At 47.0% G+C, this 71,145-nt stretch overlaps 2 protein-coding genes across 2 annotated transcripts; both read left to right on the top strand.

The window, feature by feature from the left end:
• Positions 1–15,629: 15,629 nt before the first annotated feature.
• Positions 15,630–15,731, top strand: BLACAT1 (BLACAT1 overlapping LEMD1 locus). Its single transcript, XM_068538592.1, has one exon. The coding sequence runs from the start codon at positions 15,630–15,632 to the stop codon at positions 15,729–15,731; it is 102 nt and encodes a 33-aa protein (XP_068394693.1).
• A 19,476-nt stretch (positions 15,732–35,207) lies between these two features.
• On the top strand, positions 35,208–36,121 carry LEMD1 (LEM domain containing 1). Its single transcript, XM_068537644.1, has 3 exons — positions 35,208–35,289; positions 35,857–35,994; positions 36,108–36,121. Exons 1-3 carry the CDS (start codon positions 35,208–35,210, stop codon positions 36,119–36,121), a joined length of 234 nt encoding a protein of 77 aa, XP_068393745.1.
• The last annotated feature ends 35,024 nt before the right edge of the window (positions 36,122–71,145 follow it).

Here is a 71,145-nt window from a genome sequence, read left to right as displayed (position 1 = left end):
CTGCCGTCGTGGGGGCGCGGAGGGCGGGGTGGGGGGGTCGGACACGCCGACCCCGGGGCTGGGGGGCTGCCAAAGAGAGAAGAGAAAGAAAAAAGTAAGGCAGCTCTGCCCCCTCTTCCTTTGTTATAACCCTGAGTGTGTGCGGGCGTGAGCGCGCGCGGGAGTGTCTGTGCGCGAGTGTGTGCATCTGTGTGTGCGTGCCTGTGTGCGCGCGCGTGTGCAAATGCATGCCTGCGTGTGCGGGTCGGGACCGGCCGGGGGCGGCGGGACCCGAGGGCGCCAGGCTGCTTTGCCCGAAGGCGAGTTGAATCGCGTCCCGGGTCTTTCTCGCTCTGCCAGGGACTCGGGCGAGCGAGCAGGTAGCCGTCCCGCTCTCGCCAGCTTCTCAAAGGACTGAGCTCGGAGTTTGTTCTTAGACAGGCACCGTGCGGGGGGGCGCGCTGGCTTGGGCCGGGCCTGCGGATGTTGGGGGAGTGGAACCTCCCGCAAAGGATCTGCCCCGACCGCAGGGGGCGCACCAGGGGGTCTCCGGGCACCGAGCGCGGCGCCGACGCCGCTACGTTGCCCCCTGGCCCTGGGGTGGGCGCTCGCGATGGCCACTGCGAGCCCGGGGAAGGGGCGAGGCTGCGCAGGTGGCTCGTGGGGCTATGGAGGGAATGGGAGGCGGCGAGACGAAGTCTGTCTAAATGCCAATTCCCTGAAGTTCAGCGCATCGGTTGTCATTTCATACCTTAATGCATATTTATGCTGCGCCGAAATAGGCTTCATAATTAACTCCTGGAGCATCCGCAGAGGTTAAAGGGACCCCGAAGATCTGTGCATTGATTGGGTACCACGGCGGTGTGTGTATGTGTGTGTGTGCGCGCGCGCGCGTGTGTGTGCGTGCGCCCCGTGCGAACCCATTGAGAAGAATAATTATTTTTCTCCACTGGAAGCTACAGCAGAGAATCAGACAAGGAGTGAAGAGAGAGAGAAAGAGATTGGAGAGGGAGAGAGAGAGAGAGAAAGAGACAAAGGAAGTGAGTGTGAGAGAGGAGACGGCTTAGCATCCGAACTGTGAGTACTGAGCGAAAACAAATAGGCCGAAAGTGCTGCAAACCCCTGGGCAGGGTTGAGGGCCGAGCGGCTGAGGACCCTCCTCTTCGCCGGGGGTGGTTTGGCTGGGCGATGAGGTGTCCTTGAGCCTTGGGCGGACCCCAGGATGCGGGTTCAGGCACTCACCTGAAAGCCAGCTCTGACAAGCCGCAGGCTGCGTCAACCTGCCGCCCCAGGTCCGCCGAAGGGAAGCCCCCCACTCCGACCCCATTGTCTTTGTTCCCTTTAAAGGTTTTTGCTGCTGGTGGGATTCAGAGGGGGGGAGTGTGAGAGGGAGCTAGAGCCCTGGTTCAGGAGGGAGCCGAGCCTCCCTCTCCTGGCTGGGAGAAACCCGCTTTGGGTGCCTCCCCGCTTTCCTTTACCCCGTGGTGTGGGGTAGGATGGAGAAGGGGCTATAAACGAGGCGGGGATCAGGACTTTGTGACACCTGTGCATTTGTTTGGCACTAAGATGGGAAAAGCAGAGGTGTCCGGTACCCCTGGGGCAGAAGTCCTCAGGAGCCAGCTGAGAGGCTGGAGAAGCCATTTCCTTGGGCAAAACCATCAACTCTTGGCCCTAGGTCCTTCTCCCACCTCCTTCCTCAACCTAGGGCCCTGGCATCCTTAGAGGGGCTGGAGCTGGAGGCGAGCCAGGGAGCAGGAACGCTGGCCTGGGTGGGGGTGGGGGAGGCAGCTATGGAGAGGATGGCTGCTCCCTTTCCTGAGAAAGGGTCCATGACAGGGTGCCCCTAGGGAACCTGGCTGGCCACCAGCCCCTGCCTCTACCAAACTGGTCAGGAGAGGGCGCCTGGGGGCTGGAGGGAGAGCCCTCCCTTCCTGACCGACATTCCACAGCCTTCTTTTGGAAGCACTAGTATCCTGCTCTTCTCTCAACCCTCATTGACAAATTCTTCTTCAGGTTTGAATTTACTTTTTCCTGGTGGTTTTTCAATGTACCTTCATCTGCCAGTGAACAACCTAGCCCAACTTAAGTAAGCCTTAAGAAGCTGACTTTGGAGAGAAATTCGGCTCTTCTGAGGCCGAGATGGGAGCCCCAGGATCAGAGAGCTCTGAATTGATTGTCCTCTAAGAAGCCCCCTTGGGGAACAGTTTTGGTGGCCTGCAAACTCTGCTTACATCCTCCAGGAGGACACAGCTGGGGCTTGGGGCTGGGAACCGCTTCTGTCTCTGTCACTCAGTTCCAACTCCCGATCGCCCCATGGGGCCTGATACAGTCAGGAGAAAGAGGAAGATCTCCCTTACACACAAACACACACACACACTCACCAGGCAGCACTTCCTCCAAGTGGTGTTGGGCACCCTTTGAGACTCAGAACATCTCCCCCTGCCCCTACACACACACAGCTGAGAATATCCAGCTGAGGCCACTCTCCTAAAGGCATGAAGAGGAAGGACTGACCATCAAATAGGGGGGAGGGTCCAGTTCAGTTTAACCCCCAAAAGGCATTGTGAAGGTTCTGGTTGGTGGGGAAGACCAGGGGCGGGCCGGTAGGACTGCTCTGAATGCAATCATATACATCCATATCTAGGCCTGTCTTGCCACTGGCCTGCCTGCTTGGTGGCCGTGCCTTAGTGAGTGCTGTCTCCCAGGGACCAGCACAGTGCCTGTCCCATTGTATGTGCTCAGTGCATGTTTGCTAAATGAGGGGCTGCCCGAAGACCTTCTCCCCACCCTTTATCTCTGCTTGCCTCCTCCTTTGAGAAGTACTCCACTGGGGCTTGGAAGAGCCCAGCTGTGTAATTCTTTAGACTGGACCACCGTTGCCCTATGTGAGTTGAGGAGGGCATAGGAGAAAAGGGGTCAAGGGAGGACTAGGGCCTGGGCAAGGCACTGGAACCTTTTGACATTAACAAACTGCTCAGGTTGAAATGAATGAGAGTTTGCCAATGACCCGTGTTATTGTATTTTTCTTTGACAGCTTGACTGCTCTGAGAGGCAAAACTGTGGCCGGGGTCCTGTGCTTGGGGAGGCTGGATTCTGGTGACACAAGCGCTTCCCTGTGTTCTCCCTCTCACAGCCCAGCACTGGAGCTTAGTAGAGATCCGATGCAGGCGCTGGAGGTGTTAAGCCTGTGGGGACCACCTCCTGCCCCCAGCTTCTGTCCAGGCTCTCTCCTTCCCTAGTCTCGCCCTGCCTTCATTGCCTGAGGCTATCACCAGGTCTCCCTTCTCCTTCCTCAAGAGCCCAGGGACCCTGCCGCCAGGCAAGGAGCTCTCTCTGTTTGCCTGAGGAGGCTCAGGACTGAGGCTCCTGAGACAACTAGAGAAAGCCTTTGGGGAAAAAGAAAATTCCTGCCTGACCTCTCTGCCTTCTTGCTCAGTCGAGCAGCACCCCCTGTGCCCCGCCCCCCTCCGGGTGTGGGGCTGGGGCTCCTAAGTCAGTGGCTGAGCAGGAACCTGAGCTGATCATACTTTGAAGTAGAGCTGGAGCTGGGAAACAGGAAATTTGAGCCATGGGGAAGGCTACTACCTAGGGGTCCAGAAATAGGATGGTCATCCTGCTCTTGGTGGCAAGCACACCACTGGTCTGGCTCAGGTCTAGAGGACAATATATGGGAGACTTCCAGGTCCGTCTGGAACTAGTCTTTTCCTGGGTCAGTTCTGCGCCAGGGACTGCAACAGTCCAATTGCAACTCCAAATCTGGAGGCCTGTTTAGGACAGAGGCAGCAGAATCAAACCCCCTAAGGCTCCTCTGAAGTTTCAACAGTACTTCGCCCCCCATCCTCTGTGGGTGGAGTTAGATGCCAGGGTGTGTTTCCTACCCACAACCTGCTCCAGTACAAGGACCCTCCTCCCAGAGAGTACAGGCATGAGGGCACTCCAGGCACACACAAAGCCTGAAATATGGGGCAACCTAGATATCTCTTGCCCTTGTTTCCAAGCTTCATCATTCGTTCATTCAACAAATCCATAACCATCTCATTCAGCCAACATCCTTACAATCGTGGATATGCTTCCGGTTTACTCTCTTCCAGGTGAGAGTGAGTGCCTCCTTTCCAGTACCTTCCTAATGTCCTGATTTGTTGCCACTATGGACAAAGAGGCAGGGCTGCTGGGCTCCACGCTGCCCCCCAAAAGTACAAAAGTCTATGAAAAGCTCTGACAGGAGAAGTCAGCTCCAGTGTAGATTCATTGTCTTGGAGTTGACGGGACGTAAGTTTTGCTCTAACTTACTTCCAGGTGCAAAAATCCCTTCCACACTAGTGTTCTATTTCTGAGCACCTGCTGTGTGCCTGGCCTTGGTCTGAGAAGTGGTTGTACACCCTGTGTTTGACATCCTTCAGTGGCAGGGAGCACACTGGCCCGCACTGGAGCAGTTCTAGTTTTCCGGTCCTTTCTCGGGCTGAGCCCAGTCTGCACCCCTTGCCCCGTCCTCTGTGGCTTTCTCTCTGGAGAGTGAGTGGCTCACCAGCCCCGTCCCCACTCCTCTCCTTGCAAAAGAGTGCGTCCCCCAGCTGGCTTACCTTCAGCTTGGAACCATCTCCAGCCCCAGTGCCCTGATGTAGGCTGAGATCCAGGGTGACTGTGTGCCCTCGAAGGGAATGGTGGGACCGGGGGCTTCCAGAACGGGAGCTGCTGCAGCCTGTTCCCCAGTGAAACAGGCTTCAGTTTCCAGGCTGGACTTCTGTTCTCCGGCATGTGTGGGCATCAAGGATCTTAGTGGAGAGGGGATGGCACGCCTGCAGGGCCTCAGGGTGTCTGCTCTCCAGTCAGGCAGACAACCCTGAGGGGAGGGCAGGAGGTCAGGAATACCTCAGGTCTGCTCTCACGAGCCATCAGCCACCAGCCGGCTCCCCCATCCCTCTCTGCTTCCTCCTGTTCTGCCTGTTTTCCACTGCAATCCTCCACTTTCCTCGTGGTCAGCATTCTTCCTTTGCCAGCTCTCTCCTTTCTCTCTCTCAGCCTTCTCCTGCCCTCTTCTCTAAGAGCAAAATGCCCACCGAGCCTCTGCAAGCCTCAGTTTTGTCATCTACCAAATGGGAATAATAATGATAGTGTTTGCATTAACCGAGTGATTATAAATAACAGGGGCCTAGCATGTGCATGACCCATAGTTTTCACTCAATAAAATATTAGTTCCTTTTCCTTTTTCTCCTATATCACTTCCTTTCCTCTTTCACAGTTTCTCTCAGCGTCTCTGTTCTGTCTCTCCCAGTTGTCTCCTCCCCTCCTCTGTTCTGTCTCCAACCTCCGTTTACTCCCTCTTATTTCCACCCCCACCCCCCAATTCCTGCCACAGGCTGGTGGCCGGGCCCAGGCTGTGCTGACAACAACAGCAGGGCTGGAAGGGCTGTCTCGGCTTCTCATTAGAGGCCCAAGAATGTGTGGAGTCATGAGGGACAATGGGAGCCAGCAGCAGGAAGAACGGGGCCTCTGTCAGGGCAGAAGTTTCCCAAGTCCTCAGCTCAGCTGAATGGGAGTACCTGGGGGCCAGGGAGGGGTGGAAACTCCCAGAGGTGGAGAGGTGGCCACAGGTGGTAGGCATGGGGGACCTGGCAGGGCTCTCTGGGGTCACTAGCATGGGAATTCTTAGCATCTGTTGGCTTTTCCAGGGAGAGCTCAGACCTCAAAGGTGACTGTCTCTTTCCCTGGAGTGGCCTGTCCTGGGGAACAGGACCAGGGAAGCCAGAGAGAGGTCATTACCAGTGACCCTGCGGGGTGGCCTATATGCACTGCTCCTTGAGCTGCCTGAGCCCCACCCAGTCCTCACCCTCAGCAGAGCTGCAGAAGGCTCAGAGGCAGCCACAGAGGAGACAGGAACTGGGGGGTTGGGGGGGGGGGTTGGTCCTAGCTTGAGAGGGTGAATCCTTGGGGTTCTCACCAAGTGGTGGCCTTTCACTAGAAAGCAGATTCTCAAGACTGGAGGAAGCAGAAAAGGAGGCGAGGCCTAGTGACCTCTTTCCCTTACTCCACATTCCACGGAGGTCTTGGGCAGGCTAATACCTGAGACTTGGTAGCTGTTCTTGCCCCTCACCCCCCAGTCCTTCTGGCCCCAGAAACAACGGGGAGAGAGGCTGCCCCGCTCTGGAGCTTCCTTGGGCTTGTCAGGTGGGCTGGGGCCGGCAGGCAGGCTGAGCCTTTCCTGTGCTCAGGGCCGGGAAGCCAGGATTGGATCCCAGCTGCGGCCAGGAATCCGAGGGAAGGACCAGACCGGTCTGAGGATCTTCGAAATAGAAGGCGGGCCGAGCGCGGGAGCAGAGAATGTGGAGGGACACAGAGTGGGGGGCGGGGGGAGCGTGGAGAGGAGCTAGGCCTGCAGAGATGGGGAGGGGCAGCCAGGCAGAAGAGGGGGCCTCCAGGGAGCCGCCTCAGGTCTCCTGCCAAAAATTAAACCATAAAAACGCTGGAGGGGAGCAGCAGGGGAAGGAAGGAGAGAAAAGAGATGGGGAGGGAGGGAGGAGACAAAACAGCCCCTCCACACCAATAGCCCAGCAGGGGGACGTGAGTAATACACGGCGGGTTCAGAGGGAGTGAGATCAAAAGCGAGTAGATACAAGAGGTTTGTGCTTCACCAACCAGACAGCCAGAGGCTCAATGAGACCTTTGTTACCCAGGCCCAAGTCAGGGTTGAAGGAATACCTGACCTCCCCTGCCTGCCCGGCCTGCCCTCTCCCACCGGCTACCGGCTGGGGGAGGGGCGGCCAGGTCTTCACTAGTGAGTCAAGTTGAGTTGGGCACAGCTCAGACCAGGCCAGTGGTGGGCGGGAAGAGGGAGGAGGCCTGCCCTCTCGGGGCTGGGCCTGGAGCTTCTGGGGGTAAGTGGAGGAGTGAGTGGCTGCCTGGAAGTCAGGAAGTAGCTCTGCGGGAATGTGAGGGAGACCGCGAGGGAGAGGGGCCCTCGCTGGGCCCACCAGGTGAGCAGCCCCTTGGACCCCCGCCCAGAGCCCAGTGTCCCTTGGGAGGGGACTGTGGTCATTCTGCTTGGAGCCCAGGGTTTTTTACAAGTCCTGGGTCTGAGGTTTGGGGACCCATGGGAGAGGAAGGGAAGGAAAACCAAAGGCTTCTGGGGTTGGGGGCCAATGACCCAAAGTTCAGGTGGGAAGTTGGCCCTAAGTTTGGGCAAGACTGGGGTGTGCTGTGTGGTGTTGCTGGGGAGTGTGCATGGCCCAGTTGAAGGAGGTTGCTCCAGCCAGGGTCCTGCAGAGATCCAGGGCCTCTGAGCGTGGGGGGAGGGCTCAGGTGGGGATTACAGCTGCTCCGTGGCAGAGCTGGGGCCTGATCTGGTCCTAAGGCCTCTTACCGTTCTGTTGGGGGTCCCTGAGAGAGGTCAAGGCCAGGCTCAGGGATCTGAACCCCTTGGGGCTTCCCTGAACTCCTTTTCTCCGAGGCTGATGCATGCCCACAACTGACGCATCACGGGAGAGGGAGTGAAGAGACAGTACTTGTGCTTAGAGCACATCTTTTCCAGGGTCCTGAGACCTTGGTTCACCTCGACTCAGCTCCTCACCCTAGTCCTAGAGGTGCCGTACCAACCACCATATCCTGCCGATGAGGGAGGCGGAGCGCCCAGAGCCCCCCCCCCCGCCCCCCGCCACCGCATCGCCCAGGGATGGCGCCAAAGCTGGCTGCCCTCAGCTGGTGGGGATTTCAAGGTCAGGCCCTTTTCCTGCCTCCACTTAGGTCTGAAGACAGAGATCCTTCCGACCACTCCCGCCCTTGTGTCATGCAAGAATGGGTGCGGTTGGTAGCCACCTGGACTAGTCTAGGAAGTGCAGGCCAGCCCCCAGCCTTGGGGGTGCTCAGGAAACTCGTTCACCCCTCTAAGCCCAGGCCTTCCTCGGCCCTCTTTGCTTCCTGTGGCTGGACTAGAAAGGGTTAAGCTTTGTAAGGAGAGAGCCTAATATGGGGCTGGTCTTGGGCACCGGCAGCAGTAGCTTTGAAAAGATCCGGCCTTATTCTCTAGAGGAGGAGGTAGTTAAGGACCCTGGGCGGGGGGATGGAGGCTAATTAAGGAAATTTGAGGAGGTCCTTTATGGCCAGGAAGCCACCCCTCCTCATACCCCGGAGTGAGGCCCATTGTGCGGGGCTTTTGTAGGGCAAGAACTGGAAACTCATTACTGCGATGGCTTTAATGCTTCAGGGGCCCAGGCAGGTGGTGGGGGAGGGTAAGAGAATGTGACCTGGGGGGCCGGGTACTTCCAGAGAGGCAGTGTGGGTGTGTGGGTGGGGTTGGTGGAAAGGTGAGTGAGGGCTCCCCAGGTACCCCCAGCTCCCTGCGTCCTTTTGAGATTCCTGCCGCTGGACCCCCTCAGCTCTGCTGTGGCCTATGGCTTTTCATTCCTATGTGATTACTGTTCCAAACTCATGTAGGGCTAAAAGCCATGGGCTACAGTGAGGGGCGCGCTCCTACTCCTGCAGCACCTGCATCTCCCCCCAGGACCAGGCTAGGAGGCAGCCGCAAAGGGGGCACCAAAGGGGGTTCCGCTTGGGGGCTGTGCATGCAGGGGATCTGGTAACCTGGGATCGAGGCTAGGCTGTGTGACCTTGACCAAGTCACTTCCCCTCTCTGGACTTGGTCTCTCACTCTGAGATGAAGAGGCTGGATGCGTGATTCCAGAAGGAAATTCCCTTAGGATGGAGGGAAACATTCAGGGGGTGCTGGGATTTCTGAGTTGGTTCCTTTCCCCTTGCCAAGTTACTGAGGCGTGTCTTGTATCAGAGCTTTGGTGGCTGGAGTCAGGGGCATTGGAACACACAGCACAGCACTCAGGCCTTTGCTCAGTGCCTCCAGTACAGCCTCTGCTTCTCGGCCTTGCTCACGTCTCTGTGGTCAGCTCGGAATCCTCAACTTTTTTCTGTGTGAGAGAGACCTCGGGACTTCTCAGTGGCTGAAATGAGAGAGCTCAGGCAACAGAGTGAAACTAGGAAGGCAGCTGCTCCCCATGGGCTGCAAGTTGGAGCCCAGGGTCCCCAGCCTCTGGTCTGCTGTCCAGTCCAGGCATTTGCCTCCCTCCTTCTGGGTCTGTGAATGGTACCTGCTCTCCCTATTCCTTCCTGCCTGCCACTCATCTGGCCGAGCTCCCCATGCCTATTTCTGCTCTCACATTTAAATCTGCCTAACTCCATCCCAGCCATCCTGGAAGACTCTAGCAGGTGCAAATAAGGCAGTCTGGCTAGAGCAGCAGAGGAGCAACCCTCGCCTCCCCTTTCCTTCCAGCCCCTGGTCTGCCTAAGACCACTGAAGAATCGGAGGGTACTATATTTGGTATTGAGAATCAGAAGGCAAGTTACTTAGAATGTCTCAGAGCTCTTAATTTCCCCTGCCAACATTTACCAGGCAGGATTCTATCTATCTCACCTGTACTAACTCATCTAATCCTGGAAACAGCCCTATGAAAAGGATACTATCATTATCCCATTTTACTTATGGGAAATCTGAGGCACAAGGGAGCTAAGAAACTGGCCCAAGTTCATATGGTTAGAAAGAGGCGGGGCTGGAATTCGAATCTGTGCTCTTGCCACATCATGCTGGGTGTTGGGAGAGCCAACAGGCAGATGCATGGGAAAGTGCTGTTCTCACACCAGGGCCTCTTCTCACCAGGTCTCTATTGGATGTACGTCCACAAATGGCCCTGTGGTCCAACTCTAATCACCCTTTGTCCATCACAGGTTTTCCTTTTCCAGCAGGAGCAGAGGGGGGAAAATGAAAACAATAGCAGAAGCAAAGAGAAAGCCTGAGCCAGCTGGGTTTTTGCTGGGGCTCATCCAAGCCACTTCCCCTCTTGCCCCAGCTTAGATGGTGCAAGAACAGGGAGGAGAATTTGCCAGGGTTTCCCACTTTCCCTCTGGGTTCTCTTGGCCAGAGATCAGAGGTGGCTGGTACCTTCCCCCACCTCCCTCCTTGTCCCGCTGCCCACCCCTGCTCAGAATGAGCCTATCCTATTCCTGCGAGGACATCCAGGCACCTGATTTGCTCCCCCTAGCTCCCCATGTCCTAATTGACAAGTCAGGTTGAAGCAGTGCCCCCTTCCTGCTACAGCCGAGTCCCTCCCAGGAATCCTGTTGCACAATTTGCCAGGAAGGCCCCGGCACTGGGCTGGGCCTGGGAAGAAGGGGACAGATGACCCCTTCAAGGATTATTATGCCTCTGTGAAGCTCCAGCAAGGCAAGGCTCTCAGTAGGGGTTGCTGGGTAAATGTTTGTTGAATAAATTGTGAACTGGGAGAACAGGTGGGTGGGGTAAAAGCAGTCAGCTGCCGCCAGCAGGGGCACAAGACCAAGCCCACAGCTCACCTGAGACAGTCCCACCTTGCTGCGCCTGGGCCTGGGGCGCTTCTGGGGTTAAAAAGTTGCAGCTCCTTTCTCTCCTTTGACTCTTGGCCACTGCCACAGGGGCAGGCCTGGAGGAGATGTGCAGTTATATATTTCATATAATTGTTGAACTGAATTGAATAGGCAAGCTGGCCTCATGCCCCCTCCCGGAGGATTCACAGATCAGAGGGCTGCGTATATCCTGTCACCTGCCTGCAGACAGCTGAAACCTAAAATATTCTGAGCCATCTAAGTCTTTTTCACAGTCTTCAGAGATACCCAGCATAAGGCCTCCCTTGGGAGAGTGGGCCCGTGTTTAACACTGCTGTGATTCAAGTGAATCTCTCTGGTTGTATTCGTCCCATGGAAATGGAGTTGGACTGCTAAAACTCTGCTTTCTAAATGCAAAGACTATGGAAAAAAATCTCTCTCCCATCTTTAGAAGGGGATGGCATTAACGTTTGACTTCTGGGGCCCTTATAGCACTGATGGTCTGGACCACCACGTCACCATGTCAAGCTGATGACCCCAGTCATGCTTGTGATGACCCTTGTGATGGGCCAGCCTCAGACAAGCAGGCCTGGAAGACCCTGGAAGCCAGGGTAAAGACATTTCAAGACTTTTAGTGTTTTGACCCCTTGAGCTCCCAAGGCCCCCAAGTCCCGCAGAACCACTGGTAAATGCGAGGCTGCCCTTGTAGTTTTGAAAGGTTGGGGGAGTTTCCCTCTTTCTCCGTAAGTGGGCAAGCAAGAAAAGGGGGGAGGATTGGCTTAGGCAAACCATCAAAGGCAGAGGGGACCTTGGCTCCAGATTCCCGGCACTCGGTAAGCCAGAGGCTGGAACTCAGTCTCAAGCAGGCCAAGAAGCAGTTAATCTCCAAGGAGAACTGGGCTTCTCCCAGACTGGAGGCCTGTGCCCAGTTTTGCTGCTGCCAACCCTGGGAAGAAGGCCTGGGATCTGTAGTTTGTGCCACCACCCACCCCTGGCCTGCCTGTTTATCAACACAGTGTTGGAGACTACAGTTCCCAGAAACCTACCGAGGCCAGGCTTTGGGGAAAGGGGTGGGGTGTGAGGCTCCGAGGAGGCCCGAGGGAGAGGGAGAGGGGAGGAGGTGGGGAGAGAAAACCCAATTCACTCCCTTTTTAATTCTTTCTCCTGGTGTGTCTGCTCCACCGCCCGAGCTAATCCCCCAAATCCGGTCTCCTAAGCCGCAGCTGCTTCCCTTCGCAGTGATGAATGGCTCGGGGAGGGAAGGTGAATTCATATTTTAATTACTGAGGGGAGCTGGGGAGGGGGCGGGGGCTCAGCATTGTCCTAGAGGCTGAGGGCACCCCTCCTCTCTGGGTCACTTCTCTTTTGCCCTTTACCTGAGGTGGCGGTGGGGCAGAGTGAAGATGGGAGGGCCTTGCTGGAAGCTACTCTGCTTCGGGAGGTGAGGGGATTGGGGTGGGGGGCAGGGGAAGGAATATGTCCCTTGTTTGTCTGTCAGAGAGTTCCAGACTTGTCCCAACGCTTGTAAGTATCTCCCTATCCTTCCAACCCCTACTGCCGCCCACTTTGATGAAGGACGTTGCCAAAATCTGAGACACCTAGGAGTTTGTGGTCTGCAAGCCTGGAGCCCCGGCTTCTTCCCTACCTTAGTTTCTAGCCAGCCCTGACTCCCTTCTTCCTCTTGGTTCTTCCACCATTCAAGCAGTCTCTGACCCACTGCCCCATTTTTGCTGAAGGGGCTAGAATCGGAGGACGCTGGAGGGTGTCTGCAGGGTCCTCTAAGAGAGGAGAAGTGTGGGTGAGAGGCTTGGGGAGGGGGCAACAGGGAGGCTGGGGAAACTCCTGGTGGCTGGGGGGTGATGCTCAGTGGCTTGGCAGTGCTCCTGCTTGGCCCCCACAAAGCTGACCGGCAGAGGATCTTCAATGCCCCCGTACCCCACACCATCTCGGCCCTGAGCTGGGGCCAGGCCAGAGAGGAGGATGCGAAAGAAACCTGGGCCAACAGCTTGCAGTCAGATGCAGCCAACCGTGGGATAGCAGCCGTCTGTCCAGTGTTCACCTCCCTTTCCTTCCTATTCTGGGTTTTGGGGGGCTGTTTTTCAAATCCTTAGCCTCTCCTGGGCATGGAAATTAAGGTTAGAGGGGAAAGCTGCAGAGTGGGAGGGGAAGTTTCCATAGCGAGCATGGACCGTGGATGAGCTGGGGGGCGAGTGAGGAGTGCCCCCAGTCAGTCCACTGGCTTCACTGAGACTCCCAGACTGTTCATTTCAAACACTCATACCCCTTTCCCCTCAAGTAGAAACAGTTAGAGGAGGTTCTTCAGGATCTGACTTCTCCAGGGAGCCCCCCAGCTAGTGTGAAGAGAGTAAGGCAGGGGGCACAGAGCAGAGAGAGGAGCAGAGACCACAGCCCAGACAAAGGAGGTCCCCAGGTTCCTGCTGGTAGGGCAGAGGGATTCTGAGGGAGAAGGAAGGGGGCTCACAGCAGGCCTGAAAGTGGGATGGGGCTCTCTGCCCCAGGTCTGTCCAGTGCAGGGGCTGGCCCAGGGACCTGTGTGTCACCAGGGCTTGGAGTCGTGCACCTTGCAGTGAAGACCCTGTCACTCCCGTCACTCCCTGGTAGAGAGTGGGAGGATAGCCAGGCCCTTCAGATCAAAGACCTGAGCTCCCCTGGGTATACTCTCTGCCCTTAGAAACAAGGACCCAGCACTGCCAGTGAGGCGGTTGGCTTTCAGATACACCTCTCAGATACAGCTCAGGAGCCAGGTTGCAGCCCCTAGCCCAGCTTTGAGCGGCTTCACTTGACCCTCCTTTCCTCTGATGTGTAGGTCCTGGTTCCTTCCCCCAGCCCTCACTGTCATCACAGTGAGCAGAAAAAACTCGGCACGTTCTCATCTTTCCCAAAGCATCCCTGGGAGGCACAGTCACTGGCCTGGCAAGGGGGGAGGGGAATGTAGGGGGTGTTTTTGTGTACATTTTGCTGTTTTTAAGAAAGCAGGCATTGGATGGGAAGTAGGGTGGGGACGGAAGAGGATCTCTGAACCCGGGGACCAGAGACTGAGGGTGGTGATGGGGGAGTGATGGTCACAGCTACCTGCTGGACTTGCTTTATTTGTGAATTCCTTCCCCAGATCAAACGTGTTGTGCCTACTGATTCCTCCCCAAATACTTTTCCTGTACTTGTGGGAATGCTTTGTCGATAGTACCCTTGATATACCCCACCTCCTGCAGCAAAGAAAGTGTATGCATTAACAATTACTGATCACAAGGAAACCCACGGCCCTCCCTCCGTTCTTCCTAATCAGGCTGGGATTCCTAGTGCCCTTTCAGCCCCTTAGCTTTGGGGTCTAAGTGTTAAACCTTGATTAATCTCCTGGAACACTGAAATGAGGAAATGAAGGCCCAGAGAGGTGCAGTCACTTGCCTAGGGTGACACAGCATGCCGGCGTCAGAGCCAAGAATAGAACCCAGGCCATCTAAGCCCCCATTAAGATCCCGGTCTTCCTCTAGGTTTGTCACGGGAGGGATCCAGGGATAGCTGCAGTGGATAGATCTAGAAATATAGTAGTTGTGTCTTGGCTCTGTCTATATATATCCTGGAGATTGCTCTCTGCTCTCTATATATACTCTAGGAGAGTGGGTGTGTGGATGGTGCTAGAAAGCGGGTATTTAAATAACCAGTCTACCTACCCATGCTGACTCAAGCTGGGCTTCCTGCCCACCCAGCTGGCCATCGGAAATGCATTGCACCTATTAATTACAGTCATTAGCTGGATTACCAGGACACTGAGAGGGGGAGGGAGGGGAGAATCCTGACAGGACCCACTCCACTGTGGGCACTGTGCTTGGTGAGGGCCTACCAGCTGGGCTCTCTGCTCTGCCTGGAGAAACATGAAGGAAGTTTGTCCAAAGGAGCCAGGTTGGCCAGGCCTGTGGAACTATCCAGAGAGCCACCAGCCGGGCCCTGCCAAGTTCCTCAAAGACAATGGAAACGCTTTGCAGGTGTGCCTAGCATCTGGGGCATTGGACATTCTATGCAATCTCTATTGTAGGAGGGGCTGGGCCAGGGACATGGCTCATGCTTCCTTATTCCAAACCCCTTCCTCTCAGCATCTGGGCTGTCCCTGGTGTTCTTCCCAGAGAGACAAGTGATCAAAACAGGCCCAGGATGCAGGCGTGACCTCAATGCAGTGTGCTTTCTTTTGTCCCGGCTGCCCTGCTGGAGCTGACTTGAATGTATTTCTGCTCCCTCCAGGGCAGGCCCAGGGGCAGAGGAAGGGCAGAGAAGTGAGCTGGAGGCATCTGCGGATGGCTGAGGCCAAGGAGACCTCAGTGAGTGTTTGGAGAAAGGGATACGTTCACAGACTGAGAGCTGGTCTTCTGAAGCCCCCTCCCATGCCGCAGATACCAGAGGGGCCCCTGCTCCCTGTGATGAGGGTCGTGTCAGCCAGAGGTGGGGGACAACATGCCCAGCTGGGGTAAATCCAGCCTCAGACCCTACCTCAGACTGACTTTTGTGCCAGGGAAGAAAGCATACCCTTACCCTTATATTCTTACCCCCCAACCCCTTTGCCCAGCATAGGTGCTCAATAAAATAGCCTGTTGGCTAAAAGAACTCTGTGCTGTCTGTTCTCTACTGAGGAGGATGGGGATTTGTATTGCCCGGAGTGGTCAAAGGAAGTGCCTTATGTTCCCTATAGATTTCCCTAAGGATTTCAGACAAATTGGGTCTGTTAGGGAAGGGAGGAATCTGAGACTCAGTTCCAGGTGTCAGGGTAGAGGCTGTGCTGGATGAGGGACTTCCTTCAAGGTCCCCAAAGTCCCACACTTGGATTATCGGACTGTGTGATCTAAAAGATCCAGTGGGAACCCCCCACGTCTAACCTGTGCAAGGTGGCACAAGACAGAGCTTATTTTGAGCTGGCTTGCTTCCTGATCCCAAGCATAGGTGTGTGGTGACGAGGGGAGGCAGAGGGGCGGGAGGGGGACAAAGGTGGCCGCAGCCGGGGCCTTCTCTTCCCTACCCTGGACTCACCCAGGCTCCAATCTGAGGAATGACATCAACTCCACCGAGACCGGGAAACACTAAGGTTTCAAAGAGGCCTTTGTTTGGTGGCGCGCCCTGTCCGCCAGCTGTGTGAGAGGTCTGGCGGGGCCTGGGCAGCCTCAGGAGGGCTCCAGGATGTTAACCCCAGCTTGCTTCTCTCTCCTGCCTTCCTCCTGCCCCCGCTTCCTCCTCTGCCTTTCCCTGCAGATCTTCTCTGGTGAGCAGCCCCCAGCCTGGCCCAGGGCATGCCCCAGTTCACTTTCGCTTGCTTCTGTGGCCTCCACGGTTTCTGCAAGATGAAGAGGAAGAAGGAAGAAGTTCACAGAGAGCGGGAAACGGCGGTGTGAGCGGAACCAGGGCCCCTTCTTCAGCCCCCAGCAGGTCCTAGGCCTGAGGCGCCCGCTCCTGTCTGAGGCTTGGAGCAGGAAGTTTCCATCTGGCCAGGGCTCTTCTCAGGCGACCCGACCACCGGACCCCGTCTAACCTGCGAGCTTCAGCCTCCTGTGTGCCCTGGCCTCCTCCTGCCCCTGGGTTTCCAATCCTGAGACCTCCCTGGAGAGAGGCCCCAGTCACACCAGGGGAAGCCCAGGACCTGCCATGTGCCTTCCAGAGACTGAGAAGCCCCAGGGAGGCCCCAGGAACGGAGCTTCTTCCTGTCCTGAGGTCCCGAGGGCTCTGGGACTCTGCTCAGGGTAACCGCTCCCACGAGGGACACGCTGCCTTGGGCCAGGGGAGCTGTTGCTAAATGGGAAACTGGCTGCTCTGCCAGAGAAACTCCCAGCAGCCTTGACCGTGGCAGAGGCCTCAGGCAGGTAGACGTGTGAGACAGACCTGCTCCAAGCCCGGGATGGAGTCTCTCCCGGGATGCCAGAACCTGAGGCGGGAGCCTCCCCAGAGCCCAGAGCCAAGTCCACAGGGATGTGGCCGGGAGATGAGTCCTTTACCGTCTGTCCCCTCCCGGCGTCCCTCTGGGCCAGGCCTGAGGGAGGCCACCTGGCTGTGAGTAGCGTGGCCGTGCAGGGACAGTGGGAGGCCGGGCAGACGCCTGTCCTCGCCTTGCCCCAGCTCACAGCAGGCTCTGTGTCTCCCTCGGCACTGCTCTCTCCCACACTCCAGATAGCAGCCTTCCCTCCAGCCTGGCCTCTCTGCCCACTCATCTCCACTGTGTCTCCTCGGCAGCAGCTCAGATGTGGGCAGCCTCTTTCCCAGGCCCTGACTCCCCTCCTCAGGGACTGCCTTCCGGGGCCAGACCGGGGGATCCCTTTCCGGGACTAAACTGAGCCCTCCCTTTGTTCTCCCATCTCCTTGCCTCACTCACCTGCCCCTTCCTTCTCAGAAGCCATAGAGGGGGAAATGCTGGCATGTGGTGCCTTTAGGGGACACTCTGGGAGGAGGGGGCCCTCTAAGACTTTCCTTGACTTGTCCCCTTTCCTTGACTTGTCCTTACCTCCAGCAAACTTCAGGGTCAGAATCTGTCCCCACTCCCAGCCTATTTCCAGGAGGTAGGAAGCAAACAAAAAACCATTTCCTTCCTTCGCTTCCTTCCTTGCCTCCCATTTTGATGAAACTCGGCCTTCTGTCACTGTGCCTGGACCTCTCAGGTGCTCGAGGGTCACACAGCAATGCCAGTGGCAAAGACACTTTAGGCAGATTCTGTAGCTTTAGCAAGTCTGCCCTCTACTTCATCACAGGAACAATTCAGCCCAGGAGCAAAGTCACATCCCCTCTGGCATCCAGGGACAGAATAACCTTTCTGAAACATAACAAGTGACCTGGGTAGAGGAGGTCAGGGCCCCAGGACAGGAGGGGCTGTGTACCCCTCTCCTAGAAATGTGGACCTCTCTGGGTAGTTAGGGAGGACAGGACACCTCCTCCACTGTTTCATCCAGAAGCAAGGGCACATTCTATCCTGGCAGCCTTTGCCTGTCTCCCTCAAGCCCCACACTCAGGTGCATTTCCTGGGCTTTTGGCAGATTTGGTGGTATCCAGGTCCTCTTTGCAAAGCTAGAGCACAGCTTAAGATTTCTCTCCTCCCATCCTCCAACCCCCTTTTTTGCCCTTACTGCCCAGCCCCTGCCTTCTGCAATCTGTTATTTCCTTTTATATCCAAAGAATTATAAACAGAAGTCCTTCCCTCGAGGAAGGAGCAATAAAGGCCAGTGGGGTCACAAGGGACAGAAGAAAAACCCCCTGGTTCTGCAGCCTCTTGGACAGTAGAGGCCTCGGTGAGGCAAAGAGATGGGCAGAAACGCTTTCATGGGTCCCTTGATAGGTGGGAGAGCCCACCTGGAGGCCAGGTACATCTCTAGCAGTTGCCTGCGAGGCTGCAGCCCCAGCGAAGTCACTCCTGTGGTGGAGGATGAAATTGTATCCCTGGAGACAGAGGTGTTGGGTATTCTGTCCTGACCACATGGGCTCACCTGGAGGAAAGGTCAGGAGAGTGGGAAACATATGCGGGAGGGGTGGCGAACGAGAGCTTTCCCCTGTGCTCTCAGGCTTGGCAGGGATTTCAGCTGCAGGGGTTTGGCAGTGAGCCAGTTCAGAGAGCTGCTTCCCCCAGGGGAACTCCATTGGCTCTGGAGGGATACTGGATATCTTGAGCCCCTGCTATGGGAACATGGAGAGGTCCCAAGGTCAAGGCCCAGCTGTACCTGCAGACAGCTGCCCTTGGCCTCCAAGCTGTGGCCCCTTTTTCATCCAGGGCTAAGGTTGAGGCCAACACTGCAGCTGAGTAGGAGGCGGCAGCAGCTTCTAGCCGACTCACCCGGCAATCTATCGTCCCTCAGTTTTCTTTTCAGGGAAATGGGGACTTGGTTCCTCTCAGCGTCTCAAACGGGAGCCCAGGGGAGAAGTTTAACCCAAAAAGGCAGAAGCAGCCCCCGCATCCACAGACCACGTGCCCCAAGCACCTGACTTGTAGCCCAGGCTTTTCTTCCTCCGGTTCCTTTTAGGGGCTGGGAGTGGGGTCTGGCTGCCTTGTTTCCTGCCCTGAGTCTCACTCCTTCCCAGAGGTCAGGTTGGACTGTTTTGTCCTCCCTGTTTCTAATTCCCTCCACTCCAATGTTCTCTCCCAGACCCTGCCTTGAGGTGGGGACCAGGAGCTCCAGGGGTGAGGCAAGTGGCAACATGAGTAGATGATTCTGAGGAGGGGTCGGGCCTCCCGGTCTTGCTGCGTGGCACTGAGTCCTCCTCGCAGACAGGTGAGACGGCTTAGTTTCCCCATCTATAAAAGGGAGAACTCCCCCGGCTTATTTCCCCTCTACTTATGTGGGCTGTTATGTAGCGGGATAAAGAGATGTGAAGGGTGCTTGAGGCTCTTATGACTTGAGTGTTGTCTGGGACCCTGGCTGGAGGGATCCCGAGGAGCTTCTTGTCTCAGGTCTTTTTTTATTAGAATGTCATTTCCTTCTCCATTCCCAGAGAAGGGCTTTTTGCATGTAGCATATGGGTCAATGGGAATATATAGGGAGATTGTTATTTTTGGAAAAAAAAAAAAAAAAGCAATAATTTAACTAACCGAAATATGCACGAGGTAGCACAGTGGCAAGAGCATTGAGCTGGGAACCAGCTCTCCTGGGTTCTAGCCCTGCTTCTCACTGACGATGGCATAACCTTAGGCTAATTATATCCTATTTCTGGGATTCAGTTTCCTCAACTATAAAGAAGGGACTGCACTAATGTCCTCTGAGTCCCCTCCAGAGTCCAGGGCTCTGTGGGTCTGGGAAGTTGAACCTCAGTGGGGCTCAAAGCTATGGAACCAGAGGGGTTGCAGGTTTCCTGTGCCCCAGCTGGTGTGCTTTGTGCATGCAGCAAATGTGCGGGGAGGGTGGATGGGAGTGACATGGTAGATCCAAGAAAGGGTGGGAGGAGTGAGAAGGAAAACCAAGGCACCCAGAGCTTCTCCTGCTAGAATCCTACCCAGCACTCCCTGCTCAGGGAACCAGGATGCCCTGAAGTTCTGTCTCTCCTTCTTGTAGCCAGGACTCCAATTCCAGGCCCTGTTGGGGCCAAGCCAAGTGCCACTTTTGTGCACGGTCTCTCTTATACACACACACACACACTTTGCAGATGGAACTCAAGGACCCGCTCCCTGCCCCAGTTTATGTAACCCTTTTGCGCAGCTGCTGGTGAGCCCATCTCCAAGCTGACTGACCCACCCCACCTTATTACCTTGCCTTCTGCAAGGGGAAGTGCCTCAGGCTGCAATCTGCTGTCTACAGACTGAATGTGCATTTAGCCCGGTGGTCTGGGATGTGCCGGCGGTGGGATGGGCTGATGACAGTCTTTGGATAGAGAGCTGCAGCCCCCAGTCTCCCAGAGCTCCGCCATGGCTGACTCCTGACCTTGGCAACTTGCTTCCTCTCTCCCAGCCTCTATAAAAGGTGGCGACAAGACCCATTTCCTCCCTACCTCACAGGAAGGCATACGTTGCAAGGGTATATTGGATCAGATGTGCCCCGGTGTGGCTTGAACTTTTGGAAACAGACACAAGTGTCTTCCACAACCATGAAGATGCGCTTGCACCAGAGAAGAAAATCTCAGGCTGCTGTGTTTGGTGGGCTCCTTGCATGCTGGCCCAGAAAGCGTGGTGTTCACCCTGAAGGTGGCTGCTGTGTCCAGCAGGTGATGGGGCTGACACCACGAGAACCAAGAACCAGAAGCTGTTCCCAAAGAGCGAATGCTCCATCCCTCGGACACAAAAGCAAGAGCAAGAGATAGCTGTCCCCACCGTAACCCTGTTCCCAATACAAACAGCTCCCTAAGGCCAAGTTGTGAACAATGGAGGAACATGGGAGTTAATCCTCTGTCCCTCAGGCTATACTCCCAAGTCAGTGCGCACTGTGCTGGGCTGTTGTGGCCAGTCCTATCTGGGATCAGAACCACAGACCAGGAAGACTAAACAGTGACCTTGGCTGTTCACAGGGGAGCCCAGGATGTCAGGACCATCCACCAGGAGGGTGAAGTGTGGGGGGAACCCTGGACATCCCTGGATGAACTTGTTATACTGAGGAAGAAATTCTAAAACCCAGGAGCCCCAAGACTTGGCAGCCCAGGCTCTGGCAGAAGCCTCAGGCTTTGGAGTTCAAGTGTTTCCTAGTGGGTTACTGGTCTGTCTCCCTCCCCTTGGGCAGCCTTCCCTTCTCCCTCAGCTCATTCCTGTGTTCCATCCGAGAGGCGGGAGGAAGGCTGAAGGGGAAGATGGCAGGACCCAGAGATCCTCAGGACTCTCCCAGCCTTCGTTGCCATGGCAACACTGCTATTTTTATCCCATTGTTCATGATGCTCAAAGGTCTGACTTTCTCTGTTCCAGAGAGGCCAGGCTGGCTTCTGCCCTCATCCTTCAATGCAGTACCTTCTCCCAGAGGCCTGAGAGGGGAAAAGAGTAATGGAGGAAACAGGAACCCACTGGGTCACCCCTCAACCAGGGGAACTGTCTGACAGCGGTTTGCCTCTGCACTTTTGAGCCTTTGGTTTTCTAGTGGCTTAGGTGCTCACTTTTATGTTTTTAAGGAGATCAAAACTCCCCATCGTCTTCCTGATAGTCTGCTCCAGAGAAAAAAGGAAGAGCTGCTGCTTGCAATGAGTTTATCCCACAAAGCTATGGCACTGGGGCTGCTGCCCTTCTTGGGAAAACCAGAGCTGGTTCTGAAGAATGTCCTGTTGGTACAAGCCAACCCCTGGCCCCTTGAAGGGGGCTGGAGAGCTAAGTTTGTTTTATTAGTAATCAGATATACTTAACATCACTAGGGAACCTAAACTGGTACCTCCCTTTCCTTTGCCCCTCTACCAAAGAACTGGGGCAACTGGGCTTCCTTCATGCCTTTGTCCAGTTTTTATGCCCAAAGCCAGTTAGCATATATTCTCCAGGCCGGAGAGCAGACTCATGGGTTTCTCTCCTTTCCTCCCCCCCACCACCCAACAGCCGTTTCTCTCCAGAGGCTTGAGGTCTTAAACTTTGATGACGCTCTTGAAGGCAGGGTTTAATGAAAGGATTTCTTAGCCTCTCTCCCTGGCCCAGCCTCTGGTCCTCTCCCTATGCACCACCCACCTCAGTGGCAAGGTACCCCTGAGATCCAATGGTGCTAACCTTCCCCACCTATATGCTTTGATGGTCAGTGAGATTTGAGCCCGATAGCTGGGGTGGTTGGGTTCGGATGGAGCATTTCATGCATGTCCTTAAGACCATGACCCTGGAGACAGGTCCAGGTCTTAACCCAATAAAGTACAATCATATTGTGTCGGGCTCCTGCACTGAGGTGAACTGACTCCTGGATGGCTAATTTTTCTAGGGGGGCTGGGACCCATTCACCAAGCCTCTAATTGGTTTCATTTTGGCTCAAGATGCATGGTTTCCGAAATCTATGCACCTGGAGTAAGCGCTTTTCTGGTTGCCTCTAAAAAGCATGCCGGCAAATGCTGCTCTGTTAATTGCTGTAATAAACAGACTTTATTATATCCCTTTGCAGTAAATGAATTATGTTGTCAGAGTAGATGGGGCATCTACCCTCGTGTTTATTTCGCACTGTGATACACGGCAGCAGCAGAAGCTAAACATTTATTTCCACCGACTCTGTTGCGGAGAAGGGAGACTGGGAGGAAGAAGAGCATGAACAGAAAGTGAGGTGATGGGGCCTAGGAGGTGGCTTCAGGAGATACACTGAGCCCCTGGGGCTGTGAGCCTCACTTGTGCTATCTAGAAATTGGGGGAAGGCCGGCCTCCTGCCTCCTAGCATCTCAGAGAAATAGTGGGATAAAGCTGGCTGGAGGAGATGAGGTGGAGAACAGGGAAGGTGGTTTAGGACTACAATATGATCACACAGATATAAAGGTGCTTTTATTTTTTACAGGAGAATAAAGACCTTTAGTTGTACTTCTCAAGACTAGTGATGTAACAAATGGGAATTTTCAGACTTAACAAGGAGAGACAGATGCTGTAAGATGGCGTAATATTAGGAACAAGAATGATTATATCATATAGTATGTGAATTATACATCAATAAAACTATCTTTTAAAAGGATTATTATATCATAACTCCACTTTGACTGGAGGGCCAGCAATTCCAAATTATCACTGAAGCAAGAGGCTCTGAGGGGGCCAGAGAGCTAGAGCCATCAGGTTTAACCCCAAAGCCAGCATCCTGTAAGGCATGGAGTAGCTGGGGCAGGATGAGGCTGAAGTGTCACGTGCTGCTCCATAGTTTAGAGGGTGGATTGACTGCTCTTGGGAGGGAGGGGCTGCCCCTTCTCCCGGTGCAGCCACCACAGTGCTAGTACATAAGCACTCAATAGTGGTCGCTGATGGTCTGGGACAAATAAGTGCCCCACACCTTTCAGTCTCCAGGAGTCAGCTGGGGTGCCTGCCCCTGGCCCTTCTGCTGTCAGTATCCCAGTCCTTACCCCTTGTGTGGGGAAATGCGTGCCGTGCACTCCTGTCAATTCAATCCGTCCCATCAATATTGAGTCCTGACTGTGCAAAGCCCTCTGGGAAGAGCTGTAGGAGAAACACAGGGAAATGTGACATTGCCCTACCCCTTGAGGAACTCACGATTTAATAAAAAGCAACATGCAAAGGCTTGAAGGATGCGACATGCAAGATGTAGAGTACAAGCAAAGTGTTTGGAGAGTGGGGAGGGATCAGGGAAGGTTTCACAGTGGAGGTGGAATTTGAGCTGAGACTTGAAGGATGGAGCAGAAGGCATGTTCAAAGCACAGATCTCAGGACCCCTCTCTCCACTTTGCTAACGTCTACGACATTTGCCCATAGCTGTATGCACATGCAAAGCCAGCAGTCACCTTGCAAACAGGTGCTACACGTAGCCTCTCCTGTCACAGGTGGGCCCTATTGCTCCCAAATTCCCTTCCTCTCCAGGAGTCTGACATTTCAGTAGTGCTTCCTTTCTTTTACTTCAGCCTTTGATTCCCTGGGGCTTGTCATCCAGGAGGATGGTGAACACTGGGCAGGTATCAGGCATTTGCCCCCACAGCATCAAAGAATACAATGGATTCCCTCCCAGAGCAGGTTTCATTCGGATGGGAGAAAAGCATGAGTGTATCAGTGGGCATCTGGCCCCAGGGCGGCATGGGTTGGTGGGGGGAGAGGGCACCTGGTGGGGAAAAGGGGGCAAAGAAAGGGGTAGCTGGGAGCTCTGACAATGAACTTCCCCTACTTCACAGCTCTGCCTGGCCAGGCTATGCAGTCTATGCCTACTTAAGCTCCTTCACTCTCTAGACCTCCTCCCTCCTATTCCCTTCCTCCTCTTTTCTTTCTCCAAGTACCTTTTCTCCTACCCTCCTTCCAAAGGATGTCCCATCATGTCCCAGCACACTGCCTGGGTCCAGACTGGGGAGAGAGGCATGGGCTGGCTGTCCTAAAGATGCTGTGGTGTTTTTGTCCTGGATCTGCCCCAGCTAAGATGCTTGTTAGTGGCCAGAAAGACGTGTGACTTCATCTGTCTAAACTCTGGTTTCCCTCCTTATAGAATAGGTGGATCTCTGCCTCCACCTTCCTTCCTCTCAACTGGCTATGGTGGGGAAGAGCACAAGACGTGGGTTCTGATCTCAATTCTCTTCGCTAGCTATGGCAGCCTAGAGAACTCAATCTCCCCAAACCTCTGTTTTCCATATGTAAAATACAGATAATAATGCTCGCCCCATTTTTTTTGAGGATCAAATAAGACAGCACGTGCTAGGGCTTCCCTGGTGGCGCAGTGGTTGAGAATCTGCCTGCCAATGCAGGGGACACGGGTTCGAGCCCTGGTCTGGGAAGATCCCACATGCCGCGGAGCAACTAGGCCCGAGAGCCACAATTACTGAGCCTGCGTGTCTGGAGCTTGTGCTCCACAACAAGAGAGGCCGCGATAGTGAGAGGCCCGCGCACCGCGATGAAGAGTGGCCCCCACTTGCCGCAACTAGAGAAAGCCCTCGCACAGAAACGAAGACTCAACACAGCCAAAAATAAATAAATAAATAAAAATAAAGGAATTCCTTGAAAAAAAAAAAAAAAGACAGCATGTGCTAAAATGCTTACTTAGTGCCTGGCACAAAGCAGGAGTTCAATGAGTCAACTGAGGGGGTTAGTTAAAAGAATTAAAAGTGGCAGGAGATTCTGCATATCTCACATATCGTACTGACTCTAGCACAGTAGCGTGGTGTGGTGAAAGTCAGCTGGGGTTCCTCTAACTTCTTATTCTCCCTGTCCCCCCAGGGCTGAGCGGTCTAGGACGAGTCACTTCCCTGGCCACATTTTGGGGAGCACCCTGCAGGCGGCGCTCTCCCATCATTTCCGCGTCAGCAGAGTTGGGGCTGCGGTAGGGAGCGAGGGGTGAGGGGAAGTGTGAAGGAAAAACAGCCCCACGCATCGCTCACATATTTACATCTGAACTGTCAAAATAGTTATTTTAAGTCGAGTTCCGTCTGCTGCGGGTTTAAAATCAAGCAGGGCGGGGGCGGGGGCGCCCTGCTGGGGAGGGGGGCGACGGGCGCGGCGGGCCTAGCGCGCGCGCGCAGAGCGGCTCGGGGTGCTGGGGCTCCCTGGCGATGCTTGCACATGAGGCGGTGCGTGCGTGGGTGCAGCCTTTTCCTTTCGCCACTTTGCACCGAGCTTTGGTAGGCGCGGAAACCCAAATCTGCCATTCCTGCTTCTCCGGAGCTGATGGGAAGGCTCCCCCAGTCTCAAGGGAAACCGCGCATCCTATCGTAGCCAAGATGGAGCTCTGTCCCGTTCTTACGGTTCAGTGGGAAGGAGATTCCACGGCTTTGGTTGTCCACCCACCCCCACCCCAGTCCCTGATAACCTCAGCCTGGAAGTTCCTCTCCCTAGCCTACCATCAGCTCTCCTAGCTACACCTTGGGCCCATTCCAACTCTAAAGCAAGACCTCATGAGCTCCGGATCTAGGTCTCATTTTGAGGACCAGTTCCCCCACCCCCACACACAGCCATCCATACCAGAGCCCTTCCCGGGAAGGAAGGGGCTGGGGCATTCATCAGGAGCTGGTCAGCGTTTGGGTGGGCCTGAAGCTAAGGCCCCCTGGGTCTGCAAGCAGTGGAGAGAATGACTTAGCCTTAAATGTCAGGGATGGCAAGAATTCATTTTTCTCTGCAAAGTGAAGGGCCTGCGGGTTTGACGCTTGTGACGCTTCTTTCTGGCTCTCGCTCGCTCTCTCAGGGGCGGTGGGATTTGAGACAGACGCTGGCTGGCTCTGCTGCCATCAGTACGTGTCCCAGCCCTGTCCAATGTCTGCTCTGTAATGAGCACTGTTTCGGAATGTCACCTCTGTTAATGGGGAAGCGGCACCTGCACACAGCCGGAACCACCTCTCTGTCTTCATTAGGCAATCCGCAGCCTGGCGGCCGGCTGCCCTCGCTGGGTGACAGAGGACGGGATGAGGAGTGAGAGCAGTGGCCTCCTGTCCAGGATTCGTTCCCAGACAATGACCCCGAACGCCCGTCCCTGCCGGCCCCCTCCCCCAAGAGACAGCTGGGAAAAATGCCCTTCTAGGGCAAGGTGCGGGCGGCAAGGATAGACAATAGCTAAAAATAAGGCAAAAGAGAGTGGAGGAGTCATTTCCAGAAACAGACACCTGCCCTAGCCCCTGTGGTCTCCTGTCCATATTGCATTTTAGGGTCTTCCCCTCCCCCACCCAGCTGTCTTCACAGGCCACTTTTTATGTCCCGTCTAGTAAATCCATACACCATGCAAAGTCACAGGGTGAGGGTGTAACACTGTTCTAATTCCAGACTTCCCTCTAGGCAGACCTGTATATTGCCTCCCAGCAAAATCCTGCTCCCTTTAAACCTCAGCCCTAATATCCTCCTGAGACAAGGGGACACTGAAATGAGCCAAGCCTCAAAATGGCATGAGACACTGACATGGCTTCAGTGGCCCCCTGCTATCGTGATAAAAATGTCACCACGGATACCGTATTTCACTGGCTGGGCTCAGTGCTCCCCCTTCCCCTGCGGCTGTGTTATATCATCGCTGTGGCATCTCCTTCGTGTCCTTTACTGGCCAAGCAAGTTAAGCTGGACTCACAAGTGTCCTTCTGTACTTGTCTGTGTGTTGGAGGTGAAGGTGGGTTGGTCCTGCTTTGGAGGGTTAGGAGTGGGGGTGATGATCATTCAGAATTGCCTGAGGAACAGTCTCATCCAAAAGTTACACAGCTAGTTGGTTTCTTGGCTGGGGCTGGTGGTAGAAGTGGCTTCACTTTGCCAGGCCCTCATTCTGAAAGGCTGTGAGGGGGCCACCTGGGCTTCTGGGCTCTTCCCGTTACTCCTCTTCCCTGACTCAGTGAACAGCACCCTTGACCACCTAGATATTCAAGCCAGAAATCATCCTTCAATTCAAGCCAGAGAGCCATCCTGACACCCCCCACTCTCCAGCCCGCATTTGATCCATCACTATATCCTGTTGGCTCTCCCTCCGAGACCCCCCTCACATCTACTTACTTCCATCTCCACGGCTGCCACCTTAGTCCAAGCCATCATCCCTTCTCACCTTGCCCTCCGGTCTCATCTCTACCACCCTCTCACTGATGCTGCTCCAGCCACCCTGACTTTCCTGCTGTTCCAGGTACAGGTGACGCTCGCTGACCACCTGTCCTAAAAATTAGACCCCTCCCTCCCAAGTCCGTCTCTGTCCCGTGCCAGTCTCATTATCACACTCTGAAATCCTCTTGTTCACTTCGTTTGCTTGTTTGTGTGCTTTCCCCTTCAGAGGCATAAGCTCTAGGAGGGCAGGAACGCCTTCTGCTTTATTCACCCTTACATCCACAGCACCGAGAACTGTGCCAGGCACGTGGTGGGACTCAGGAAATATTCGTTGAAGGAATGAATGAGCAAATGAATGAATGGGTTGCCACAACCTAATGGTACCCTGTCCCTGCGCCACTCCTGTCATTCTCTCCATCACATCTAGAGGCATCTTCCTCAAACACGGATGTCTTCGTGCCACTCCCCGGCTCAAAGCCCTTCGGTGACAGGCAGAATGTTGGCAACTGTTGAAGCAGAGTGAAGGGTATGTGTGGATTTCATTATACTTTCACTCTGCTTGCTTGTAATTTATTTCTGCTGGAAACCGTTTAAAATAAATTGAATTTGAAAACTGTGGAAGCAAAAAACCATCATAAAACCTTCAGTGGCTTCCACTGTCCTCAGGGTAAAGCCTTGGAGCTCCTTCTCATGCCCTTCACTCACCAGCCTCACCCTTTACCAGTCACCCCATTGCTTTGCACACTGAGAGGATCCCCGTGAAACATCCACACTTCTTTCTTTTTTTGGCCATGCCCCACGGCACGTGGGATCCTTGTTCCCCGACCAGGGATCGAACCCGCGCCCCCTGCGGTGGAAGCGCGGAGTCTTAACCACTGGACCACCGAGGAAGTCCCCATCCACACTTCTTAGGACCAGGAACAGTTAGAATTCTCCGGAACAGTACTTTTGTTTTCATTTTACGAGTATAGAATTGTAGATTTGTGTGCATGTGGCTGCTGGAAAGCTGGGTCAGCTCGGAGCTCCTCCTTCAAGGACAGTAAATGTACATTTAGGCCATTGGGGTTTCCATCTCTCTTAGCCTCGTTCTTGGCTCCATTTTATGCTCCTGCTTGTTCTTCCTTCTTTGCTTCTACCTTGATTATCTTTCTGTGCCTGTCTTCAAACCCTTGCTGGCACAGACTCTCCTTTAAGCTATGGGAATTCACTTCTCCTGGGTTTTAAGGGCAGGAATGGATGTCCCACCATGCCCGCTCCATCTTGGTTTGTCTTGTCTTTTATTAAATTTGGCTATTCTTTTGTGGGTTGTTCTCTTCCTGTGGTGTGAGCCCATTCCCTCCAGTGCATTCTCTCTCTCTCAAATGTCCCTTAGAGGGAAAGCAGATCCCTGACTGGTCTTTATAGGAGGACAAGCTATATACTTCCAGCTTCCCCTAGTTCACAGGGAAAGGTAGGCTATGATACTAAATGAGGTTGAGAGATGCCCTATCACACCTGTGTCCCCTCCCCACCAAGAGCCCTGGGATAGGACACTGGTGCCCCAGCAGAATAATGGGGTTTTACTCACAGCCCACACTTTTGAGTCCTTACTATGGGCACTACTGAAAATAGTGTATTAAGCACTTGAGGTGCATTAACTCAGTCCTCAGTCATTCTATGAAAAATATACTATTATTATATTTCCATTTCACAGATGTGAAAGCCAGGGCCCAGGGTAACAGAGCTTATAGTAAGTGGCAGGTCCAGGATAGAGACAGAGGCAGTCTGGCCCCAGGGTCTGCTCCTAACCACTCTGCATTTGCCTCTGAGGTCCTCTGGAGGGTCCTGAGCTCCTGGTCGAGACTCTGGCAGTCCACAGCCTCCCTGAATTCCCTCTGCTACTGTCTATTATCATTCCATGGGGAGAGTAGGGTGAAGGACCTCCGCGTCTCCCTCCCTACTGGCTTCTCTTCCCCTGCAGTGCATCTTGCCCTGCACTGTCAGATTAGTCTTCCTGATGGCCCTGCTGTCATCACTGAGCACCCTGTCAGAGGCCTCTAGGGGCAACCCATCATTGGCATCAGAGGGCCCCAGAATGGGAGGATCCTGGAGGCATAAGGGACATGAGGCCCTACACCCTTGTAGGAAATCCTAGGCCTCATCTGGTCCAAGCGTGTCCATCCACTTATGTAAAGCGAATCCTTTGCTGAAGCTAGACTGCTCTCATCCCCATCACTACTCCAGGTCTTTGTTCATGATGTGTCTGTCCTTGCCTGTAATGCCCATCCTCCTACTTCTGCGTATTCAGACTTTACTTGTTCGGTATGTCCCACTCCGAGTTCCACCTCCTCCAGGAAGCTCTCCCTGAACACCTCCCACCCCTAACCAGGGGTGATTTTTTTTCTCTGCTTCTGAACTTCTACAGCGTTTATGGGTACTGTGTTGGTATCTGATTATGAACGTTGGCTTCTTACCTTTTATCTTAATGTGTTTTTTGCCTGTTTCTCCATGTAGAACGTAATCCCTTTGAGAACAAAAACCACAGTTTAGATGTCTTTCTATTGTCCACAGATTATCCAAAGTTTCTTGCACTTGGGTTGTGCACAATAAATCTCCCTATACAGGACCTATAGGATACCAGAAAGGGAGCCCTCAAGATAATAATTTGTCAGCATCTAAGGGTTGGTTTGTCTTCACAACAGGACTAGAAGGTAGATCCATTTTGGTTTTAAGAAGCAGCACAGAGAACAGGGTAGATGGGTAGCTTCCTAACTTTGAGTAGCAGTGAAATTCTGCCTTTAAAGGCAATCCTCATAGGAGCCCAATATGTAAAGCTGGCAGGGGTGGAGTAGTTCTGGCTGCCCTGGAGTGGGGCTGTCCTGTGCCCCCCACCCCTCCATGGCAGGTTAGAGGAAATCTTGGGGCTGGAGTTTCATAGCTTGAAAACCACTAGGGAAGATCATGTCTTATTGTACTTCACGTAAGCAGCATTTACTAATTTGGGTGCTGAAAGAAGAAACTGTATGCACTCAGTCTTATTGAAAGCATATTTGCTGTTGTGTTTATAAAATGTCAATTAAGTGACTCTCTTCTCTTTGTTTCACACAAATTTGGTTTTGTTTTTTTCCATTAACCTTGTTCATGCCTTATTCTCTTGAGAAGATGCTTCTGCCAGAGCCCTCACTGCATTTGATTAAACAATCCGTTCACTCCTCTGTTGTCCCCATTAAACAGGCGGCCCCTTGAAAGCAGACACTCTGCTTTATCCAACTGCTCATCTTCAGTCTTAGCAGGGTGCCGGGTGCATAGTAGGTGCTCAGTAACTGAACTCCCAAGGGATCTGACTCTCTAGTTACGCAGACACCTCTCAATGAGCCAGGCTCAGCTTGTGGCCTCTGTGGATGATCCACGTGGGATCTTAGTGTGGCGTGGCTTTCTCCTGCTGCTCAGCCTGAGACTGAGCTGAGCCACACTGCCCTCCCCTCCCCTGCTCCCCTCTTCCCATGCCAGACTGTCACGGGCTCTGAGAATATTAGTTAATTTTAATATTAGCCTAAGAAAGATTAATTAGGAAGGCAAATTTGCTCTTAAAGGGGTAATGAATTCCAAAGCCAAATAGAGGAGAGCTACGGATTATCTGCATTGCTGCTGCCTTAAAGTAGTGTGGAGAATCAAGGGCTGACCTGATGAGCACAGAATAATTTTTTAAGTGTCAGTGCTGTGTAGACTAAACTCCAGATAGTTCCTTGTGAAGCGGGCTCATGGCTGAGACAAAAGACTTAGACTGAGGTGGTGCCTGTGCAAGTGAGGCAAAGAGGAAACCTGCAATCAGACATCCTGTCTGGGCTGTTCCAGCTCCTAAATCATTCACGAATCATGTGTCTTCCTCTCTTGTCCTCCCACAGACTGGCCTGGTCCAGGTCTGAGTCAGCTCTTTTCTGGACTATTGCAATAACTCCCCCAAGTAGCCTCCAGCCTCTGCCCTACCAACTCATTCTCCACTCAGAATCAAACTGAAATTGTATCATAGGCATAAAAACATCGTCCTCTACCTAGTGTCAAACATAAATTTGGTCATGCCATGTGCCACTTACAAACTTCCAAATGTGCCTAGAGGTGATTAAGTCCTTAGCCTGGCCCAAAGAACTATTCATAAAGTGACCAGACCTGTCCACCTGGTTGATTTCCCTCTCGCTCACCACACCCTAGAATGACTGTCCCCAGCCCGCTTGTTACAGGGCAAACTACTGTTCATTTTAGAAGTCTAAGCCCAAATGAAACTTTCAACCCTTAGAACCTTCCAATTCTGGGCTCCTGGAGCACTCTGTTAACAGCTTATCTTATTTTCTTGTAGTTATTTGCTTTCTTTTCTCCTTAAGGGAAGGAGCTCCTTAAAAGAAGGACTGTAGCTTTTGTATCTTTGTATTCTCTTCTTTCTCCCCTAAATTAGGCCAAGCATAAAGTCTGTCCCATAGGAGATGATCAATAAATATTTGTTGAAATAAATTGGTCAGTTAATGATTTCAACAATGATGCCAACTGGATTAGCTCACTGAAACTCAAACTTCCTTCTTTCTTCCCCAGTCAATAGTATGTACAGCTTGAAATACCTGGGGAAATGCCTCAGTTCTCCATTTCCTTGTACCTGCCTAGCTGAGGTTCAGAGGCAGGTGGATTCGGGAGGAAAGTTGCAGGAGGCTGGCAAGTGATGCAGACTTCAGCCTGACAGCTGCTGATCTTTGCTTTAGTTGATTTCCCCCTTTGCAAATGGTTAGTGGCAATTGAAACTGCAAATCTACTATCCGCTCCCCTATGTAAATTGCATTTACATTTAAATTGTTCATTCTTCCAAAGGATGGGGTTAGTAAATAACAGCAGATTAAACTTGAGGAGAGGAAATTGTGCCCCATGTCAAACCTGAGACTGAAGTGACATCTGGCTTTTACTATTTCCGTTATTTCAGTTTAATAACAGCATGTGGCATTAAGGGAAAAGAAATTGGATCTACATTTTAATGAAAGGAGGAAGCTCTCAGGGTTTAGATACCTTATCATGTTGAATACCTAGTCGATTGGCAATTAAAACTTGTTTCCCTGGAGAAATGGAATAAAACATCTTTGCAGCCGTGGAGAGGATAAAACAAAAAACAAGCTAATGACCAGGACTTCACAGATAAAACCAAGGGAAACGGGTGCTATAAACATCAAAACCAAATATTTCAGGATACTGCAGAGTACAGGAATTCTTAAACAGAATAACACTGAGAATAGAATCATGAATATGCTGGTGGGATCCTCAAGAGAATAACTTCAGATAGAATGGTTTGCAAATAATAGGGGGCTCAACCCAATCAGATCATCTGATTGAATCCTTTGTCAACCTAGCTTGGTTTTAAACCCCACAGGCCTGACCAAGAAAATATTTTAGAAATGCCAGTTTCATCCCAATAGTCTGTTTAAATGGAAGCGGTCCCACCTGCTGGCTGCTTTTTTGTTGAAAGCAATTCTGGGAAATGTGGATAAAACGCTTGTGCATCCTAATAACCCAAGCCTATCATTTGTTTGCTTTGATTGAAACAAATGTGTCAATTTTCAAAGTCTTTGTTTGGTAAATCCAGTGTTCAGATGTTGGCAAATGTTTGCATTGCATGTTTGTTTGGAAACTGATGCTCTATTCAGAAACTCTAGAGCCATAGCCCTTGGAACCACAGCCTGGGATCACCCAATGAGCCTCCCTGACTATGCATGCAAAGATGGTCAGTCCTTTCCCAGTATCTGGAAAGTGTTAAAATGATAGACTCCCATGGGCAAGTGTAAATGGGATGGAGCCTCCTAAGAAAGAGACTGGATGTAGAATTTTTCTGAGGGTAGGGCTCATGAAAAATTAGAACAATGGAAAACATCTATATAGTACTTACTATGTGCCAAGCACTTTATGTGTATTATAACTCAGTGAATCCACATAACAGCCCTGTGAGATAGGTACAGTTTTCATCCCCATTACAGACGAAGTAAAGGAGACACAGTGAGGTTAGTAACTTACCCCACCCAATGTCACCCAGCCGGTAAGAGACAGAGCTGGGATTTGACTCTAGCCAGGCTGGCTCCACTGTCCCCTTAACCCCTTCCAGTGATTTCCTCCTATCTCTGGTATTTAATGAAAGCATTGTGTTTTCACAAAGTTATATTGTCTTGCATAATTGTTTTTAAAGTCTTAGCAGTTTTTTTTTGAAATACCCAAGCTAATTGTCTGAAGGATTTTCCTTAAACAAAATAAAGCAACAATAACAAAAACTAGCCTCTGCAATATGGATAATAATATCTGTGTTGGAGGTCTTACAGGAGTGTGCAGAGGATGAAATGAGATGATATGAGAGTGCTTTGAAAAGGTCAAAGCCATCAAAATTCTGCGACATATTATTTATCTATAGTCTATACTGATTCTTATTCCTACATGAGCAGTTCCTTAACAAGTTAATATGGGTTTCTGCCACTTTCTCTTGTCCCCTAGAGTAATATGGCCAAATTGCCCAATTACTACTGTAAGTCTTTTGATAATGGCCTAGTCACTTGAGTCTGTTTGATTTCTCCTTTATCTTCCCAGTTTCTTGGCACCATTTGGTTTGGTAGCAGCTCCTTCTTACTCCCTGTGCATAATGATAACTTCTCTGTGTCTCTTGACATTTTACCATGGCAGTCTGCCTGTGAAGTCGACCAGTGCCTCCTTCTGTTTGAACTCAGGTTAAATTAATCATCTGACTTTCACATCAGTCTGTTGCCATGGGGCTTCTGATGTCACACTGTCAGCATTATGATTACCATAATACCTAACAGGCAAAAAGGGATTGGTTGCTAGTGGAAACCCTTGGGTGAAACTCACACAGTTTTAGTAACCAACCCAACTGCATAGACTTTAGACAACCATGTAAATGGGTAAGTGGATTAATCATTCAGTTGGATTCCATTTAACTATTTTTCTTCCATATGTGTGTTCCCTTTAAGCAATCCTCTAGTGTCACTTGAAACTGATGAGGGCTCTTTTGGAGGTTATTTTTGGGAAGGTGGTGAAACAACAGACAGCTGTTCTTGGGAACAAGTGTCATAGGATCTGCCTAAGCTAGCTTCCAGTTAAAAAAAAGTCTGAGGTGCATTGTCCTTTTCCTTCATAACATTAGGTTGTTTACTAGTGGCCTGAAAGTGTCAATTCAGCTTTCCAAACACATAGGAAAGAAGGAAACTTACATTTACTAAGAACCTACTGTGTGCCAGAATGTGACTCTGGTCAAAGTATAGCTTTAAGGTGGAGAACTGGTAAGCTAGGTGTTCTTGAAGAACCCTGTTATACACGACGATTCGCAGCTTTTTCTAGCTTGTATACAATGTTCTTCCTAATCGGACATTGATTGACCACTAATAAAGGCAAAGTCATCACTTAAAATTGGTCCAGATCCTCCTATGCTGAGTAATTGTCTTGCAGTCATTTTCACTGCAATATTAAAAAGACTGGAAACATAACAGAAGAGAGGTACAATAAATAAACTCCTGAATTAAAAGGTTTGTTAAAAGGTTTGACAAATGCATCTGTCTTTTTAGGATCTTGTTAAGTAGGTGGAGGGGTCACTTTTAGGGGATAAAGGGATCAATGGAATAAAACTGACTGAACTTGAGGCTGTGCAGATTTGGAAAGCCATATCAAGACTTGCTTAAATCTATATAAATCAATTTGTGTGCCAGAGAATGAATAGCTGACTTTTTTCAAATGCCAATTCAGCAATTACAAAGTCTGCTGGCGGTTAATTAAAAACTACCATCTCATTATGTTCAGAGTTAAATTACAAGTGTGAAAAGACTACTGTTTGCTATAACTGAATGCTCTGTACTCTCTGTGCTCTCATCAAAAGGAGGGCAGGGATAAATAACTTTTATTTAACTCACTGAAAAATCTCTCTCAGCTCTTTCATGTTTAATTAACTTCTTCTCAGAGCTTGGGTCTTACCTTAGAGTTCCTAAGCAGTAATGGAAATATTTGTTCATTTTGTGCACAAGATTTTTCTTCCATTAGTTGAGTAGAAGAGTTAGAAATAATTGAACCCCAAAGACACTGGGGAAAGTGACACCCATCCAAAGATTTGCATTGAGGCCACTAAATCCAGAAGAGATTTATGACAGAAAAACGGCAGAAAATGGTGATTTTTGCTTTATTGCTTGTGTGCCTTCAAGACTGGGGAGCTGGGGTCGTAAACACTTCTGTGGACTGGTAAAGATTTAGTTCTCATTTGTAAGTCTGTCTTAAGGAACGTAATGTTTTGCTATTTCAAGGATTCCACTGTCAGAAAAGAGACCAAACTTTTATCACCATGGTGGATGTGAAGTGTCTGAGTGACGATGAATTACAGAACAAACTTGACAAGCTTGGATTTTCACCTGGCCCAATACTACGTACGTATGCAGCAAGTATTAGAGACTACTCAATGATTACCTATAAGCTACCTCCAAAGATTGAAAATTATTTACAGTGGAAGGAACCTATGCAATAAAAACCATTAAAATAGAAATAGGAAAAAAATTTAAAACCCAGCTCTTACTCACAGATTAGTAAATTTGGTGCCAAAGAGAAAGGATTGTTTTTTTACGATAGTGAAACACCAGTAACTCTTGATTATATCACCCTGGGCTCTTTTTGCATTTCTAGTGTGTGCACTGTGTTAACTGTTTATGTACTTATTGTCCATATTTCCCGTAGATAAGATGTACAACTTCGTCAGTCTTGTTCCCCGATGTACCCAATGCCTGACTCCGTGGCCAATCCACAGAGGCCCCACCTTAAGTGATGGTGGAAGGAAAGGAGTGAGTTGAGTAGTTGTGGGGTCTACCTTATTGTAAAAGCCATAATTAGCCAATAATGTAAGATACAAGAATAAAGGCCTGAGTTGTGAAATATTTTCAATCCAGTGAGATCACATACACAGACAGAGCAACTTAACTGCTCTCCACGTTCCTCCTCAGCTTCCACCAGAAAAGTGTCTGAAAAGAAGTTAGTGCAGTTGTTGGTCTCAACTCCCTGTGCCTCACCCGAGATGAACAGACCCAGAGAACCGGACAGAGCTCAGGACTATGATGGCAGTGAAGGTGCCGTCAGAAGCTGTACTGTAGATGGCAGCTGTGTGCTTACTCATACCTTGTCCAGCATGATTATGCAGCTTTAAATGGTATGCAGGGTGGCCTGTGAAATATCCCTATGGGCTCTTTGCACACAGACCCTGGAAAATAGGCCCTTGGGCTGCAAAAGGAATCTGTTAACTCCATGTCTACATTCATGCCAGTGCCTCAGTGGGGTAGACTGTCAGGGGAAGGACTGGTCATTCTGTACGTTCTCTTACTAACCAGAGCCAACTCTGTGTTTGATTTCTAAAACCGGAAGTTCCTCCAGGTAATTTCCAGGTCTCTTTTGAGGTCTCAACCTCTGCTTTGCCTCAATCAATAAATTTGACAATTATTTTCTTCAGATTAAACGATTGCACATCCATTAAGAAATATGAACTAGGGACTTCCCTGGTGACGCAGTGGTTAAGAATCCGCCTGCCAATGCAGGGGACACGGGTTCGAGCCCTGGTCTGGGAAGATCCCACATGCCGCGGAGCAGCTAAGCCTGTGCGCCACAACTACTGAGCCTGTGCTCTAGAGCCCGCGAGCCACAACTACTGAGCCCACGTACCATAACTACTGAAGCCTGCGTGCCTAGAGCCCGTGCTCCGCAACAAGAGAAGCCACCGCACTGAGTAGCCCGCGCACTGCAACGAAGAGCAGCCCCCGCTCGCTGCAACTAGAGAAAGCCTGCGTGCAGCAACAAAGACCCAAAGCAGCCAAAAACAAAATATAAATAAGTTAAAAAAAAAGAAAAGAAAAGAAATATGAACTAGGTTGCACCTCCCCAAACTCCTCCTGTGCCTACTGCCTTCCTGATTTAATGGGGGCTGACCACAGCTGGTCTCTTCCAGGTCCCAGGGTGGGTGGGAGCAGTGAACTCTGGGATCCGTGGGTTTCCCTTTCAGTGGCCCCTGCCCCAGGTGCGCCGTTCTCCTGCAGGGGTGTCCAGTTTGGGCTCTTAGGGGTGGGCTTGAAGATTCCTGCAATGCATTCCGAGGCTTTTTTGTCCAATAAATATTTATTAGGAGTCCTATGTGAGCCACAGTAAAATAACAGAAACTATCACTTATTGAAGGCCATCAGTGCATTTCTGGCCTAACAGGCATTATCTCATTTAACCTTCACAATACTTAGGTGAAGTTCAGACAGGCCAGGTGACTGGCCCAACATCATATAGCTAAGAAGAAGCCCCAAAAGATAAGCTTCCATTAGAATGTGCCATGAAGAGTAAGGCCCGTCTGTCTTCATTACCACTACGTGTCCAGGTCCTAGAACAGTACTAGGCACATAGCAGGAATTCGCATATGTTGAATATACTGTGACAGAAAAGTGACAGGACTGAGATTTGAACCCGGGTCTGGCTGTCATAATTGTGCTCTTTCTACCACATACTCTACACTTTTCTCATAATTTCTATTATGAGGATGAACATATGACATTTTTGTCCATGTCTGATCTACAAAAAATGGCAGTTTCATATAGTTCAAATTAAGAGCTCAACAAACAATGTAAGTGCCTGGGGCCCTCTGAAAAATCCCCTGTAATGCCTGGTATTGGTGGTGGCTCAGGCACTGAGAGCTTTCCCCGAGAGTCTGGCATGGCCTCATTTGGAAATGGCAGCAGGGTTTGGGGACAGACCCCACTGGCCCCTGAGCAGAACAGTTAGCATGGGGGTACCTCAAGGCAAGTGGCGACCCCAGACCCTTTCTGGATGTGGGATGCGTTCAAAGTCTTGACCCAGACCTGCGGCTGCCTCTGTTCCCTGCCAAAGATAGGAGCTGAGGGGACTAGACCAGCCCTCTGATGAAAAGCGTGTCAGACTAGAAGATTCCAGAGAGGAAGGCTTGTACACTCACTGCTCACGACTGCCCAGGACTGCAGGTCAGACCTGCACAAGCAAGCTGTTGTGGTCTCAAGCCATCCTGGTTCCCAGCATGTAGCCCTCCACAGAGGTGCGTTTATGCGAGGGCTAGGAGAAAGCTGGTCCTTCAGTTTGCAAGCTTTGCCACTGCTTTAGACTGTCTACCTGGTGCTAGCCAACTCCGGGCAATCAGGTCAGAGGGGGAAGCTCTTGTTCAGTCCTACTCTTGTAACGCTATTCTGCAACGTCAATGGACGGTGGTTAGTACAAACAGAAAACCTGCTTCTCAAGGTCAGGTCTGAATTGGATGTTTGAATTTGCTCGTTGAGGACCCTCAATAAGACCCTAGTGCCATTAGAATGGAGGGGTTGTCATGGAACTCATGGGATCTTGTGGACATTCAGCCTTGGGCATTTCACAGAGACATCCAGGCCTGGGGTGGGGTTGTGGTGGAGGGGCAGGGCAGTTCCAGACCTGAGGCTGATCATTAGGTCATCCAAACAATGGGTGGATTCGATTTTTCTCATTTTCACTCATTGTTTTGTCACTAGGTGGACATAGCGTTAATGATCTCACCTCTTTTCAAACTTCCCAAATATTTGTGACTTGGAGAACTCATTTAAAATCCCCTGCATTAAAACCTCTGCTGAATGTCCAACAGCACACAACTGCTCCAAGTTTATCAAAATGCGTCTTCACAGACTGAAGCCGAGGGTTGATTAACAACCTTTTCTGCTCCTGGCGGTTCCCCTGATTTCAAAGCCTTTTTGCACAGGTTTGGCCTTCCCTTCCCTGGATGCTTCTTGGGATACAGAAGAAATCCTCCTGCCCTATCTTGACAATCAGGGATGCATGAGGCTTACAGCTGCTTTGAAGGGGCAATGACTAGACTAAAAACGCGCCCAGATGAGCAGCCAGCTCAGGCTCTGCAATGTATTTCTCTCAGAGGCGTACAAATGTGACAGCCTCCCTGGTAGGAGCCCTCCCTGTGCTCCCAGGGGAAGGCCTGTGTGTTCCACAAAGGCCACTGCAGAAATGCTCCTTTCCCTCAGAAGGGCAAAGTGAATTTTCTTCCCCTCGCAAAAATCTTTTGCCCTACAATTGAGAGAATTCACTCCTACCATTGGTGTGTATTCCCTTTGCTAGCTCATATGTTCTCATGGCCTATTTTCCTTTTGTTTCCCATGATCCAGAGTTTAATGTCACTATCATTTTGAAAGGAAATATCATATTCTCATCAGAAAAAAACAAGGGACCCAAAAAAGTATGTACAATTCTAACGCATGAATACTTTTACACATATATTAAATATAGAAAATAGCGCTTTTCACGTGTATTAAGAAGGGAAATAGAGAGTCATTACATTCTGTTATAATGGTAAAATCCTAGTTTAAAAAAGCTCATTTTAATGCAGGTTTCTGTTTTGTGAAACTATTTCCACGTTTTAGCACAGGACCCAGAGTCACAGTGTCCTCCTGCGCCATCTCTTCACCCTGAGATAGCCACCCTCTCCCCTCCAGCTGGTGTCCCCTCTCTTTCCTTTTGCCACCCGTGGTCTCATATAGACCCACAGTGAGCATGGAATAACTGTGAGTTCCTGTTCCCTTCTCTCTCTCTCTCTCTCCCGGACACTGAGGTCATTGAAGCTCAAGCCCAGGTGTGTGAGAGTAAAAGGTTTGGGTAAGTCCAGCTGGCTTAGAGACCCTGCCCTTCCACTTGCTAGTGGTGCGACCTTAACAGATCTAAGCCTCCCCTAGTGCAGCGCTTAATAGCAGCGCCCGCTTACAGGGTGGCTGGGAAGGGAAAGGCCGATAATGCACTTAGCCTTGGACCTGACACATCATTAGCTCACATAATGAACTCCAGGTCATCAACTCTAGGGACCCTTTCTCAGTCTTCTGACCACTGTCCCTCCGTATTTAGAGACACCTGCTTTCTTAGATTTTGGCAGCTCTGTGCTCTCTCGGTTCTTGGTTCTACCCTCTTCCTGTTCTGTGCTGAGTCTTTGCCTTTTGGCCCCTAAAGAAGCTTGCGCCTGAGGTCTGTCTTCAGCCCTCTTCCCTTCCACTCTGCATCGTTTCCCTTGCTGTCTCCTCACTTCCTGCCTCTATGTCGTGACTCCACATAGAACCTCCACACAGGACACCCCTCCTAGGCTTAGGCCTGCATATCCAGTTGCTTTCTGTCCTGGAGAGCTCCTTCCTTCTCCTTCTCTTCCCCTCCTGCTTTCCCTCCTTCCCGCATTCACCCAACAAATGTTTGTCATCATGAACATTTCGAAGATTAGATATATGTATTTATACTTCCCCCTGTGGTTATATTCCAGCACCTCACACTCAGGCTATCCAGGATCAAGCTCATTTTCACTCACCCCAACCTGCATGTGTGGCCTCTGTTTATCCTGATGGCTTTACTGCCTTCCCAACTGTCCAGGCTCAAAGCCTCCGAGTTGTCTTGGGATGCCACGCCCCTCAGCTCCTTAGGTATAAACAATCGCCAAGTCCCATGGATTAGAATTATAAGTTTTTAAAAAATTATCCCTCCTTCTCTTCCCACTGCTGCTATCTTAGCTTGCATTCAGCTACTTGAAAAAAAAATTTTTTTTTTTGAACAATTTCAAAATCCTCCTAACTGGCCTCTTCCTCCAACTTTTCCCAATTCAGGTTCAAATCTATCAGCAGAGATTGAATCACATTATTAATTTGCCTGGAGACTTTAGAGCAAGAGGCAAGCTTACTATGCACCATGAGGAGACACCAATGTCTCCTGTAACTTTATCTCTCTCATCGTCAGATCCAAACCATAATTACTTGTTTCTGCACCTCTCACACTTTCTTCCCACGTGCCTTTGCCTCAACTGTTCTTTATGCCTAGAATTCCTTTCATTTTCCCACCCCCTCCCCATTTTTCTTCCTGTTAAAATACTGTGATCGTTTAAGGAATGTCTCAAAGGCCAATCCTGTGCATCCCTTTACAGTTGCCTTTTATTCCCTTCATTGGCTGTCACAGGCTCTTGCACGTAGTAGGAGTCCAAAGCTCACCTCATCAAACACTCTAGTGACAAATAGGTTAAGTTTACAAATGTGATCTAGTATTTAAACTACTTGCTGAGTTTAAATACCAAATGAAAAGGAGCCTCCAAGTAAACACTCCTGCAGTACGCTGTGGCTTTAACTTCCCATTTAAACATAATTCAAATTAGATGAAGGAATTCTGATATCTTATAAATTTTCTAAAAGGATCTTTTAAATCTTCTAACTGGCTCATTAAAGGGATCCTTTCCATTCATCAAACCTCGTTTCCACAGAAAACCCTTTTGTATAGTCCCTGCAAAGACATTTACAGGAGAAACGGCAGCCTGAGTATTTAAAAATGCATCAGGTGGGACCAGTGCCCTTCAGTCTTTGCTTTACATAAACCCGAAATAAAACCACATCAATATTTTGAATTGGCAATAGAATTTAATAGAAAGTTTGTGATGGCATAAAATGTTTTGATCTGAAGGATTTATATAAGCCATTTTGATTCTCGGAAGGGCCCCAAGACATCTGTTCAACTTTAAATCTGAAAGTAAATGTAAATAAGCACTTAAATTTCCACCTAAAAGGTGGTAGAACATGTGTTTATTGAGACACTTGTCGAACACCATAGACTTTAATTACTTAAAAGCAGTGGTCTGTACCTAACAGTCCTCTAAGTACCTGCAAAGGTAGTATTTGCATTTCTCTGAAACACCAATGAACACACATTTTCCTCTCATTTTAGTAGGTTTCTAGTGGAATACAAACCACCTTGAGATTTGGATTATGTCGATTTCTGGACACTTTTTCATACTCTGTGTGTTTTATCAAGTCACATATATGGCCCATTTGATTTGGTGATTAAGACCACCAGAAAGCCAAGTCATTATTTTTTTTTTAATTGGGTTTTTTTTTTCATCAGATAGACTCTAGACACAGCTTATGTTTCCACTGATGGAGGAGGGAGTTAAGCCAATGTGTATAACTCAGGCTCTAAGTCCCCTTCTCCCAAAGAGGAAAAAAGTAGGGTTTGGGGGCAGTAGGGAGGCAAAATAATCTACAACATCGAGGTTGCATAACGTGGGGTTTAAGTAGGGTGACCATATAATTTATCGTCCCAAACAGGATGCTTCTGAGAATGAAAGTGGAGACTAACCAGAAGGGACTCTGGAATAACAGAAGTAAAACAGGACTGTACTGGCGAAACAGGGCATATTGTCACCCTGGGTTTGGGAGTCGTTCCAAAGGGTGAAGTGTTCGGACATGCATGCTGGTTGCGGAGGACTGATGCAAGCAACACCCAGAGGGCAGCTGATCCTGGGAGGTGTGTGCTCCTGGCCCCATCTGTGTGTTTCCTTATTCTCTCCCAGACAGAGCATGCTGTTTCCTGCCAGAATCTCCGTTCATTCTGTTCTCCCATCCTGGAATGCCTTCTTTTTATCTTGCCACCTGTCCTATACTACATTCCACTCGGAGTTTCTCAAAATGGATTCTGTGGGTCTGGTTCTAGGAATCTGCCTTTTCAATCAACCCCTACTTCCACCCTCTGCCCAGGAGCTTTTGCTCTAGGCTGTAAACTTTTGAGGGTAAAAACCTATGTCTGAATCCTCTATGTTTAGTTCAACGCCAGGAATATGGGGGGAGAGGGAGTTACTCAGTCCCTGTTGACCAAACTGAAAGGAAACTTTATCCTACACTGATGTTGACGATCTCGCTTTCTCACTTCCTAGTCTGTGGCATCTCCTGGACATACCTTGATGTATTCTCTTGAGAGACAATGCTTAGGTCATCACAAATTGATGACCATCCAGGGAATGGTTGTAACAGAGCTTCCACCCCTGGATCTCAGCCTGTGAGTTAACAACTATTTATTGTGTACAGGGCGTTGTGCTAGGCCTTCTTCAGGAAGAAAATAGGAGCAAAAGGAGCCGTAGTTTCTGTCCTGAAGAAATTTAAATAGAGCTCTGGAAACAAAGAATATGTGTATCAAAAATATGGACTCTAGAGTCTGACTGCCTGGGTTCAAATCCCAGTTCTGCCACTAACTTTGACAAGACACTTGCCCTCTCTGTGTCTTAGTTTCGTCATCTATAAATACGGATAATAATAGTCTCAACTTCATAGAGTGTTGTGAGGATTAAGTAGAAATATGTAAAATAGAGTAGTGATGACATATAATAAGAGTTATATAAGTGCAATAAGTACTATTCTATCATTAATATTATTATTATATAAAAAGCATGATCTTTAATTATCTGCAATACAAAGCAATATACTTAGTGAAAAATAATATAATGGAAACTGAATCTTTAGAATTGAACTCCCAAGTGCTATAGAATGTGATTTACAGGTGCCTACAGATATATTTATATAGTTAAATATACAGATATAACTAAAGATTGTTCTCTGTGAGCACCGTGTGTTGAATGAGGCAGACCAAGCTTTTAAAAAAAGTCATATGTGCCTTCCCAGTATATAGGATTCCTTCTTCTCAATCTTAGGTTTAAAGCCATCCCGTGCCCCTTTAAACATTTTTTTGAATAATTTATTTTGAGATAAGTTCAAACTTAGGGAAAGTTGCAAGAATAGTACATAGAATTCCCATATCCCAGATAATCTAATTGTTAACTTTTACCACACTTTTTTTTTTTTATTGAACTATAGTTGATCTACAATGTGTTAGTTTCAGGTGTACAGCACAGTGATTCAGTTATACATATATATATATTCTTTTTCAGCTTCTTTTCCCTTATAGGTTATTACAAAATGTTGAGTATAGTTCCCTGTGCTATACACTAGGTCCTTAGTGTGTGTGTGTTTGTGTGTGTGTGCGTGCATGCAGGTACCCTACCATTATGTCTTTCTGAACCACTGAGAGCAAACTGTAGACATGAAGCCCCTCAGCCTTCCAGCATGTATTCTGCTACCCCCAAAGGATACTTTCCCACATAACCACCGTATAACACTCCAAATAATGAAATTTACATTGATTCAATGCTAATATCCAATATTCAGACCCCATTCAGATTTCATCAACTGTTCCAATAATGTCTTTTGCTTTCTGGTCCAAGGCCAATCCAGGAACATGTGTTGCCTTTAGTTGTCAGGTCTTTTCAGTCTGGAACAACAGTGCCTCAGTCTTTCCCTGTCAAATGCCCTTGACTGTTTTAAAGAGCATAGGCCTTTCATTCTGCAGGTGATTTTTCTGATTTTTCTTTTGACTATTCATAGAGGTCATGCATCCAGGCAGGAATTCCTCAGAAATGATGCTGTGCTCTTCTCATTCTGTTCCACTGCTAGTAATGCCAGCCTTAATCACCTGGAAAAGTTGGTGTCTCTCAGATTCCTCCGTAAAGCCATCATTTTCCCCTTTGGAACTGAACAGTATTTTGTGGGGAAATATTCTGAATTGACACCTCATCAAACTTTATCCATTAGCCCAGTACCCATAAGTGACTGCCTAATTCAACTTCTATGATCATGATGACCCACTGGAAGTTTCTATTTCTATTATTTCTTCTAAATTTATTAGTTGGTATTCTATTGTGAGGAAGACTTTCCCTTCACCCTCATTTATTTATTTATTTGTTGGGTGATTGGTTGGTTGGTTTGTTCATATGTTCGTTCATTCATTCATTCATTCATACTAGTATGAGTTCATTGACTCTTCATTTCAGTGGTTGTACCTGTTGATATGATTATTTATCCTAATGCTCAATTTGTCCCAGATTTGGCTAGTGGGAGCCCTGGCAGTCCAGGGGTGAAGACTCCACGCTTCCACTGCAGGGGGCGTGGGTTCAATCCCTGGTCAGGGAACTAAGATGCCACATGCCATGAGGCAAAAAAAAAAAAAAAAAAAAAGATGGATACTGTGTCCTTTTGACGTGTCTTCATCATTCCTTGAGCATTTCCTTAATTTCTGGCCCAAAAAGATGTTTCAGACTCATCTTGTACTTTTTCTGCCCCAGGAACACTGGTTCCTTTTACTGCAGGTTATCAGTTCAGCAACCAAGATCTAGGCCTTCAGTGAGCTCCTGGTTGCTGGGGAGTTATTGCTTCTAGGTCCTCTCAGTGGACAGAGCTAGAAAATAAATGTTTGTGTATATGTACACATACACATATGCATCTATCACTATTTTTATCTCTCTCTCTCTCTCTATATATATATATATAGATATATTTTTTAATGAGCTGAAGGACATTATTGCAAATTTCTTTTTTTAAAATTTAAATAATTAATTAATTTATTTATTTTTGGCTGTGTTGGGTCTTCGTTGCTATGCATGGGCTTTCTCTAGTTGAGGCAAGTGGGGGCCACTCTTCATCACCGTGCGCGGGCCTCTCACTGTCGCGGCCTCTCTTGTTGCCGAGCACAGGCTCCAGACGCGCAGGCTCAGTAGTTGTGGCTCACGGGCCTAGTTGCTCCGCGGCATGTGGGATCTTCCCAGACCAGGGCTCGAACCCGTGTCCCCTGCATTAGCAGGCAGATTCTCAACCACTGCGCCGCCAGGGAAGCCCTCTATATATATTTTTAAACCATGAGTCCATATTGACCTCCAATTACAATCCAGCATTGCAGTGTTCCTTCTAACCTTTCCCCTTTCTGTGTTTGTAAGTCACTTCTCTGACAGTGAGAAACCTGCCTTCCATTATCCTCAGTATGTTTACATTTTTGCTCAATTTTCTAATTTTCTCAGTGTAACCAGTCTCACAATCATAATAGCCTGCTCCTTCTCTGCATAGTCCCCATCATCACTTCCTTGACCCCTGGACATGCCAGCACCTCTATGTGGCCCTCCCCTTACTGTCCTCCTTGGACACAGGGCACACTAAAGCCTCCATGCTGTCCCCTCCCCTACTGCTCTTGTTCTTCAACCACCAGGCACCCCAAAGTCCCCTCCATATCCATAGCTCCCTACTCCATTTCACTGTCCTCCAGGCATGCTGACACCCTGAGTCCATGTCCCCTCTGCCACACTTCCAGTGCAGGACACACTGACATTCCAGGGAAGGAAAAGGAAGGGAAAGAAAGCTTCATGTCTCTTGTTCATTTCCAGTTCTGAGATCTGTTTCATTGTCTTTGTGCCAGGACTTTAATAGGATTTTTACTCTCTGTGTCTCAGTTGCTATTGTTGCTGATAATATACCTTGTAGGCCTATAATTATCATGTGCAGGGCCTACCTCACGTGCTGCAATCAGAAGGCCCAATGTACCAAGGGAATATACTACCATTAAGAATACCATTAAATGTGTGGTTTGAGTTGCAGGTAAAGATTTTAGGAGACCTGATCAGGTTAAACATCTCTACAATAGTTTCTTAATTAATTGAAAAACATCCTTATTCCCAATAGTAGTTGTATATTACAGTTGGAGCAAAGTGAAGAGTAAATTACATATTCTATAACTACTTAATAAGCCCTTTGTTCTTACCTATGACATGTGCTAATGGGAGCTAAATGCCACCCTTACAAGGAACGTAATTTAACGTTCTTCTTGTAAAAATACTGACCTCCTGGTAGATATGCTTAAATATGCCTAAGGATCAATATACCTTTTTTTTTTTTTTTTTAAATTTATTTATTTATTTATTTTTGGCTGTGTTGGGTCTTCGTTTCTGTGCGAGGGCTTTCTCTAGTTGTGGCAAGCGGGGGCCACTCTTCATCGCGGTGCGCGGGTCTCACTGTCGCAGCCTCTCTTGTTGCGGAGCACAGGCTCCAGACGCGCAGGCTCAGTAGTTGTGACTCACGGGCCTAGTTGCTCCGCGGCATGTGGGATCTTCCCAGACCAGGGCTCGAAGCCGTGTCCCCTGCATTAGCAGGCAGATTCTCAACCACTGCGCCACCAGGGAAGCCCAATCAATATACCTTTATCTTATTGATTACATGCTGATTCTTTCTGTGTAGTAGAACCCAGTTTTGAAATACAAGAGCAGCAGGAAGAGATAGTGAAACCAAACTGTGATTACAATGATTCTAAGATGATAATAAAGGTAAACTTATTTATTTTCATAAAACCGAATTATGAGCAGTGGTGGTCTTTTTCTGTAGGAAAAATATGAATTTGTTTAGGAAACGCAGCTTTCCTTTCCCTTTCATCTAAGAATATAACCATACCATGACTTTAACTAATTTATAATTTGCATTATGAGTATAGATATATGTATCCATTTTAGGGAGAGGAACTTCCTGTTGTACCTCTCACATGAGGACCCCTGAGTTATTTTAATCTCTCGGGACTTGTTAGGGCTTTGTGAGCACCAGGCACTATTCCTCGCAATTAATGAGTCCAGGCATGATTTACTATAGATAATTATTGATTATGCAATTTACTATCGGAAAGGCTTCTTGGAGGAGGCTATATGGTTCATCTTATAGATGAGGAAACAAGCAGAGACAGCATATGACTTGCCCAAAGCACAGAGAGTTAGAAGAAAAATTGGAATAGAATTCCAGTCTCCCAGTTTCCATTCTATTGCCCTTTCCAGTATATCAAGCTGCCAAAGGGGCAGAAAAACACCAGGCACCTGAGTAGTGAAACAGCTCCCCCTAGTGTCTCTTTTTTTTATATCGCAGAAGGACTCCAGAACATCTGTTCACCCGTGGAAGCAAAGGCTTTCTCTCTGATGATTGCTTTGCAAAGAAAGTCCTTGCGAGGCACTTGTTGGTGACCCTTCCATTCACACATTAAACCATGCTACAGAAATCATGAGAGTTAAAATGGGCTGACACGTCTGCATATGGGTACCTGGAATTTTCCCAAGTGGACAAAAAAAAAAAAATCTCAAACCTGAAAAACTTTTTTTGACATTTTATTATAACATATCTTACGCATCTAAAAATTTATAAAGAATCACATAATGAGTAGTTAGAGTCCCACTCCAGAGATTTAAAAAAAAAATCATTGCTAATTCAGTTGAAGAGCCCAACGTATCCCTCCCTGATCATATTCCCTTCCTTCCTTTCCCCCAAGGTAATCACTGACCTCAGTTTTCTACTTTTCATTCTTTTCCTTTTCTTTACAGTATCCGCAGACATTAGTTTCTCATGATTTTGGATTTTATTTAAATTATAACATAATGTAAGTATTCTTCTGTAACTTTCCTTTATCATTCAGTATTATGCTGTGAGCTTCATCTCCCATATTTGTAGCTCTAGTTCATTCATTTTTACTGCTATATACTTATTATGAAAATATATCTATCCATTCTTTATTTATTGGACACCTGGATCATTTCCAAGTTTTTCTAATACAAGCGATGCTGCTACAAACATTGTGACAAATGACCCATTGTGTAAATGTACAAGAAATCTTTTTCTGATTGAATGAATGATCTAGGAGTGGAACTGCTCCACTAGCAGTAGAATCAAAGGATGTATCTCTCTTCAACTTAAGACAGCATGCTAAATTGCTCTGCAAAGAAGCTGCAACATGTTATGTTCCTACCAGCAATATATTAAGAGCTCCACTGTTCTAAATCTTCTTCAAAATTTAGTATTGCCAGATTTCATTTTTGTCAATGTAGTGGTTGGAAGATGGTAGTTCATTATGATTATAATTTGTATTTTTCTTCTTATTAATAAGTTGAGCATCTTTTCACGTGTTTGTTGGTCATTTGTGTTTTCTCATCCGTGAAATGCCTGTTCATTTCTCTTGCCCATTTTTCTATTGTTTACCCTTTTCTTGTTAATTTATAAGAGCTCTATATATTTTGGATACTAATCCTTTGTTAGTCATTAAGTGTAGAACACATCTTCTAGTAGCTTGGGATTTTTCTTTTGTGAGAAAAAGATTTTTTTGCAGTAGTCTTAGGTTCACAGCAAAATGGAGAGGAAGGTACAGAGATTTCCCATATAACCCCTGCCCCCCACACATGCATAGCCTCTCCCATTACTAACAACATCCCCCACCAGTGGGCTTATCTTTTCACTCTTTTCTTGGTGGCTTTTTTTTTTTTTTTTTCCCCCGCATTGAGAGCCCAGAATCCTAACCACTAGGCCACCAGGGAACTCCCCCTAGGTGTCTTTTTTTTTTTTTTTTTTTTTAATTTAATTTAATTTAGTTTTATTTATTTATTTGTGGCTGTGTTGGGTCTTCGTTTCTGTGCGAGGGCTTCCTCTAATTGCGGCAAGTGGGGGCCACTCTTCATCGCGGTGCGCGGGCCTCTCACTGTCGCGGCCTCTCTTGTTGCGGAGCGCAGGCTCCAGACGCGCGGGCTCAGTAGTTGTGGCTCACGGGCCCAGTTGCTCCGCGGCATGTGGGATCTTCCCAGACCAGGGCCCGAACCCGTGTCCCCTGCATTGGCAGGCAGATTCTCAACCACTGCGCCACCAGGGAAGCCCTTTTTTTTTTTTTTTTTTAAATGTAATTTTTAAAAATGATTTCAAACTTACAGAAAGATTCCAACAAAAAGTTCCTGTGTGGCCTTAACCTAGGTTTACCAAGTCTTAACTTTTTACCACATTTGTTTTGTAATTGTATCTATTATTTTTTTCTCAAACTGAATTGTACACATCATGACCTTTTACTCCCTCCCCAAAACTTTAGTATGTATTTCCTTAGACTAAAGGCATAAGGACATTCACAGTACAATGACAGGAATCAGAAAAATTTTTAATTGAGATTAAATTCACATAACATAAAATTTACTGTTTTAAAATGAACACTTTAGTGGCATTTAGGACATTCATAATGCTGTGAAACTGCTACCGCTATCTAGTTTCAAAACATTTTCATCACCCCAAAATAAAACTCAGTGCCCATTAAGCAGTTATTCCCCAATTCCCTTCTGGCAACTACTAATCTACTTTCTATTTCAATGAGTTTACTTTTGGATTTTTCATTTGAATGGAATCATTCAGTATGTGATGTTTTATGACTGACTTCTTTCACTTAGCTTAAGGTTTTCAAGGTTCATCCATGTTGCAGCATGTATCTGTATCTTTTTATGACTAACAGTTCATTGTATGGATATACCACAATTTGCTATTCATTCATTCATTGATGGACATGTGGATTCTTTCCACCTCTTGGATATTGGGAATAGTGCTACCTTGAACATTCACATACAAATATTTGAGTACGTGTTTTCAGTTCTTTTGGATATATACCTAGGAGTGGAATCGCTAGGTCTTATGGTAGTTCTATGTTTAACTTTTTTGGTAATGGCTAGTTGTTTTCCACGGTGGCTGCAGCATTTTACATTCCTACTACCTATATATGAGGATTCTAATTTCTCATATCCTTGCCAACACTTCTTATTCCACTGCAACTTTTTTTTAAAAGCCAGCCTGGTGGGTGTAAAGTAGTATCTCATTGTGGTTTTGATTTGCATTTCCTTAATGATTAATGATGTTGAACATCTTTTCATGTGCTTATTCCCCTTTTGTATATGTTCTTTGGAGAAACGTCTATTCAAGCCATATGCCTATATTTTAACAAGTTAGTTTGTCTTTTTGTTGTTGAGTTGTAAGAGTTCTTTATATATTCTGAATGCTAGACTGTTATCAGATACATGATTTGCCAATATTTTTTTTCCCATTCTGTATGTTGCCTTTCTTGATGATGTCCTTTGAGATCACAAAAGTTTTCAGAAGTTTGTCTATGACAAGTCTTGGCATAGATTTCTTTAGGTTTATCCTGTTTGGAATTCATTCAACTTCTTGAATCTGTAGATTACTGCTTTTTGCCAAATTTGGAACATTGTCAGCCATTATTTCTCCAAATACCTTTTTTAGCCTGACCATCTTCCTCTGCTTTAGGGACTCTGATTACATACGTGTCAGATCTTCTAATCCCTTAAGACTCTGAGACTGTTTTTGTTTTGTTTTTAGTCTATTTTCTCTCTCTTGTTTGGTTTGGATTATTTATATACGTCTATCTCCAAGTACATTGATTCTTTCCTCTGTTTTCTACATTCTGCTGTCAAGCCCATCTAAATAAATTTTTTATTTTGGTTGTTGAATTTTTTTCAATTCTAAAATTTACATTTGGTTTTTCTGTATATATTGTACTATCTGCAGAGAATTAATATTTTTCATTTGTTTCAAACATGTCTCATATCGTTCCTTGAAACATTTTATGATGGTTGCTCTAAAATCCTGGTCAGATGATTTGAATATTTTTGTCATCTTGGTGTTGGCATCTGTTATTGTTTTTTCTCACTTGAGTTATGAGACTCCAGATCTTATCTAAATCTTTTGCTTTAGCTGACCTCCTCATACTCCACACTGGTGGGGAAGAGGGGTGCCAACTCTTTGCTCTCATGTGGGGGTAGAAGTCCAGTTCCCCCACTGGGCCTCCACTGATGCCCTGGTGTGTGTATGTGTGCCTTATTATTGCTGGGATGCTGCAGGGGCTCCCACGTGGCCTGCACTGACACCACCCAGCTGGGGAGGGGGCTTCTGACACATGGAAGTGGAAATCCAAGCTTCCCATGTGCCTTTATGTTGGGAGTGGAGTGCGCCATTTGGCTGAAGTAGAGCAGTTACTGTCAAAAAGTTTTCTGTCTTGCTAGGCTGCTCCTTTTCCCTTTCTTTGTCCTTTGGCTTTTGGGGGGCTTTTTTGTCTGAACCCATTGATGTTTCCAGGTTACGGCTTCTCCAGCACCCGGTCCAGGGTTTGTGAGGTAAAAAGAAAACTCAGAGCACTCACCACATGTCATTCCTCGGGTCCCAAGGTCCCTAGCCCATCTGCTTCTCTCCATCTTTCAGAGTCTTTTTATGTCTGCTTTGTATATAACATCCAGGTTTTTGGCTGTACTTAGCAGAAGAAACTGGGAGAAGCACATCTATCCCATCTTGTTCCCAAAACCATTTTTGAGCAGTCTGTCCTTTCTCTTCTTAGCTGCAGTGTTAACTCTTGTCATATATCAAATTTCTATACATACATGGGTGTTTTAAAATGTACATAGGATTTGTTTTAATCAAGTATGGTAAGGTGATAGACATGGAGACAACAGCCTTTGAAAGAAGAGTTTATTACCTACAGTTCCCAAGAGGAACAGGCAGATCATGCCATGCAGGGCCACATGGGGAAGTATCAGGGTCAGGCAGGAAGCAGGAGTGAAAGAAAGCATGGGCTCATGCCTTTAGTGTGACGTTTGCAGGAAGGAGTGGGTCAAGCCAGGTAAACATTTTAGGATTAGCTAGTTTGAATAATTTTAGTGGGCTCTGGGCTATAAGTGTGGTCCCTAGTTGTCCAATATCTGGCCAACTAGGAGAAATAACGGCTTAGTGTGTGAGAGTTAAGTAGGAAGGTGTTTGGGGTATGCGTTTTGGATTGGTTGGTTTGCATATGAAAGGCTTGCTTTACTATCTCTAGGAATTAGCTAGCCCTTTGAGAGGCCGTCTCTCAAGGATTAGCAAGGCCCCAAGATGTCAAAGCATCATAAAATACAGAAAATAAAAACTATGATTAATACAATGGGGTCTCTACTCTGATTAATTCATCTAGCCTGTGCTGAGAGCAGAATGTCTTAATTCCCATAGCAACCCTTCCCCCACCTTGTCGTTGTTTTTAAATGGTGTCTTTATTTTACTTGTCCCTTTGTTCTTCCATATAAATTTTAGAATGTTTATCAAGTTCCATAAAAAATTCAGATTGGAATTTTGATTGCCATTTTATTGACTTTATAAATTAATTTGGAAAGAGCTGGATTTTCATTCTGTTGAGTCTTCCTGTTCATGTTCTTTACGTTTATTGAAATTTTCTTTAATGTCCGTCAGTAAGATTTTATTATTTTCTCAGTGAAGGTCAGGTTCATCTTTTGTTAGCTTTATTAGGTAGCTTTGTTAGGTAGGCTTTTAAATTTTGTTGCTATTGGGAATAGTATCTTTTTAAAATTATGTTTTAAATGGTTTGTTGCTAATAAATAGAAATGCAGTTGATTTTGTATATTGATCTTCTAAAAATGAACTCTTTGCAATTACAATAATTTTTCTGTAGATTCTTTTTAGTCCAGTTTGATTACCTTTAATTTCTTTTTGTTTTACTGTGCTGGCTAAGATCTCTTTATTGCAATATTAAATCAGAGGGATAATAGTAGGAATTCTTTCCTTGGTTCTTATTCTAAAGAAAATGCTTTTAATATTTTCCCTTTGAGCATGATATGGGTATGATATTTGGTATAGGTGTTAAAGACACCTTTTATCAGGTTAAGGAAGTTCCCGTTCTATTCCTGGTTTGCTAGAGGATTTTTTTCAAAATCAGAAATGAAAATGATCACAAGGTTTTTAACCTTTCTTTTGTTAATGTGATGCAGATTATTTTAAAAGGCTTTAAATTAATTCAAAATCATTACTTAGGTTAAAAGAACACAATGTTTTAGATGAGAGTTTTATTAAATCGAGGTTGAGGCAAAAACAGTGAAGTAAGGATCTGAAATTATTGTAAAATCTTTTATTAACTTAATCATTTTAGTCAATAAAGGGATGTGGGCTAACTCAATTTTAAACTGTTCTAAATCAAAAGGTGTTTTCTGCCTGTAATCAGGGTTGCAACTGCCAGTTTGCCAAGTCATCGGTAAAAATATCTGGTAGTGAAATAAAGTAACTGGAAAATGTAACACATTTTAGTTAGGAGAGAATTTCATTCCCACCCCCACCCCCCGGAGCTTCACTGCTCCTGACTGCCCAGAATCCAACAGTAAGAAGTCCTGGAAGAATAAGAGACAGGAAGGGTGGGAAACCCCTGCAGCACCCCTTTGATTGCCTGTAATTGTAGGTATCAGCCTAGGACATTTCTGGCTAGGTTTGGGTCTACAGTGTAAAATATACTTCTCGTGGATATGCAAACAAACTTGTATTTCTTTATGGGCAAATATGAATGGCTTTAGTCAAGGTAGATTATTTTTCAAAAACCAAATATATTTTCGGATGAGTAATGACTTAATGAGAATACAAACTGATTATTATTCTTTCTGGCTCTGGATATCAGCCCAATGTTTTGTAGTTAACCGTAATACAGTATGACATAATAGTTCATACACAATCCACTTTCAGATTCAATATGATATACATAAGTAGGCCAGAATTAGCACAGAATAGCCTACCTGGAAAAATCTTATTAAAAAGCCAATTTCCGAAATATTTAAGAAGAGATCTGGCTGCAAGTGTTACTTCTACAAGAAATTAATTGATGATTAGATAATTTATCAACGAACAAAAACAGTTTTTAGAAATATGTTTTGATATATTTGTAATGATAAATTTCCCCAATAGAAAGATTCCAAAGCAAAACCCTCAAAACATAGACGTTGGGCTTCCCTGGTGGCGCAGTGGTTGAGAATCTGCCTGCCAATGCGGGGGACACGGGTTCGAGCCCTGGTCTGGGAAGATCCCACATGCCGCGGAGCAACTGGGCCCGTGAGCCACAACTACTGAGCCTGAGCGTCTGGAGCCTCTGCTCCGCAACAAGAGAGGCCGCGATAGTGACAGGCCCGTGCACCGCGATGAAGAGTGGCCCCCACTCGCCGCAACTGGAGAAAGCCCTCACACAGAAACGAAGACCCAACACAGCCAAAAATAAACATAATAAATAAATAATAAATAAAAATTAAAAAAACAAAAAACAAAAAAACATAGACGTTGAAGCCAGAATATCTGGATTTAAATTGCAGCTATTCCTTTCACTAATTGGGTAATCTGGGGCAAGTAATTTAGCTCCATTAAGTCTCTCTTTCCTCATCTATAAAATGGTGATGAGTAGCTCTTAGAGTTGTTAGAAAGATCAACTGAATTGAGGCATGCTCAATGCCCAAGATGTTAAACATTCAGGCATGGTATTTCTAACTCCCTTCTAGTAAAGCAACACCATCATCCTGCAGTACGGCGTGGTATGAGGGGGAGGGACTCCGAGGCTGCAGAGCCTGGGTTGACTCCTGGCTCCACCATCTCACCAGCTGTGTGACCATGGGCACACTGCTTAAACTCTCCATGCCTCAGTTTTCTCATCTGTAAGATGGGCATTATAAAAGCATCTTCCTCATAGGGAGGTAGGATTAAGTGAGTTTATTTATGTAAAATGCTTAGAGTGGGGCCTGACACCCAGGAAATGCTATTTAAGTGTTAGCTAGTATTGTAGTGAGACTCTCATGGTTTATTGTACTGGTATACCTAGAACTATCACATTTATAACTACAGCTGATCAGTAATAGGTGGCTGGGTATACTTTTCTTTTTTTTTTTTTTTAATAAATTTATTTATTTTATTTATTTATTTTTGGCTGTGTTGGGTCTTCTTTGCTGGGCACGGGCTTTCTCTAGTTGCGGCAAGCGGGGGCTACTCTCCGTTGCGGTGCATGGGCTTCTCATTGCGGTGGCTTCTCTTGTTGCGGAGCATGGGCTCTAGGCACGCTGACTTCAGTAGTTGTGGCACGCGGGCTCAGTGGTTGTGGCTCGCAGGCTCTAGAGCGCAGGCTCAGTAGTTGTGGCGCACGGGCTTAGTTGCTCCGCGGCATGTGGGATCTTCCCGGACCAGGGCTCGAACCCGTGTCCCCTGCATTGGCAGGCGGATTCTTAACCACTGCGCCACCAAGGAAGCCCTACTTTTCTGACTTGAATGCCAGGGATGTCCTGAAGAGACTGGAGCCGCAAAGGAGGCCACGCATTCCCTTGCTCTCTGCTGTGAATGCTTTGCAAAAACAGCTGTGTTTGCAGAATCTAGCTCTGAGCATGGGGAGAAAGGAGCTGAAATATTCCATTTCCCCATGGGTGCCATTTACCCTCACTAAGCCACTGCTTTAATGAACACCAATATTTTTTAGTTCCATTGTAAATGGTGTTTATAGTGAAAATCATATTACAACAACATTAAAGGACTTGTTTAAAGATGAAAAATAAATCAGCTACAAATATGCCACCTGACACAAAAACTGATTTAATTTTTTCTGATTTAAGTTTTTTCTCTCTAGGTTTTGTTTATGTGCATATGCAGTATGTATTTACACGGTTGCCATCACTGTGTACATACAATTTTATACTGTTTACTGTGTTTAACATTAATCGATAACCTTTTCCCTATTATATAGTCATTATAATTATTATTATTATTGATGGCTGCAGAGTCATGTTGATAGGCCATAATTACTCTTTTTTTGAAAATCAAAATGTCTACCTTTTACATACTGTAGGAGAACTCTAGGAATGTTAGTAAGGGCAATAAATTATAGAAGAAAAGGAAATCAAAGACCTATACCTCCTTATGGCAGGAGGAAAGAGAGGGAGGGAGTATCTGATTGCCTAAGAGCTGTGAAATCCTATAATTTGATTTTGCAACAGATTTCTATCCTAATGCTTTACTTAACATATCTATTTTTAAATTTAAGAGAATTAAAAAGAAGTTGCATGTGACAGGTACGTGGAGGTTCATTTTACTACTGTCTACTTTTGTATATGTTTGAAACTTTCTGTAATTAAAAAGGTTTAAAGAAAAGAATGTGCTTATAAAGGATTTTTCCGACGCCCTTGGAAATCATTTGGAGTGTCTCTTGGTGAGCAGACCCCCACAGCCCACGCACATGGGAATTTTCAAAGTCTCTCTACCTCAAGAGTCTTTGCTTCCTTCTTCCAGGAAACTGATATAGTGTATGTGCAGAGATGTCCATGCTGGGAACAGTGCTCCCTCAGATGTGGCGCTCTTGTGCCTGGCACAGCTCCCACCATCTGCAGAGACCCTGCCCGGGTATCACTAAACCACTGTTGAGAACATCTTCTTTAAGAGGGTGGGGCAGGGAGTAGAGGGGAAGGGGTGGAGGCGGTAGCTGACTCATCATCGGTGGCCTAGGCTGGGAAGGGGTGACCCGTAGTAAATGGTCGTAGAGCAGGCCATGCCCCCTCTACCCCACCTTGGGCTGAGACCATCACACCTGCTGATACAACACACCCTGGAGGTGATTGTCCAGACTCATTAGAGTTACGTGCTCTTTTGGGGTGTCCTGATGACACACTTGCTAAGACCAGGGCTCTCTTTTCTCCTGGTAACTCTGTGACTCACGTGAATGCCCAGGCGCCCCCTGTCCTGTCCTACCCTCCATCACACCCTAGTCAGTCTTTCTCAATATTGCTGTCAGAACATCTCCTTTTGGGACTTCCCTGGTGGTCCAGTGGTTAAGAATCCGCCTTTCAACGCAGGGAATGCGGGTTAAGAATCCGCCTTCCAATGCAGGGCACGCGGGTTCAATCCCTGGTCAGGGAACTAAGATTCCACATGCTGACAGGCAACTAAGCCCGTGTGCTGCAACTACTGAGCCCAGGCCCTCTGGAGCCCGCACACCACAACTAGAGAGAACCCCTCGCACTGCAACGAAAGATCCCACGTGCCGCAACTAAGACCCGACGCAGCCAAAAATAAATAAATAAATAAATATATTCTTTAAAATTACATTAAAAAAAAAAAAAGAATGTCTCCTTTTGATTTTCCTTCTGGTTCTTGTTCTACGCTGGTGTCGGTCAGTCCTTTCCCTGTCTGAGGTAAGTCCCATCTTGCTCCCGTATATCTGGGAGTTCTTGGTGCCTGACTCCTTTGCCCTCAGCCTCTGGCAGTATCATGAGGCCTCTGGCAGCACGGCAGGTGTCAGAGGCTCCTGTTGTGTTCAGGGGTCCTGAGCCCCTGGGAGAGGGGCAAATATCTACACCCAGTGGTAGATATTATGGGTTGATTAAAGAGAAATGGAAAATCAAACCATCGTGTTGTACACTTTAAATTTATACAGTGACGTGTGTCAATTACTTCAATAAAACAGGGGGAAAAAGAGAAATAGAAAACAGCTCTGTGAGATCCAACAGATGGTCTGATTGGAGAGAAGGAAGTGAGTGCAGAATACTTACAAAATCCCCACGCTCAATGGTCAGCTGTTTAGGACAGGGATGGTGTGGTGGTCCCTTCAGAAATCCTCACCGCCAGCATGGGGACTGGTGCTCAGCAGCACAGTACAAATGTCTGTTGAATGAATAAATAAAACTTCAGGTCAATAAAGTCAGGTACAGAACATGTATATGAGCGCCAAAGAAATATAGACCAGATGAGTGATCTGAGTGGATCGAGTAATAAAGAAGACTTCTTGTAGGAGGGAAATTATTTTTAGAAACTGAAGGGTAGAGGAGAGTCTAGTGTAGAGTTCCATTGATAATACTGTATGACCTTAGACAAGTTACTGAACCTTTCTGTGCCTCTAACTTATCATCTTCAAAATGGAGCAACGAGAGTGCCTACCAGATGGGGGCAGCGTGGTCTAGGAGGCTCAGTGAATTCATGGGAAATGGGACCTGGAACTTGATAAACAGCAGTCAGCAACATCATCTGATACCACATCTTCACATTCTTAGGGGTCACCCTGGACACTGCAGACATTTGAGGATGATAAGGTCTGAATCTTAAATAATGAATGGACCGTCAAGGAAAACCAGACATATGAGGAGAAACAGCAACATGAAATTAATAACAATTATCATTATCACAATCATTATGACTAATGTTTATTGAATGCTTACTATGTGCCAGGAGATGTTTTCATCACTTCGCATATATTAAATCGTTTAATATTTACAACTCTATTTCACAGGGAGGAAACAAAGGCCTAAAGAGCTATACCTTTTCACTTTACTGAAAAAAATACCATCATGAAAGAAGTCTGGGGTAAAAGGAAAAAAGAAAAACGCCACGACTGTCTCTCCTTCTACCCCTCTTACAGAACATTTTCACTTTCCTAAATTATTTTCTAGTCCTCGTTCATCGCCAACTTGTTTTTTAAAATAACTTTATTCTTTATATAAAAATGGCGCAGGCTCATAAAAAAAGTTCCAAGCAATAAAAAAGTACAAATAAGAGAGCAAAAGAAAGAGTTGATATTTAAGAACAGAATGCTGCTGGCATCATGTGACCCTCGTCACTGGCATGTCTATTGTGTGTGAATCACTGAAGTAAAATATTACTCTGCGGAACTTGGGTGTTTTTACTAATTACTGAATAAAGGAAGGCAAAGTTAAAGTCTGTGTTATGAAGTACTAAACAACCTGATATACCAAAAACTTATCAGTTCTCAGAGTATATGACTTTTTCTAGAAAAAAAAAAAGATTCTTTGTACAAAACATCGGAAACAATAAATTCTTCTTGATATATATATATATATTTTTTTTTGATTCATTAGAGACCCAAGGCTTCCACCAGTAAACCAAAAGCCCTAGAAGGCTTCTGCCTGGATTCTAAGCGTTCTGAGGGAAGAAGGTAATGCTTTTCTTAACATATGAGGAGATATTATTGTCTTATGTAACTCTGGGAAAAAAATTCATTATTCAGATTTCTGTGAAGGGTTTGAGTCTGTAAAGAATGTGTTGAGAAAGAAGAAAGATTGGTGATATCTCACAATTTCGAAGCCGAAGGGGCCTTACATACTGTCCAGTTCACCACCCATGTTTAGAGATAAGGAAACAGGCCAGAGGGCTGAGGAGGATGCCATAAATCACGGTGAGCTGAGACCAGATCCTAAGTTTCTTGATTTGTAGTCATTTAGAGACATTTATTCCTATTTGTGGGAAAGGGAAAAGAGAAGAAAAAAAAAGAGCAAGTAGTTGAAATAAGCGCTCAAGACAGGACATTTTATGGGTCAGAGAGTAAAGCCTTCTGGAAAGTTCCCTTACTTCTGAATAAACTTTGGCCGATTTCCAGGATTTGACTAGCAGATCAGAAATTACCCTCTTGCCCTTTTAAATGCAAAATAAGCAGATTTCAAAAGTAGTTACCATCTCCACCCTGAAAGGCAGTGCTTATACCTGTGGAGAGAGAAGGAAGAGGGCCAGTGTACTGATGCCCCCCCATCAGCTTGTACCCATCCCCACTGGGGACCAGGGGATCTGTAAGTCCCTAAGCTGGCCTTGCACCAGCATTGAAAGACGTTACACAGTGGGTGATAAATAAATGCTCTGTGGGATTTTAGAGATCTCACATCCTGGTGATACCCTGTTAGCATTACTCATTGAAATTAGCACAGGTTTTAAATGAGTGGCGCTCTTCCCTAAAGCCCCACTGTGGTTACCCCCTTGGGCCCAAAGGCCCACAGATTTTAAGGGGTGCTCAAGTAGCAGTTGTACACAACCCTAAGAGCCACTACTGTTTTCACAGGTGTGCTGCGGGAGCATCAAACATCAGATTCAAATCATGGAATAACATCAGAGAGAACGCGTGCTGCATAGTGAACAGGAGAGCTGGGAGCAGGAATATAGAAACGTTTCCAGTAGGCTTGAAACTTGCTGTGTTTGGCATCTTCATCATTGTGATATTTGTCTACATAACTGTGGAAAGGAAGCCACTCTTTGGTTAAGTGCTTTAGAAGCAGAGCGATGAGCGCGTGGCTGAGAACTGCTCCAAGCCCTCTTTCTTCAGGAAAGAAGAGAGGCTACTCTTAAGGGGGCGGGCCCAGCCCCATAGCCAGGTAGTCTTCCCTTGCACTGTGTTGCTCTCAAGGATCTGTAGCCAGGCTCAGACAGGTAGAAGCAATGAGGGAGAGAACAAGGCACTTGTGTCAAAGGGCTTGATGGTAGGAAATTCCCCGAGTCAGGTTGGCTACCATTAAAGGTACTTTCATGTTTGTGCAGACCTCTAGAAAGGAAACTGTGCCTGGAGTTTTTCTCTTTAACTATGGCAATAAGCCATGGATCACATTTTATTCACTCGTCAGATTGTACAGTCAATTATGGGAAAGGCCACAACAGGTAATTAACAAAAAAGGAATTGTCTGGTTTGGCAAACATGAAGAACTAGCCAACATCACCAGTAATGAAAGGAAAACCACTTAGAACAAGATCACATATTCGCCATTGAAACTTAGCAAGGTTTGAAAAAATTAAGGCCTGGTGAGGGGGTGTAATGATCATGGCCCCTGGGAGCAGGTAGAGCTGAGTAGGCACCTGAGCTCCTCTGTTTATTGGCTTTGTGACCTTGGGTGAATTAGTTTCTTCTCTGAGCTTCAGTTCAACTTCTGAAAATAGGGATAAAATAGACCTCTTAGGGTGATGAAGAATTTGAAGAAATGATATGCATATAAAGTACTTAGTGTGGTCCACACCTGACTGGTAGTAAACCCTCAATAAATGCTCAATAAATGCTTAAGCAATGTTACACTTTGGCATAATATTTTGGCTTCTGGGAGGAGCTAATTCTAGATACAGAGAAGTCTTAGGTACCAGGAAGTTGACTGTTAACAATTTTCATGGCAGCCAAAATGTAGAACCAATCCAAATATCCAACAATAGGGGAATGCTTTAATAAGTTGAAGTATAGCCTCTTGATAGATGACTATGCAAGAATTAAAAATATTAGTTTATCATGACAGAAAATGCTTATATAAAAAATTTTATAGCAGCTTTATTGAGATGTAATTTACATGCCATACAATTCACCTAAAGTGTACAATTCAGTGATTTTTAGAATATTCATAGGGTTGTACAACCACCACCACAATCAATTTTAGAATATTTTCATCACAACTAAAATGCTTTTTTTTAATGGTAAGCAAAAAAGGACAGAAATTTGTCACTACTGTATTATCGCAACTATACAAACAACACTGGAAGAAAATATGTCAAAATGTTAACAGTACTTCAATGATGGGACTCTGATTTTCTTTTCCTTATTTCTATTTTTCCATGTTTTTAAAGATTTCTATAAGCAGGGTGTGTTAATTTGCTAATGTGAGGAAATTTTAATTTTAACAAATTGTATACTGTATTACAGTTTGGCTGCAGGGAACGTAAAAACTCTGGGAAAACTGGCTTAAACAAACAGGGATTTATTTTTATCTCATAAAAAGAAATTTGGGGTTTAAGCATATAATATTGTTAAAAATAACTAAATATAATACGAGCCTGATTCAAATAACGAACTGTAGAAAAATTATGTTCAAGAAAATTTGAAACTGACTAGATATTTGGTGATATTTAGAGATGCTTGATCTTATTGAGCATCAGCAGCTATTCTGTGACCATGAGTTAAAAAGCATAAGAGGAAGGAAAAGAGAATCACAAAGACATTGGCCTGCTATCTTTGTCCTGTTTTTTGTTTTTGGCTATGCCGCAAGGCTTGTGGGCTCCTAGATCCCTGACCAGGGATTGAACCTAGGCCCTCGGCAATGAAAGCACGGAATCCCAACCACTGGGCCACCAGGGAATTCCCTGGCCTGCTATCTTTGAACTCCTGAAATTAGTTCTGCAACTCAGGCCTTTGCGTTAGCATTTAAGGCAGAACTTAAGGGCTCACCACATCCCATCACCAGCTCTGTGTTACATATTTCATCCAGAACAGTAAGAGAGGCTGGGAGAGTGGGCACTTGAGCTTTTGCAGCCTCTATTTTAGACAAGGGAGAAGAGGATTGGGCATAAGAATGGGAGAAAGCAACCTATAGTAACAGCCACATGTTCAGTTGTTAATAAGATCAAGCATTATAAAAAATAAATAAACCTCCTAGACAGGGTTCTTCAGTACTTTGAATTTTTGCCAATTAGTTCTTTTAAATCAGAATCCTGGAATCAGTTTAAAGAGACTGCACAAGACTTCTAGTTAGTGCCTTACCACTCAAGGTGTGGGTCCCCCAACCAGTAGTATTAGCATTTCGGGCCCTACCCCAACCTACCAAGCTGGAGTCTACATTTTAACAGGATCCCAGGATTCCTATATGTATAAAAGCTTGAGAAGCACTGCTGTGGTCCCTGCCCATCAGACGCTTATGTGGGAGGAATCCTAGCTGAAGCCTAAGCCAGGCTGAGGACCTGGAGTCCACTTAGGAGTGCCAGGCCAGAGGACCAATAGGGTAGGTCCACCAGGGGTCTATGCACACTGGGGACTGCTTCCCTCTTTGAGAAAAGTGTGTCTTAAAGGAAGATAGGCATACAAGTTTGTTTGTAAACAGTAAATGTTTCACTATTCATCCATCCAATAATTTGCCTCCTGTATACCCTCAATAGAATGGCAAATTACATCAATATAAGATACAATCCCTGCTCTTAAAGAACTGGTAGGGGAGATGGAGATGTCAACAGACATTGCAGTGTTAAGTGATCTCCTTGATGGTAGGACAGGGGGCCCTGGGAGCAAAAAGAGGGCAACTTTCTCAGATGTTGGGAGTGGACATGGGTGGCTTCCTAGAGCAAGTGGTATCATAGCTGAATCCAGCAGAATGAGTAGGATTCAGTCAACAGAAGGGGGAGGAAAGTGGGTGAGGCTAAAGGTGAAGGGACTGTCTCCAGGCCAAGGGCACAGTGTTTACAGAGATTGTTATGTGAAAGAGAACAGGCAAGTTTGGAACCACTAGGGAAAATGAAGATGGTGGTGAGGGATAGGGCTGGAAAGGAAGGCAGGGTTCAAATCATGGCGGGTCTTGAGGACCATACTAAGAAGTCCTAACTTTAATCCTGAGGCTAACGCAGAAGAGGAACTCTCCTAAGAACTAACCGTCCCTGCCTCCCTGATTGTCTTCCACATCAGTTTTCACAGCTTCCCCTGAGAACTGGAGAGAGAGGGCTTCTAAAGAGGTACCAAACCTAAGGAGCCGTTTGCCCAGCCCCCTGAGGGACGTTGGGCGCGCAGGGCAGTTCTCTGTGTTGGGCCCTGGCAGCAACAGGAGTGGGTAGCCCAGCATCCGTGGGAGGGAGGGAGCACACTCTGACATGCTCTTCAACATGTGTGCCCTTGACAAGGGCAGCAAATGTAGCAATGTTACAGGAGCAAAGGCAGCAGAGGGGAAGTCGGAAGATGCTCCCCGGTGCTGGTGAGCAGACATGAAGCACATTTATGGGACTCCCGGAGAGGGAAGGAAGGAGTAGCTGCAACTGCCCCGCGCAAATAGGGTGGGGGGGTGAAGGCGAGCAGTTGAAACCCCTCTGCGTAGAGAACTCTAAAACTGCACTGCCATGTCTTGTGAATATTCATGATGTGACACAAGTATTTCTTGACCCTTTCTTTAAGGCTCACCTTTCCCTGGTAATCCGGGGGAAGTGTGTATGAGGAGTGGGGCTACTGTCCTCCCAGGACCACCGTCCTCCATCTCTCGGAGGCTGCTGCCACCAAGCTGACCTCAGCAGAGGGCTGATGCAGGGAAGCTGTGTGTGTAACAGGCTTTTCTGAAATTTTAGACATAATGAGGAAACTGAAATGTGGGGAGGAAAGAACTGGGCCTACTTTGGTGCCTTTCCCAACACATAGTCATCTACCCACCCCCACTCCACCTTCAGCTACTCACTGATGCAGCAGAAGCCATGACACTGAGATTTTCTTTTTGTTTTTAATTAATTTATTTATTTTATTTACTTTCTTTTTGGCTGCATTGGGTCTTCGTTGCTGCAGGCAGGTTTTCTCTAGTCGCGGCGAGCGGGGGCTACTCTTCATTGCGGTGCACAGCCTTCTCATTGCGGTGGCTTCTCTTGTTGTGGAGCACGGGCTCTAAGCACGCGGGCTTCAGTAGTTGTGGCACACGGCCTCAGTAGTTGTGGCTCACAGGCTCTAGAGCACAGGCTCTGGAGCGCAGGCTCAGTAGTTGTGGTGCACAGGCTTTGTTGCTCCGCGGCATGTGGGATCTTCCCGGACTAGGGCTCGAGCCCGTGTGCCCTGCATTGGCAGGTGGATTCTTAACCACTGCGCCACCAGGGAAGCCCCGAGATTTTCTTGACTTTGGGCCAAATCAAATTCCCAGGCAGGGCTCCCTCTCCCACTAGTCTCAGCAATAGGAAGGGAATTGGTATGGTGATTTATTCTCTCGTCAAGGGCAAACTCCCAGCCATCAGGGTGTTTTATTTTTCCAGTTCTAACTGCTCGTCTGCCTTCCCTACAAATTCTGGAGCTCCTTGGGTTGGGGACTGTATCTTAATCATCTCTGAATCTCTTCTCAAAGTCTTAACTCCATCCAGAATGAGCCCACTTCCTTTTCAAGCCATTTCCAACCCAAATAGACATTTGAAACCACAAAACCGATACCCTAGATATCACCTCCTACTTATTCCTATGAGGAGAAGTTCCTAAAATGAGCAAACTGCTGCTGAAAGGCGTCCCCATCAACCTCATTATGCGTGTTTATCCCTTAACAGTCTGTCCTTCCTGGGCATGGGTAGTGTTCATGCGGGTAAATGTCACTATTTACCTCGGGTTAAGACCTGCCACCCAGAGAGGATGTTCTCCCTCTGATTGCCAAGCAGTTAAGGGAAGTGCTGGCTGGCGAAACAGGATTCAGCTAATTGCACGTCCCGCGGGGCATTGGATTTTGTGGGCATGTGTTCTGCATATGGGGCAACGAAGCCTATTCTATCACGTGTGCTGATGAAATCTCTACCCAGCCAAAATTCAGGCTGGCAGATGGAAGAAATTCTTAAAGGCTCTATTTCTGGTTTTCAACATTCAAAGAAACAGTGTGCTACCGCCTCTTAAAAATAATTGGTTAAGCACCAAGTTATATTCATTGCCACAGTCATAAATAAAGAAGTGCTAGACCACATTATTCACATCTAGAATATTGATAATAATTCTTACATGCAAGAAAAAGGATTACTGATGTTTGGGAGGTTGTCTTTTTTTGCTTTTTTTTTTCCCTTTCCTTCTGTCCTCAAACCCCACCCGTACCCCCCAGCCAAGAAAAGTCTTGTTGATTAAAGTGAAGAGGCTGATCTTTAAAGTAAAATTAAACTTTACGCTTTTCCGAATCAAGAAATAATCTCAAGACTAAAATAAGAAAGTGCCAAACCAACTTAGCATTTGATTCTGAGGAAGATTCCCCCAAGAAACTTGGATGGCAGAAAATGAAAGGGAAGCCAATTAGCTTGTGTGAAGCCATGCTAACGTTGAACTAGCTTGCTCCAGAAGAAATGCACCCGTTAAGAAGATACACAAAAGTAAGCACGACTGCCATCCAGGCTTCTTCCCGCCTGGTGCACACAGACAGCTTCCTGCCCGTTTCCTGCTGGCAAAGCAGGTGAGTGGAGAGCAGGAAAAAACACGCAGAGGTGTTGTAGCTACACACCAACTAGCATTGCTTCCACGGGCCCTCCGGCGTTACAAGACCACGTTCACTGAAAAATGATGGCTCCCATGAATGTTCTCGTGTGTGGGTGTAACCTAAACACAACCCTGCCTAATGAATCACTCTCTGGAGAGCCAGAAGGGGGCTATTCTAGGTATACTGCCGATGTGGATGAGGACGCCTCTCCTCATTTCCTGACAACGGGAGAATGCTGTGACAACTCCAGTTCCTAGAGAGCCACTGTTAAAATCCTCTTTGGAGTTGAGGGACTAGCTAAAAATATATTGAGGGGACAGGATGAGTTTGCCTTTTTGTTCTTGTTGTTGTTGTTTCAACTAGGGTTTTTTGGCCTCTTGTGGAAAATGGGTTACTAATGTCCACTACTGTTCTGATTAGAGGGCAGCTCTTTTGCTTTTCACAAGACTGATGTCAAGCAAAAAAGAAGGGCAAGTTTGCAACCTGCCTGAGTAAGGATGGCTCTGCTGCCACGAAGAGCACGTCTTTCTAACTGATGGCACTAGTCTAAGGACGACAACACAGGGGAAGGTGACTGAGCAGGAACTCAGGGGATCCGGGTTCCAATCCCACCTCTGCCCCCAGCTACCTGTGGACATGTAGGGCTTTCCTGGGGCCTCAGTTTCCTCCCCTGTAAAATGAGCACGAGAATTCTAAGTTAGAAACTACATTGATGAACCTTAAAGACAGTGTGCTAAGTAAAATAATCCAATCACAAAAGGGCGAATGCTGTATGATTCCACTTTTATGAGTCACCTAGGCTAATCAGATTCATAGAGACCGAAAGCAGAATGATGGTTGCCAGTGTCTGGAGGGAGGCGGACTGGAGAGTTATTGTTTGATGGGTACAGAGCTTCAGTTTGGGAGGATAAAAGAAGTCCCGGAGATGGATGGTGGTGATGGTTACACAGCAGTATGCGTGTTTAGGATCACTGAGCCACACAGCTAAAAATGGTTAAAGTGGTACATTTTGTGTTATGTATATTTTGCCACAATTTAAAAGAATAAGAAAGAAACGAAGCAATTATTCACAGCATTAGTGCACAATAGCAGGGGTTCTCAAACTCAAACATCCACATGCCCAGGCAAATTGTGTAAATGAACGAGTGAGCCCTGTGACTTGCAGGATGCACATCACGCTGGAGGGGGCAGCAGCTCCCCAGCCCAGCCAAGACCAGCCGTGTAGGAATGTGGGTAGATTTTTCAAGAAGAGTGAAAATTCTGGATATTTAGGTGAAATCTCTGAATTCTTCAAATTGGTAACTAACCTAAAAAAATTTTTTAAACCCACAAAACTGTGGGCCAGACAAATTCGATTCTGCTTGCAGGTCTCTAATTTTCTCCCTCCGTGTAGATAGCCCATCTGTATCATCTGGTTTCCTTTCTTCTTTGCATCCCACTCCCCGCTTCCCCCTCAATAACACATTGTGGCCAAGACAAGCTGTATCTGGATAAGTCCCTTGACTTTCCACTGTGTGCCCATGGAAACCCAAGCAGAATATGCCAGAACAGGCAGGATATACTCCACCTGTAACAGGCGGGTACGCTGGCGTCAACATTGTGGTGGTTCTAACAGGGTCCATCAGAGATGTGGGGGGCACTTATGTGCATATTCTAGCTCCAAACTCCACTAACCCTATCATTTTTTTTTTTTTTTTACTTTCCTTAATGGAGATCTAGTGAAATAGTCCCTGACTCTCTCATCACACTTGATGCCTTCCATCTTTTCATTTCTGTTTTGAAACTGATCAACTTCTTTGCTATATCTGGTGTCCATTCTCATTACCATATTCAGAAGTCAGATGATATCATGCATATTTCTTGATTTTTGACGACTGTGGAAAATATCAATACATCCCAGTACATGAGACCTCAGGGTAAAAGGGATTTTGTTATCAGAGTAGTAACAGCCACGTAGATGCTAGAGGTTGCCTGTACTGTATTTCACTTATAAGCCCGATATTGCAACTTGGCAGAAGAACATAGGCAGTTTTCCACGTTTCCTAGCAGCTTTATTTAAAGGTGGGACATTGCTTGCAAAAGTAGGCCATTTGGAGAGGTGTAGGGAATACATCGCTAATCACCTGCCAGTCTATTTCTTGCTTATACCAAAACTGGTAGCAAAAAAAAGGAGAAATCTGGGCATTTCCTTAGGCGAGGTTTTCTACAATTAATCCTCAGTGACAGCACAGATGTCTCCCACTTGTGAGAAGCCATCAAAAGGTTCTTTTGATGTGATATGCTCTCCCAAAGTGGGGAAGCAGAAGTATTGCTTAGATGAACAGATCTGCATTCTCAGCAAATTCAGCTGGTGATGGGAAGGTTGTGGCTCTGTATTCAGTGAGCCTTTCTGCCTGTCTACTCCTGTGGTCCAGCATGGCCTTATGCCCAGTGATTCCTCATTCAGCTGGCAATTTTTTCCAGATAACTTCAGTTTGCCTCTTTGAGAGCAGTGGCAATTTCCTTCCTAACAGTGTATCATTTTGTTGACATTTATGAAGTGCTTACTATGTACCAGGCCCTGTACTAGGAGCTGGGATATAATGATGATCTAGTGGGAGAAGCAGAGTCATAAACAGAGTTAACTTGTCCGGAGTCTGTGTGAATGGATGCTGCTTTGGTGCTCTGCCCAGGTCCCCTTCCCTTTCCCAGTGTACCCACCCCTGCTGTGTGGGTTGGCTGCCAAAGGCTCATGGGTACCACTCTCCTCCTGAGAGTTGTCCTCAGCTGATGGGGGCTGCTTCTCCTGATCAGTCAGACCCACCCAGGGTAGCCCACAGCCAAAGACTAACTGATCTGGAAAAACAAAAGGCCAGCCCTGTGACATCAAGAAGACACCTCTATGATGTTAATTGTGTTCCAGAGGGCTCCACTTCCCACCCATCCACCTTGAATCAGGCCAGGGCTTGATTGTACCTGAGACCACAAGAGCTTAAGTTCCATGTGGCTCTTTCCCCTTATCCTGCTTCAGACCCTTACAGGTTTTCTGAAGAGCACTTCTGCAATAAGTCACAGGCCTCAGACTCTGCTTCTAGGAAGCCCAATCTGTGACAGGGTTATGAAGACGATATTTTATAGGAATCTTCATGAAATGTTATACCTTTCTTTGCCTTTTTAAGCAAAGAATCTGAGTATATAATTTTTCAGGAGAAAATATTTGCAAATCACATATCTAATAAGGGGTTAATATCCAAAATATATAAAGAACTCATAGAACCCAACAGCAAAAAAACAAAACCAATATGACTAAAAAATGGGCAGAGGGTCTGAATAGATATTTTTCCAAAGAAGACATACAGATGGCCAACAAACACATGAAAAGATGCTCAACATCACTAACCATCAGGGAAATGCAAATCAAAACCACAACGAAATATAACTTCACACCTGTTAAAATGGCTATTATCAAAAAGACAAGCAATAACAAGTGTTGGCAAGGATGTGGAGAAAAGGGAATCCTTGTGCACTATTGGTGGGAATGTAAATAAATGCAGCGACTATGGAAAACAGTGTGGAGATTCCTCAAAAAATTAAAAATAGAGCTACCATATGATCCAGCAATCCACCTCTAGGTATTTATCTGAAGAAACAAAAACACTAATTTGGAAAGATACATGCACCCCTATGTTCATTGCAGCATTATTTACAATAGCCAAGATATGGAAACAACCTACATCTCCATTGGTGGATGACTGGATAAAGAAAATGTGGTATATATATATACAATGGAGTACTATTCGGCCATAAAAAAGAATGAAATCTTGCCATCTGCAACAACATGGATGGACCTAGAAGGCATTATGCTAAGTGAAATAACTCAGACAGAGAAAGACAAATACAGTATTATCTCACTTATATGTAGAATTTTAAAAACAAAACAAAAAAAACAAGTTCATAAATATAGAGAACCGATTGGTCATTACCAGAGTTGTGTGTGTTTGTGGGTGCATGGTGGGCAGAATGGGTGAAGAGGGTCAAAAGGTACAACTTCCAGTTATAAAATAAATGTCATGGGCATGGTAACTATAGTTAATAATACTATACTGCATATTTGAAAGTTGCTAAGAGAGTAGTTTTTAAAAGCACTCGTCACAGGAAAAAAATTTTTTTTATAACTATATAGGAACAGACTTATTGTGGTGGTCATTTCACAATATACACAAATATTGATCATTATGTTGTACACCTGAAATTAATATATGTTAAATTATGCCTCAGTAAAATATATATAAGTATAATTTTGCATATTTTGGAATGACTTCTCCTTTTGTTTCCTCCTCAGTAAAATGAGGACATTGAATGAGATGCTCTCTCTGCGAAATCTTATGTGTCTTTGACTTTGTAACCACGAGCATCACTTTGGGGCTGAAGTGGAAAGAGACAGACCTGAGTTCAAATTCTGACCCCACATCTAACAGCTGAGGGTCCTTGCAAGCTGCTTGGCCTTGCTGAGCAGGCCTTCCTTCATCTGCTGAATGGGAAGTGATATCTATCTCAGCATTGTTGTGAGGACTAATGAAATAATCTATACTGAAACACATGGTGCAGCACCTAGCAATAAGTCATACTGTTATTATTACTAATATTTTACTTCTCTAGTAAAATAGGGACACCTAAATAGGCCTATAAGACAGCTTGCCCTACACTACATGGTCCCAGACTGCTGTGCTCTCTGAGTTGTTGGATTTGTTTGTTTTTCCTCTGCCTTCAGGCTGTCAACTATCTTGAGCAATTTTTTCCTGCATTTGGATTTTCTGACTAATCTGCTATAGATTGGAGAAACCCTCTAACCAGACTTATTAGAATTGACTGGGTTATTATTATTATTTTATTAAATTTCTTGGCCTGTCTGACTCGTCTCACAGTAAGTTGTAGATGGGCAGCTTTCAACTAGATTGTGGCCTCTTAGAGCTCGAGGACGATGTCTTAATCATCAGTCTCTAACACCTAGTCTAGTGCCAGCAGAACCAATAAATGGGATCTAATAAATTCAAGTTGGAATACACTCTTAATAAGGATTGAAAATAAAATGTAAGTAAAGAGGCTCAAAGTGAGGGCTTAAACCTCTGCTACAAAGTCAAGTCCATAAATTTTTGTTCTGGATAGTTGAGACTTCTAGGTAAAAGATTTTGAGATTGAAAAAGGTTTTATTACATAAGTGGACACTGTAAGGGGAAAGGAGAGGGTGAATTTTATCTTCCAATTAATGCTAATAGGAGGACTAAAATTCTGAATGTTAAAATTCTGCTTTTCTTTTCCA

Source organism: Eschrichtius robustus, chromosome 3 (genome assembly GCF_028021215.1).
Source record: "Eschrichtius robustus isolate mEscRob2 chromosome 3, mEscRob2.pri, whole genome shotgun sequence".
Lineage (NCBI taxonomy): Eukaryota > Metazoa > Chordata > Mammalia > Artiodactyla > Eschrichtiidae > Eschrichtius > Eschrichtius robustus.
This window is presented reverse-complemented; position numbering and strand designations above follow the sequence as displayed.

Coding starts and splice junctions, on each gene's coding strand:
- BLACAT1 (XM_068538592.1), top strand. CDS start 15,630: ATGCCCCAGTTCACTTTCGCTTGCTTCTGTGGCCTCCACGGTTTCTGC.
- LEMD1 (XM_068537644.1), top strand. CDS start 35,208: ATGGTGGATGTGAAGTGTCTGAGTGACGATGAATTACAGAACAAACTT. Junction 35,290..35,856: donor TTCACCTGGCCCAATACTAC/GTACGTATGCAG, acceptor GTTCCTCCTCAG/CTTCCACCAGAAAAGTGTCT.